General features: G+C 51.9%; 3 protein-coding genes across 3 annotated transcripts; 2 read left to right on the forward strand and 1 right to left on the reverse strand.

The window, feature by feature from the left end:
- Nucleotides 1-9,732: 9,732 nt before the first annotated feature.
- DEFB1 (defensin beta 1) lies at nucleotides 9,733-22,501 on the forward strand. Its single transcript, XM_047092093.1, has 2 exons — nucleotides 9,733-9,812; nucleotides 21,650-22,501. Exons 1-2 carry the CDS (start codon nucleotides 9,755-9,757, stop codon nucleotides 21,796-21,798), a joined length of 207 nt encoding a protein of 68 aa, XP_046948049.1. The 5' UTR covers nucleotides 9,733-9,754; the 3' UTR covers nucleotides 21,799-22,501.
- Nucleotides 14,181-15,980, reverse strand: LOC124520951 (uncharacterized). Its single transcript, XM_047092092.1, has 2 exons — nucleotides 15,671-15,980; nucleotides 14,181-14,986 (listed from the first exon to the last, which is right to left on the reverse strand). The coding sequence occupies exons 1-2, from the start codon at nucleotides 15,766-15,768 to the stop codon at nucleotides 14,482-14,484; spliced, it is 603 nt and encodes a 200-aa protein (XP_046948048.1). The 5' UTR covers nucleotides 15,769-15,980; the 3' UTR covers nucleotides 14,181-14,481.
- Nucleotides 22,502-34,362: 11,861 nt separating the features above from the next.
- On the forward strand, nucleotides 34,363-59,108 carry XKR5 (XK related 5). The gene is made up of 7 exons (XM_047092080.1): nucleotides 34,363-34,429; nucleotides 36,327-36,510; nucleotides 45,157-45,341; nucleotides 46,412-46,621; nucleotides 48,527-48,696; nucleotides 54,664-54,775; nucleotides 57,099-59,108. Exons 1-7 carry the CDS (start codon nucleotides 34,372-34,374, stop codon nucleotides 58,208-58,210), a joined length of 2,031 nt encoding a protein of 676 aa, XP_046948036.1. The 5' UTR covers nucleotides 34,363-34,371; the 3' UTR covers nucleotides 58,211-59,108.
- Nucleotides 59,109-69,483: the final 10,375 nt, after the last annotated feature.

Genomic DNA, 69,483 nt, shown 5'->3' on the forward strand with positions numbered 1-69,483 from the left:
GGAAGAGCTGGCTACAGCCGGAGATGGTCTAGGGGATTTCTGTTGGGGACTGACAGTTGCACACACAAAACCGGTCTTACTTCCTTTAGGGTCTAGTAACTCTTTTGCTTCACATACCAAAATAAACTCCCCTTGAGTTTCCGGTATGCCTCCAATTGCCTCCACTTTCAAACAAGGCTAACGCTAAAAATCAGCCCGGCAGGCATTCAGCGACAGGTGGGTGTGGTTGGCTTTACTGTGAAACAGAGGCAAGTCCCCATAAACCGAGGATCTCTCCGTGTGCTCAGATTCAGAGATTCTGGAAACAAAGACCAACTGCAAAGGCGAACAGAGACTAGCTGGACCCTCTGGGCAGCACCAGCCACCCTAACCAGGCCAGAGGGGCCAGATCCCGGTGTCCAGACACAGACACACGAGCGAAACCACCAACGGTCCCCATTTCACCAAAGTCTTAGGGTTCTGAACACACGCCTCCACTCGGCACTTAGTTTCTGCATGTGTGAAACATCGAATTGTGTTGAGCTGGATTCATTCGGTCCCTCCTTTCCTCATTCCCCGAAACCCTTTTTCACACAGAAGCTCATTCCCAGGCCTGACACAGAGAGTGGATATATCTGGGTTGTTCTGGCTGAAGTGGTCACAAGGTCCAGAGTGCAGGTCTTGGTTTCCGGGAGAGCCCTGAAGTCTCCATGGAACACGTGAACTCTGCGGAGGCGATGCTCTCGTTCCTTCCCCCTCAGCTGTCATGGGGCTATGATTCTCGCTGGCAGTACGTGGCGGTTCTGAGCATAACTGTGAAAAGCTGGCATCCACGCAGGGCTCTGCCTTCAGTCCCATGCCCGAGCACAGGCTTACAGCTGCCTGAGGGGAAGCAATTGGCCGTGACCATAAATGTTACCTTCATGAAGTGTGTTTACATTCTAGTGAGGGGCACTGCCCAACCTTCAGTTCTGACAGGCGAGGTAACCCGTTTGGGGAGGGTTACTGGCAGCTGGGGGGCAGGTCAAGGACATTCCTTCGGAGGCTTGCCCTACTAAGTATAGGAAGAGAGAGTGTGAGTGGAGAGAAGAGAGGAAGGTCCTTAGTTAGAGATTTTCCTAGACTGTAGAACTAGTATTGATTTTATTTCTTCAGAGCGCACTGAAACTTCACTCAGCCTTACAAAGGAGACTCTGACACCCGCCATGGCATGGGTGAACCCTGAGGAGTTATAAACACCGTGTGATTGTCCTCACATGTAGTACAGAGTGGTCTGACTCATAGAGACAGAACGTGGAATGGAGGTTTCCGGAGGCTGGGGTGGGGAGAAGGGGAAGTGAGTGTTTAACGGGCACAGAGTTCCACTTTGGAAAGATGGATAGTTCTGGGTACGGATGGTGGTGGTGGTTGCACAACAGTGCGAATACACTTAATGTGCTGTGCATTCAAAAATGGTTAGTTATTTGTACCTTACCACAACTTTCAGAAGTAAGCATTTTTTCAAAAGTATTCCACTGTAGGGGCGCCTGGCGGGGGGGGGGGGGGGCTCACTTGGTTGGGCATCCGACTCTTGATCTCAGCGTAGGTCATGATCTCACGGTTGCTGGGTTTGAGCGCTGCATCAGGCTCTGTGCTGACAGTGTGGAGCCTGCTTGGGATTCTCTCCCTCCCTCTTTCCCTGTCCTCCCCCTGCTCATGTTCTCTCTCTCTCTCTCAAAAATAAATTTTTTTAAAAAAGTATTCCACTGGGGCGCCTGGGTGGCTCAGTCAGTTAAGCGGCCGACTCCAGCTCAGGTCATGATCTCGCGGTCCATGAGTTCAAGCCCCGCGTCGGGCTCTGTGCTGACAGCTCAGAGCCTGGAGCCTGTTTCGGATTCTGTGTCTCCCTCTCTCTGCCCCTCCCCCGTTCATGCTCTGTCTTTCTCTGTCTCAAAAATAAATAAACGTTAAAAAAAATTAAAAAAAAATAAAAAGGTATTCCACTATCGATGGAACACAGATATATTATAAATGCATTATAAAAATGAAGTTGATCCAATGATATTGAAAAACGTCCCAGTGAAAATTGGAAATAAAGCAAGCCGCAAAGCAGTATCACAGCATGGTGTCTTTAAAAATACACGTGTGTCTGACGACGTGCGTGAATAGATGGCTGTACAGGTGCAGAGGAAAATGTCACAGACTGAGAGAAACCACACTGATGGCGAGCCATCCCAACATCTGTGGGAAGTAGAATTCAAGGTGACTTTCATTTTCTGCTGATACGCGTCAGTATTGTTTTAGCTTTTCACAGCACGTATATTGTTTGTGGAAAGGAAGCTAACAGCAGGGAAGACGGCTGTGCAAGCACCCCCCATGCGGTCCACTCCGCCTGGGTTCAATCCTGGGCCCATCCCTCATGAACTGTCGATTATTCTGTGCCAGTCTGGGTGTCTCATCCAGGGTAATGGGGACAAGCCATGTGCTCGTAACACAAAGAGCAGAAGCCAGAGCTGTGCTTAGGGTGCTGCAGAATCGGACATCCGGCCAGATTTCCCTCGAAATGCCATTCTGAACTCTAGAGCATCTATCAATGCTCCCCTTCAAATGAGAGAGTGGCTGCTTAAATTGCACGTGTTTTAAATAAGATTCTTCAAAACAAATTTCAGTTAGTACCATAGGTAGGTATATTTATTCTAAAGAACTTAAGTAAAACTGCTAAATGGAAAAAAAAAGAAAGAAAAAGCAAGAGCTGTCTGAAATATCACTTACCGAACATCGTCAGTTACTGAACACCCCCTCCCCCGCCCTAATCTGTCCATTACTTTCTCACCTTGACTGTAGGAGGGTGCAGAGGGGCAGCTAAATGCCACATCCACATCCACCTAGAGGCTCAGAATTGACATCCGGTCTATCTAACTCGGGGGCTGATTCAATCCCCTTCGTGGCCTCTCGTGGCTCCGCAGACTAGACACTTGGTCGGGTGTGAAAGACCCCACCTGTACGTGGCCTGGGGCATTGCTCAGTCAGGCTCTCTACTTCTTCTTCCCCCACCCTGGACTCAGGAGCAGCCCCCACATACTCAGCCGAGACCTGACCTCGGAGGAGCGCTGAGCTGGGCCTGAATCAGTTCAACTCCACGACGAAAGGCCAAGTCTCATCTGATCTTGGCAGGTGAGCCCCAAGGCAGGTGCTACCCAGCACCGCCCCTCCCCACCTGCCTCCCCTCACCTCTGCACCCGGGTCTCAGGCCCCCAAGGTGTGACCAGCACCTGACACAAAGAGACAGCGGCCAGCAAGGCGGCCTAGGAGACGCGTCCTAGAGACCAGCGGCCAAGGACATGACCTCGGCAGACCACGGTCAAGGTCTGGTCCGTGTGAGAGGGCCAGGGAAACGGCTAGAAACTGTGCCCGCTGCTTCTGGGACGCACACAGCCACAAAGCAGAAGGTAGCATACATTATCCGAATAATCACAGAGAATAAATATGCACAGAATGAATACAGGCAGGGTTGGCTCACGGCCTGGCCCTTCAAGCCTCCTTCCCCTCCCCACAGGTAAATACCATTAACACTGGAGCTTTTTTTTTTAGGTCCTGGGCTTTTTGCTTTGTATTTACATATGTGAGTGTGTGTGTGCACGCGTGCACGTGCACACACACACACACACACACAGATCTTTCTTTCTTCCCCACAGAAAGGTCCTTAAATGGGAGGCTCCTCCTTGAAAATAACCTGACTCCTGCTTCTCTGTCCTAAAATGCGTTACGATTACCTTTCTCTAGAAAGCAAGAGCAATGGAGAGGGTGCCCTCCAGAAGAGGCCTGAGGCTGTCAACCTGAGGCCTTGAGTTTGTTTTGGGGACAGAGTAGAATGGAAAGGGACTGCCATTAGGATGCAGAGAGGGAACCTGATACAGGTGCCAGGAGGGAGCAAGCTGGGGGTGGGGACGGAAGGAATGGGGCCCTGGAGGAAATGAAGGTTAACCAAACAGCCAAGGCTGGACGCTTAAAACAGCAAACATTCACCTGTCCTAGTTCTGGAGGCAGGACGTCCGAGATCAAGGTGCAGGCAGGTTCGGATGATCCCTTTCTTCTCTGTGCTCACCTCGCGCTGAGAGAAGAGAGAGGTCTCCCTCTTCCCCTTCTCATAAGACCACCGGTCCCAGGGGATCAGGCCCCACCCTCATGACTTTATTAACCCTCATCACCTCCTTAAAGGCCCCTCTCCAAATACAGCCACATTGGAGTTAGGGCCTCGGCATAGGAATTTGGCGAGGACACGATTCAGTCCTTAGCAACACTACTATGTTCATTCATTTCTTCCAAACAGTGACTGGGTATCTATGGCAGATAGACAGCGGAGCCCCCCGGGAGGAGAGGTAATGGGGTTTCCACTCAGTCCCTCCCCCAGATTTCACTGAGTTGGGTGGGGGTGGTGACAAGTCTGTAAAGTACATCACGGGGAAGGAGGTGTGAGGGAGCAGCTCAGAGGCCCCCAGCCATGTTTAGAGCCAAGAGCAGAAGTCAGGGAGGGCTTCTCGGAGGAGGTGACGGGGAACATGAACACAGCTCACTGACGGGAGCCCCCAGAGAGCTGGGCACGATCGTCGCCCCTCCAGTGCTCAGCGCATAGTTATGTAATAAATACTGTTGAAATGCAACCAAGTGTATCTTTGATGAGGGACGATCCAGACATCCACATAAAGTGTGTGGATCAGCCCGGTGCCTGTGAGCTGTCAGTAAATGTAGCTGTTCTTACACTCCTTGCACCCTGTATGGGGCATCCCTCTGCCAGTGGAAACACCACAAGCACCAGCGCACCTGACCCCTAGGAGCCCTGTTCCAATCTCCCTAGCTCATGACTGGGGAAACGCAAGTCAAGACAGAGTGTCCCGGCTGGCAGGTGCCAGGCCCGCCTGGCTCTAAACCCAGAGAACAGATGGGAGAGACACACGAAGGGCCGGACCTCACCAGGAAAGGTGGCCTTGCCCCCGGCCTGGAGCTTCCTGACGGCCACGGGAAAAGGCAAACAGGAAGGCAGAGACTCACTGCAAACACAGACACCTGCATCTCACCTGCACACACTCCGACATACCCCCAGCCAAACAGAGCCAGGGAGCCAGGTTCTCTCCCCATTTTGTCCTCTGGGACCCCTCACCCTTTCAAACAGATGGACCGCTCCAATTTCCTGCCTCTTCTTTCTTCTTCTTCTTCCTCTTTTTCTCCTTCTTCTCCTTCTCCTTCTTCTTCTTCTTCTTCTTCTTCTTCTTCTTCTTCTTCTTCTTCTGCATCTTTTTAGCGCGGGCCAGGGGCTGTGCGGCTGCTCTCCCATTTCCAACGCCCTCTCCCCTGACCTGAGACTCTCTGGTGGCAGTGCCTTCTCATCGTGGCTACTTGGGACCCTGCCCCTGGGGGCTTCCCGCCGAACGGCGAACACCGTAAACACAAAAAAGGACTGAAAACATTGAAAGCCAGTGTTGACACAGGGCCAAGGGTAAAAGAACAGAGCTTCAACCCTCAGGTGCCAGAAATAAAGTAGAAACTGAGCCAGGGGTGAAGGAACGCTGCTTCCGCGGGAAGCAGACAGATAACGGACGCAGATTGGACCCCGGGGGCTGGAGGAATGTCAGTGCCCACATCAGGCAGGATGGACGTCGCAGACGCCTACCTGGCTGCAGCCCCCTAGAACAAGTCTGGGGCTTGCTCTCACAGCCTCGCCGGATGGCAAACCCAGTGGACGCCCTGTGATGCTTTTTTCTCCTACGAAGTTTGCTGCATTAGGCGGCCCCCTCCCTCCTCTGAAAGGATCCCTCCCCTGACCTCCACCCCCTCTCTCATGGTTTTCTTTCATACTCCCTTAAATGTCAGTCTTCTCCGGGATTTGTTAAAAGCCTTCTCTCCCTACAGATTTCATTCACTACCACGGCGACCTTTACCATCTCCATGCAAATCACCCGCCTTCCAAAACCCCATACCCGCCTCTTTGCCACAAGGCACCACAGCCTACTCACCTCCGTGAATGCCTAGGAAATTGCTCCCTTGAACCCCTGGGTGAGGGAGCCGGGGTATGAACACCCCGGCTCCCACATCCCCTGGCCTGGGAACCCTGGGCCTTGTCCTCCCGAGACCGCCTACACAATCCAGCTCCGAGCATCCCCTGTGGCCTCAAAATCACACATTTTAGAGGCTGTCCTGCCTCCTCCACATCATTTCTCCCCCACCTTACTAATATTCTCGACATTTCCCAGTCACTACGTTTGCTCATGCCTCCTGGAAAACCTCACACTCCAACATTTATTCAAATAACCACCCTTTCCCCGAAGCAGCTGCACCTCCTGCACCTCCTGCACCTCCTGCACCTCCTGCACCTCCTGCTTACTCCGTCTCGGGATATGACGCCACCTGTTATCTAAGTTTCTGTCCGTTCCTCTTCACGACCTCAGCGAAGACCTCCATTCCGCCACCAGCCTCTCGTCTTCCCAAGTCCAGTCCTGCCCTCCTCCACCCGTCTCCCACACTTCCCTCAGGCTGTTTCTAGAATGCCAGCTCCTCCACTCATTTCCAGAGATTCAAATCTTCCAAAGCCTCCCTCTCGCTAAGGAGAAACCCCAAACTGTTCAGTGTTACATTTAAAAACCGAAATACGCGTCCGCACACCTCGAGCACTGTCCTGGCCCATCCCACGCCTGAAACGCATCCCCAGCGGAGTACCTCTCCGGGGTTGTCACACCATCTGTCTGCTTCCCTGTCTTCCCAGCTGGGCTTATGCAGCAAGCCTCCACAAAACCTGTTCCTCCCTGTGCCCCAACCCCCTGAACATCACCTGGTGCATCACGGGAACTGGGTTCATGCACCTGACTCAGCCAATGAAAGAATCAATAAACTTGAGTGTAACGAACACTTGCGTATGTTTTTATTCACCCAACACCTTGGCCCATCTGAGTGTTTAGGGAGCTCTAACTTCAGAGCTTAATAGGAGGCAAAAACGCCCCTCGGCAGGTGCTGAGTGTGTGATGATCTTGCTTTCCCAGACTCCCTTGCCGCTGGCCCTGTGAGCGAGGCTCTCCCACCCGGACCCGGGGCAGCTGGGACACTGGGACCAAGGGTGGGGCTCAGGATGAGAAGGGCAGGGAAGGGGGCTCCTGCTGCCAAACCCTCATCTGCCCGTCCTTCCGTTTCTGTGTGCCTCTCTGTTTCTCTCTTCTCTTTTTGTCTCTGTCTCTTTCTGACCTTTGTATTTACCTCTTTATGTTAACTCTCTATCATGGTTTCTCCCCTCCTTTTCTCTCTCTTAATTTCTCTGTCTCTCTCAGTCTCTGTCTCTGACAGTCGGTGCATGCATGTATCTCTCTGTCCTTCTCTCTGGCAGGGCTGCCGTGGAAGTATCTGGAAGGTGGTGCTTAGGTACAGACTGTGCTCTGCGGTGGCAGCCACAGTGAAGGCCAGTTCCTGGTGTCCCATGCACAGCGGCCACAGCACAGGGCCCTCATTGACCGGTTGTGCAGCACAGTCTGGACAGTGTTCTGGAAGCTGAGCTGTAGGCTGGTTCTCCAGGACCCCCCATCGACGGTCCTGTGACCTACCCAATATCCTCTTAAGAAACTCCTCTCTTATTTAGGGGTGCCTGGGTGGCTCAGTCGGTTGAGCATCCGACTTCGGCTCAGGTCATGATCTCACAGTTTGTGACTTCGAGCCCCGCTTTGGGTTCTGTGCTGACAGCTCAGAGCCTCGAGCCTGCTTGGGATTCTGTCTCCCCCTCTCTCTCTCTGCCCTTCCCCTCTCCCTCAAAAATAAACAAACATTAAAAAAAAAGAAGAAGAAACTCGTCTCTTGCTTAAACAGCCAAAGCTGATTGTGTTGCCCAGATAAGAACATTGACCAAGAGGAAAAGCTTTGACCATTAGGAAAGCTGCTTATAGAATTATGAAAACTCCTAATAAATAAAACATGTAAAAAATCTTTACAATTGATGAGAACTCGAGAGAGCCTTCGATATTTGCTGACACAACACCCCCAGTGTGACAGCTGAAAGACTGGGTTTCCAATCCTTGCAGCTCAGGAAGAGTCGGCCCAGTCTGGAAACCAGGCCTTCTGACCCCCAGCTGCCTCGGAAGCCATGGTCGAGCACTTCTGGGCAACATATGTCCAGTTGGAAAAAGGAAAGGCTGGACTTGATAAGACGCTCCACGTCGTCTGTCATCAGGGAAATGCCCATCAAAACAAGGACACCCCACTGCACACCTGTGAGAACGGCCAGAATCTGGAAGCACTGAGAACACCAAATGCTGGGGACGACGTGGAGAAACACGAACTCTCGCTCACTGCCGGTGGGGATGCAAACTGTGCAGCCCCTTTGGAAGACAGTTTGGCAATTTCTTACACATTAAACATGCTCTTACCATGTGACCCTGCAACTTCACTCCTTGATATGCGCACAAAGGATTTGAGGACTTATCCCCACACGAAAATCTGACCCAGATGTTTACAGCAGTTTTGTGCCTAACTGCCAAAGCTTGGAAGCCATCAAGGTGTCCTCCAGTAAGTGAACGGATAAGGAAACCATGGTTCATCCAGACAATGGGATATTATTCAGCGCTGAAAAGACATGCTCTACGAAGCCATGAGAAGACACGGAGGAACCTTAAATGCCTATCACAAGTGAAAGAGGCCAATCGGAAAAGACTACAGTCTGTTTCCACCTCTGTGACATTCTGGAAAAGGCAAAACTATGGAGACAGGAAAGAGATCAGTGGTTGCCAGAGGGGAGAGGGGGGAGGGAGGGATGACTAGATGGGGCACGGAGGACATTTAGGGCAGAGAGACTGCTCTGCATGACACTGTAGTGGTGAATACATGTGTCCAAGCCCACAGAATGTATGACACCCACAGTGAACGTTAATGCTATGGACCTGGGGCGATAATGATATGTAGATTTAAGCTCATCAATTGTAACATATGTTCCCTCTGGTGGAGGATGCTGATGGGGGGAGGTTGTGGGGAGCGGTCAGAGAGTATACGAGAAATCTCTGCCTTCTCCTAAATTTGGCTGTATACCTACATCTGCTCTAAAAAAAAATAAAGTCTTGATAAAAATATACTTTTCAGTGATAGAAGAGGCCCATAGATTACAAAAGATTTGAGAGACACAAGGGGAGGGGAGGGGAGGGGAGGGAAGGGAGAAGGAAGGGAGACAGACATTGGTTACTTAAGGAGAACGCTCACAGCAGAAGCAGAGAATTAAGAAAGCAGCCTTGGCCTGTTGGAAAGTCCACCCCTGTAGGCTAAATGAAAAGCAACCAGCTCAGCTTTGATCAGAAAAGAGGGTGATGTCTGGGGCCGTCTGACAGGGAACACAGCTCAGCTACATACACTCGCCCCGGCTGGTGGCTTAGTGTCCCCTGAGGCCGCTTGTTCGGGTCCTGGGAGCCGCTCCAGCGGGGCCGCTAGCCTAGGCGGCCTTCTCCGGGAACCCCATCAGCATCGTCCAGCCTCAGAACCAAACAGAACTGGCCGGAGGAGCCAACCCCAGGTTTCCAGGCTGAAGGCTGAATCCGGTCGCAGCTAGATGGAGAAAAGCGGGTCCACGTGACTCGCAGCCTACTCAGGGCAAATGGCACCAGGGGTTATTTATTAGAATTTCACTCTGTGGGTTGCGACACCACCCTTCAGATCGCCCATGTGATTGTGCAACCCTCTGCCCTATAAATACAGACACTCCCGCCTCTGGAAGCCTCTGTCAGCTCGGCCTCCGAGGAGCCTCCTTGGCCAGGCATCCGGGCCCAACCTGCCGGCCGCCATGAAGGCTCTCTGCTTCCTGCTGCTGGCGCTGTGCCTCCTCTCCCGCCTGGCCCCAGGTGAGCTTTGGGACACCCTCGCCCTGGGCCAGGAAGCAGGGGCTGAGTTCGGAGGACAGCTGTCCTTATGTCCCAGGGGATGGAGGGACGGAAAAGCATCCCCAAGGTTGAGCGGCCAGCTTGGGCAGGTGGCAACGGGCAGGCCTTGCTGAGCCTGGGGCTGGGGGCCACCCCCGGGAGTGACAGACTCAGGTCTCCCCCAGTGACTGTGGCTTGGGGGCGGGGGGCTCTTTTCTGTCGGTGCTTGGCAGGGATGTGGGGCCGGTCTCGGGAAGCTGCAGCATCTCCCAGCCCCATGTTTGCCTTGGACATCTAGGAAGTCTGCCGTGTGGAAGGGGACCACCCACTCCACCAGCAACGTGGCTCCCCGCGCTGAGGGGCCAGCTCCCTATCCAGCTGAGGGAGGGGCAGGCTGCCACCCCGGCTCACCCCGGTCACTGGCTAGGGCCTCCCAGATGCCACGGCCAGAAGCTGCCAGTTCCTCCGGGTCAAAACAGCAGTGCACCTGCTGTAAGAGGAGGCAGTGCAGCCAACTGGGGGACATGTTTTATCCTGGCCCCGCCACTCCCTCACTGAGTGGCCTTGAGCAACCCATGCATGCTGGGCCTCAGTTTCTCCGTCTGCAAAATGAGTGGGCCACTGCAGGTGGCCCTTAGAGCACCAAAGCTCCGGAATTCTCTCAAAGATCAGATTGTGCTTCTCGCAGGGCATCACATAGACGTGGCTTCTCCAAACGTGACTCAGTCCCCCATCTGAAAACTGGGTCCAAAATATTCCAAGGCAGACTTTGAGTGTTTCCAGCCGGGATCTATCGGAGGGGTGGGGAAATCAACCGAATGAGTTGCCACCACAGTTTTTCAAAAGAACAGAAAATACTAGTGCACGCCACACAGCGCACATCCGTGCCGTTTCGCCGTCCTCTCACTCCCGCGGGTGTGTGAATGTGTGTGTTTGTTCTCGGTGGCCGTGCAAAATCGCTTACTGTGGTTCAGTGCCAACTCAGAAAAGTTGGAAAGACACTAGGTTAACCCGAAGAGTTATCAATCAGTCCGTCACCTCTCAATACGATTTAAGCATGTCATTCAAAGCACAGAATATAAAAGTGTTTCCAAGGATGTGCAGGAACAACCGAACCTAGCAGTTAGACAAATGGTGGCGAACAGCATTGAACACTTAGCATATGCAGGATTCACTCAGACTCTCCCCGGGGGATCTGCCCCGTGCTGCCCTCCCGACAGCACGTAAAGCCCGTCTGCACAGCCCTGCCAGGAAATGGATTCCCAGTATGGGGACGGGACTAAGTTTACTGTCTGAAGGTTGTTCAGTGGAGCTCCTGGAACGTGCTGCTCGGGTCCCAGCCTCACACAGTGACTCACCCTGAGCCCTCACGTGGGATCGGTTCACTCCCTTTTCTGGGAAAGCCGGTAGGTTCATCTAGTCACACAGGGGGAAACCGAGGCCCACGTGCCCCGAGGCGAATGACAGTTGTGGAGTCACTGCAGGAAACCATGACTTGACAGTCTCTTTTAGCAGTTTTTTCTTTTTTTTTTTTTAACGTTTATTTATTTTTGAGACAGAGAGACAGAGCATGAATGGGGGAGGGGCAGAGAGAGAGGGAGACACAGAATCGGAAACAGGCTCCAGGCTCTGAGCCATCAGCACAGAGCCCGACGCGGGGCTGGAACTCACGGACCGCGAGATCGTGACCTGGCTGAAGTCGGACGCTTAACCGACTGCGCCACCCAGGCGCCCCTCTTTTAGCAGTTTTTAATCTCTATCAGAAAAAAAAAAAAAATCATTTCTTCCTCTTATCTTCTACAAATCTTACGTCTTATTCCTGGGAGCACAGAATGATGTCAAAATGTCAAGGCAACCCGGGTCCCTGATCAGCTGGACAAGAACCCAGCCAAGGGGTACAGAAATCAGGGGAGTCTGAGGCTGTATGCTCCCCAACTCAGTGACTATTTAGTTAACAGCTACTGTGTGCCAGCATTGTCCCGGAAAACACAACCCTCGATGTCATGGCCTTACATCGTAGAAGCAGAGCATGACAAGAAACCCAATTTTATAATTAGTTGTCTGATTACCATTGTGTTGTGAAATGCCATTAAGTACAGGGTGGTAACAGAACACGTCACAGTGGGAGCTGACCTGGTCTTGAGGGGCCAGGCAGGCTTTCTTGAGGAAGCAGAGATGGGAAGGAAAGATGGAGGTCACTTTGGTGTTCACGGTATTTAAAAAAAAAAAAAAAAAAAAAAAAGAAAAAAGATATATATATATATATATATATATATATATATGTATGTATATATAACCTCCTTCTATTCCTTCTAGACATTAAAATCGCAGGACGTGCTGCATAAAATTCAGACTTTTATCTTCTCTTAAAAACACACAAAAAATGAGGGGCACCTGAGTGGCTCAGTCAGTTAAGCATCCGACTTCAACTCAGGTCATGATCTCACGGTTCGTGAGTTCAAGCCCCGAGTGGGGTTCTGAGCTGACAGTGCAGAGCCTGCTTGGGATTCTCTCTCTGCCCTTCCCCACTCATGCTTGCTCTCTCTCTATATATATAAATATGTATATAAATAAACTTTAAAAACACACACACAGAATGAGGCCACATTCCCACATAGCACCAGGGAGCTGCAGCCGTGGTGGCTGCTGTCCCAGATGGACACTTGTGGCCACATCACCACAGACCCTACTACTCCCTATCGCCTCCCCTCAGACCACTGCACCGACATCTAGCATCTGCCTCGCTGCCGTGCGTGTCCGGGTCCGCAGTCCTGAGGGAAATACACTGGTAAAAGGTGAAAGGGCAGGTGGGACTAAGGACAAGCTGGACAGAAAGGAAATCAGGTGGGAAGGCGCACAGAGGAAGAGAAACAGAAACCCCAAAGCTGTCTTTTAACTTAGTGCTTCGCCCAGGCCCCTGTGGGGAAGGAAGAATCATTATCCTCGTTTTGTGGATACATGGCTTGGCCAGACTCACACAGGGCTGGCGACAGGCCGAGGGAGGACTACAACCCAGGCCATCGGCACTGCCCGCCCTCGGGGCCCAGGGTGTCAGCACAGAGAGGAGTCACAGGGACAAGAGGCTCTGGGGCCTCATTGAGTGAGGCCTTCCATGGCAGGAAACCACGTGGGTGTGGACGAGCCCCAGAGACTTCTAAGCCGAGACAGTGAAGGAGTCAGAAATGGCTTCTTCAGAGGCTGTGTTCACAGAGTGGATGCTGGTCAGGGGACAGCCGCACAGACACAGAGGTGCAGACAGGACCTTCTCTCCTGGCTGCGCCTTTGTCCCAGGCGGTCAGCCTGTTACTATAGCAACACTAACCAAGCCCCCTGACAGAGGCACGGGCCACTCCTCGATACCCCTCCTTCCTGTCCCTCTGAGACACGGCTGGCACTCCCGGGGGTCTGCGCCTCGGTTTTCACCATCTTTAAAATGATGGTTTAGGCAAAATGACTCCTAGCTCCCTCATTCCGTGACCCTCAGTCTCTGCCCTGCCTTGCCCACACCTGAGCATCGCACTCTGTGATCCCCACCCCAACCTGCTTGCCCGAATTCCTTCCACCTGTCTGACCTCTGGCGACAGCCACCAGGAATGTGCGTGCTATGGCCTCTGGGTCCTATCTGGAAAAACACGCTCCCCAGTGCCTCAGACATAAGGGCCCTGCGGCCTCCAAACCAGGCTTTGCAGAAGCCACCTGGTCAGTGCCGCACGGGAAACTGAGCTGTCCTCACAGAATGTCACACGTGGCTCTTCACAGCTGGAAAATGCAGTTCTACGAATATCATCTCACCACACGTCCCAGCCAGAAAATAGCAAGTAATTGACTTCAGTTGTGGCTCCAAACCCCATACTCTTTCCACAGGCTTCCCAAAGACCTCTGGATGCATCACCAGGCACAAGGATCGATCTTTTCAAAGTTTTTTTTTTTTATTTTAACGTTTTATTTATTTTTGAGACACAGAGAGACAGAGCATGAGCAGGGGAGGGGCAGAGAGAGAGGGAGATACAGAATCTGAAACAGGCTCCAGGCTCTGAGCTGTCAGCACAGAGCCCGACGCGGGGCTCGAACTCACGAGCTTGGAGATCATGACCTGAGCCGAAGTCGACGCTCAAGTGACTGAGCCACCCAGGGGCCCCACAAGGATCGATCTTAAGAATAATCTAGACAGAGGGCTCGTGGGTGGCTCAGTTGGTTGAGCATCCAACGCTTGATTTCAGCTCAGGTCATGATCCCAGAGTCTTGAGATCGAGCCCCATGCTGGGTTCTGTGCTGAACATGGAACTTGTGTAAGATTCTGTCTCTCTCTCTCCCCCCCAACCCGCCTCTCCCCCTCTCCCTCTCTCTCCCTCTGCCTCTCTCCCCTGCTCACATCCTCTCTGTCTAAAATGAAAAAAATAAAAAATTCAAAAAAAAGAATAATCTAGACAGGAATTGAGTTAAAACTTCTCACGCACTTATAAGAGGCTTTGCTGATTTCCAAAGTGTGAGTTGGCGAGCAGGGAGGTCATGAGCTACTTGTCTGAAGACGACAGTCTCTGGTCTGCAGTTATGCTCCAGTTCACTCTGGAGTTTTGTTATTTGTTTTGCAGGAGTGGCTTGTGTATTTGATTTTGTCCCCAGATACCTTGTGAGTGAAGTCTGACCCTTTCTAGCCCCTGAACAGCACCAGACTCCTATGCCGACAAGCAGCCTCTCTTTCAGTGCCCCACCTGCTCGTGGGCGGGCCTCCTCCTGACACGACCCCCACCCGACCACCTTGTCCTGACCGGGGAAGGCCCAAAGCTGACTTGTTGAGGCCCAGAGGGCTCCCATCAGCCGGTCTCCCAGTCTCGCTCACTCCCCACCACCGCGTCCCTGTACGCCTCCCCGTAGGCACGGGGCTCTGCCGTCGGGTGTTGCGAAAATCCAGACTGCATTCTTTAGCTCCGGGTATCTGTACGTATGTTTGCTCCTCAAGCAGCTCAGGCCGATCGGTCACGTAGGTGGTGTTCTGGCTCCTGACTTTCTGCAAGCCTGGCCTTTTCCTGCACATTCCACAGTGCGGTGCCGGCCCGAGACGGGGGCGCAGATCCTGGCGCACGGCGAACGTGGGCCTCTTCTTTTCTGAAACGCTTATCATGTTGGCGATTTGCTCTCGCCTCCGCCTGGTGGTTCTTTAGCCCAAGAATTGTATAGTTATTTATTCAACAGTTTTGCCTTCCAACGGTGTTCCAAAGCCTCACCTGGGGCTCTAATTAACACAAAGGCAACCTTTGTGCCCTTGCTTCAGAGCAGAAGGGCACAGAGCGAGCTCCGCTCTCAGCAGCCTGACAGCCGCACTCCCATGCTCGGATTCTCTCCCCTCTCTGTCTCCCATTCCCTGAAAGGCTCTTCAGGAAATGTTATTTTCATGGCTCTTCTATGCAAGGTCTAAAGATCCCCTTCTGCGTTTATCTCCTTTATGATCCGTCCCGCCTACTCTCCCTTGAACCATCAGCCTGTCACCTGCGCAGGTTACATTGCCTGTCAGCAGCGTGGAAAGTTGGGGTTCCTGCTTGATGCAGATTTATTTTCTGATGACTCTCAAACTTCAGCCTCTCCGGTGCTCGCTGCCCCGACCGTTCCTTCCTCCCTCTTGTTTTCTTCCGTGCCTGACCCATGCGTGGGCACATATTTCCCAGTTAGTCTCCTGCCTGTTATTACCCCCTGACTAGTCGCCGTTGCGTTTAGGTGGGGTTAGGGACAATCCAGCTGTAACTGGCTTAAACGTGTGCACATCTGAACGAGTCCCCATTTCTGCCTCAAGCACAGAAGCCGGCACAAACCCGCTCTCTCTCCTTCTCACCCCTCATCCTTACCTGGAAGGGGGTTGTCCCTTTTCCACATTCCTCTGGTTCCGGGCGCTCCAGCGGGCTGCCACGGTGTGTGCTGGGTTGCATTCCTCAGGCCGCTCCATGAGGACCCAGGTGGGAATGAGCACCAAGTTCAGGGAAGAGTTGGTGCCCTTGGGGAAGGGGAGAAGAGCAGGCCGAGTTATCTGCGGAGCTCACGGGCAGGGAAGGGGACCGGCGCAGGGACGGGAGAGGGCACTGGTGGCTGCATGTGGAGCAGGACGTGAGCAGCTCTGGGAATATGCAGAGACCTCTTCAGAAGCAGCTCTTCCTTTTTTCCCTGCCAAATAGGACATGCATCCAGAAAAGTGCAAAAGCATGAAGTACAACCTAATGAACTATTATAAAACTTTTTTTTTTTTCAACGTTTATTTATTTTTGGGACAGAGAGAGACAGAGCATGAACGGGGGAGGGGCAGAGAGAGAGGGAGACACAGAATCGGAAACAGGCTCCAGGCTCCGAGCCATCAGCCCAGAGCCCGACGCGGGGCTCGAACTCACGGACCGCGAGATCGTGACCTGGCTGAAGTCGGACGCTTAACCGACTGCGCCACCCAGGCGCCCCCCTAATGAACTATTATACACAAGCAGCCTGTAACCAGGGTTTTAGTCAAGAAGTGGGGCTTGGCCGGCGCCCAAGAAATACCCCTCCAGCCTTCCGGGTCACCCACCCTTTGCGCCTTCCCCCAACGGTAATCATTGCTTGACTTTTATGGCAATGACTTCCTTTATTTCTTACGCTTTTACCTTGTCAACACTCGTGCTCAATAATACAGCTTGGGTGGCGCCTGCCTTTCAATTGGTGAGACGCCAAGAGATAGGGGACATTGTGTGTCATAGGATATGCACAGGGGTGCCCGGGGGGCTCAGTTGGTTAAGCATCTGCCTCTTGATTTCGGCTCAGGTTATAATCTCACAGTTCATGGGATCGAACCCCACGTTGGGCTCTGTGCTGAGAGCAAGGAGCCTGCTTGGAATTCTCCCTCTCCCTCTCTCTTTGCCTCTCCCCTGCTTGCACCCATGCTCACTCTCTCTCTCTCTCTCAAAATAAATTTTAAAAAAAAGCATCTTCCAAAAAAACAGAATGTGCACATATTCGATGTGATAGATGCCGCACTGCTCTCCAGGGAATGACAGTTCCCACTGCTCCGTATCCACGCCAACAATCATTTTTAAATTATAACAGTCTGCTGACTGTAGTGGTAGCTCGGAGTTTTAGTTTGCATTTTCCCAATAAATAACAAGTTGACCACTTTTGTATACAGTTATAGCCATGTGGATATCTTTTGTGATATGTGAAACTACGTGTCTATGTTTCCTATAGATTACCTGTCCTTTCTTAGTGATTTGTAGCAGTTCTTTGTATATTCTGCATGGGAGCCCTTTGTCAGCTGTAAGCATTACAAATCTCTACTGCTCTCTTGTGCTTTGATTTGTCTCCTAATGGAAACTTTCCTTACGTAGAAGTTTATATCATTATCACAATGTGGCTAAATGTGTCATATCTTTTCCTTTATGGTTAATGCTTTCCTATCTTTTTTTTTTTAATTTTTTTACTTATTTTTGACAGAGAGAGACACAGCATGAGCAGGGGAGGGGCAGAGAGAGAGGGAGACAGAATCTGAAGCAGGCTCCAGGCTCTTAGCTGTCAGCACAGAGCCGGATGCGGGGCTCAAACCCACAGACTGCGAGATCATGACCTGAGCTGAAGTCGGACGCTCAACCGACTGAGCCACCCAGACGCCCCAATGCTTTTCGTATCTTAAGAAATCTTTCTTGGGGCTCCTGGGTGGCTCAGTCAGTTCAGCACCTGACTCTTGCTTTCGGCTCAGGTCACGAACCCAGGGTCGTGGGATTGAGCCCTGCGTTGGCTCAGTGCTGAGTGTGGAGCCTCCTTGTGATTCTCTCTCCCTTTCTCTCTGCCCTTCCCCTGCTCATGCTCACTCTCTCTCAAAATAAAAAATTTAAAAAGGAAAAAAGTAAGTCTTTCTTTACCCCCAAAACATGAAGAAAGTCTACAACATTGTTTTCTGAAGGCTCATTATTTTTCCTTTTTCATTTAGACTTCTAATCCATCTGTCAGCGGTTTTTATCTTTTTAATATTCTGATTTTTTTAGAGAGAGAGAGAGAGAGAGAGAGAGAGAGAGAGAAAGCATGCGTGTGCATGTGTGCACAAGTTGGGGGGGGCAGAAGGAGGGAGAGAGAATCCCAAGCAGGCTCCACACCCGGCTCAGAGCCCACGGGGCTCCCTGTCTCACTACTGTGAGATCAGGACCTGAGCTGAAATCAAGAGTCAGATACTTAACCAAGTGAGCCACCCAGATAGTCCCATCTGGCAATTGTTTTAATGTGTGAGTTAAGGGCAAAGTTGTGTTTTTTTTTTGTTTTTTTCAGTATGAATATCCAATTGTCCTGGAACCACCTCTAAGGAGACCGTGTCCCCCGCACTGTTCTCCTGAGCCACCGTTGGTCTACGTCAATCCTCCGTATATGCATGGGTCCCTCTCTATGCCCTGCATTCTGTTCCATTTGTGTTTGTCCTTGTGTTACCACCACACAGTCTAATTACAGTGGGTCTATAATTAGTCTTGAAATCCAGTAAAGCAAGTCCTCCTACCTTCTCCAAGAGTGATTTGTCTATTCTTGGTCCCTCTGAATTTCCACATGAATTTTAGAGTAAGTTTGTCAGGTTTCACTGAAAGAATCTCTTGGGATTTTCATGATATTGAGTTAAATCTGCTGATTAGGGGCACTTGGGTGGTTCAGTCGGTTAAACATCTGACTTCGGCTCAGTCATGAACTCGCAGCTTGCGAGTTTCAGCCCCGAGTCGGGCTCTGTGCTGACAGCTCAGAGCCTGGAGCCTGCTTCAGATTCTGTGTCTCCCTCTCTCTCTGCCCCTCCCCTGCTAGCGCTCTGTCTCTCAAAGTAGTAAATAAACATTTTAAAAAATCTGCAGATTAATTTGGGGGAATTAACCTGTGAAAAATAATTAAACTTCCAGTGCTTAAACATAGAATTTCCACTTCTTCTGTTCTTCTTTAACTTATCAAAAAAATATTGCATTCTTTTTTTTAATATTGTATTTTTTATATACAGAAGTACTGCATTTTCTTAGATTTACAACTATGCACCTGATATTTCAATATAGTGATTTATTTTAATTTCATTTAATTTGTTGGTTGCTAATACACAGAAGTAAAGTTGGGTTTTTTTTTGTATGTATTGATATCATATAAAGCAAACTAGTTACACTTGTTAATTCCTTTTGGACTATCTACCTATAATCAGAATGCCTGCAAATGGTGACAATTTTATTTTTTTCCCAACCTTTATACCATTTGTTTTTGTTTTCTCTTCTGTTAGTCCCCTGGCGAGTACCTCAAGTACAACAACATTCAATGCAACTGACGACAGTGACTATGCTGGCCTTGTTGGCCATCTCACATGAAAAGTTTTCAATGTTTGACCGTTAAGAGTACTGCTTGTTGTAGACTTCTGCAGATACTCTTAATGAGATTCGGGAAGTTCCCTCCAGGGTTATGTGTTAAAAATTTTTATCATAAATCAATGTTGAATTTTTCCAACGCTTTCTGCATCTGTTGGGGTGATTATATGATTTTCTCCTTTAATTGTTAATAGGCATTGACTGATCTTCAAATGTTAAATGAAAGCTTGAATTTGTGAAATAAACTGAGCCTGGTTTTATCCTGTTTGCTGATACTTTATAGAGGATCTTTGCCTCTCTACTGATCAGGGAGATTTAACCATAGTTTTCCTTTCCTTTCCCTGAATTCCTGACCTTTATAGACAGTGGCATTAAGATCACGTTGACATCACATCAGGAATGGCAAATGTTCTCTTTTGTGATTCTGGAAAACAGTGCGTCGTGTAGATGTTATTCTTATTGTTTGGTAGAATTTGCTAATCAAGCCATTTTGGCCTAGAGTCTCATTCATGGACCCAACAGCTTTGATAGCTATGAAACTATTCATATTTTCTAATTCCCATTTATTTCAGTAAGTTATATTTTTCTAAGAACCTTTCTATCTCAAGAAAAAAAGACTTTTCTATTTCAACTCAATTTTCAAGTTTGTTCAAACTAGTATTCCATTTTTCTATATGAACAGAAAAATATTTCTAATTTTTCTATTTCAACTAAATATTCAAGTTGTAAAGCTCATACTACTTTTAATTTTTTATGTTAATAGAATATGTTGTCCTGGGTTTCCTTCCTGTCTGCTCCCAATCTTGACAAGGTAATTCTTTCCTGTTAGCTCTAAAATTTGAAAACCAATGGTCCAGTAATGCTCATTCTTTACTGAACATTAAATTCACCTAAGGAATTATTTCTTCTTTTAATGCCAGTACATAAACTCCATCCCGGGACAATTAAGTCAATAGTTTTAAGTAGATCTCAGCTGATTTCATGGGTATGCAGCATGGAGAACCACTGGTTTATGCTACAATTTCTCAACCGTAGTGCTATTGACATTTTGGGCCTGAAAATTCTCTGTTACGAGGGCTGCTCTGTGCATCGCACATATCTGGCAGCACTTCTGGCCTCCACCCACTAGATACCTAAACATCCGCCCTGCATCCCCCACAGGTGTGACAACCAACAATGTCCCCAAACATTGCCAAATATCCAGTCACCAGACAACCATGATTCCAGATCAGATGAGGTAGCTGTAACAGGGATATGGATTAAATAAGAGGACAATTTCAACCGGTATGAAAACTATCTTTCCAATAAGCAGAGACACATGACATCAGAATGGACTGTTCCCCAGAGTCATGATGGCCTGTTGTGTTAGCTCGAGTGGTGGCCATAATAAAATAGCACAGTGTGGGCTCCTTTAAGAGAGGTAATGAATTCCCTCACAGCTCTGGAGGCTAGAAGTTCAAGTTCAAGGTGTCAGCAGGTTTGGTGAAACCTCTCTCCTTGGCTCACAGATGGCCGCCTACTCTTGTGTCCTCATAAGGCCTTTGCTCTTTGAGTATATATCCCTTTATATATCCAAACGTCCTCTTCCTACAAGGACACCTGCCATGTTGGATTAGAACTACTTTTATGACCTCGTCTAACATTAATTACCTGTCAAAAGGCCCTACCTCCAAATACAGTCACATTCTGAGGCACTGGGTGGTTAGGACATCAACATACTCATTCTGGTGGCGGGGACACAATTCAATTCACAACACCTATCAACGAAGGCATGCAAAACAATGGCCTGATAGTCACTTATCCGGGATATCGTAGGGCGGCTTTGTTCTCTATTAGATAGAATATGAGACTAGTCTAGAGACCTTGTGATTACGAGATTCTGGGATACTGGGAAGAAGGCAGAATAGATTCCAACTGGGCAAAACAGGGAAAGCATTATAGCACAGCTGTACTTCCGATGCTAAGGTGAGCCAACCCGCTGCCCCAGGCCCAGGGAGGAGAGAAGGCAGCCATCCGGGCTCTGCACATGGGCACCTGCCATGGAAGGACCACAGACTTGGTGACAGGAAAGACGGTGGAGCAGGGAATCGGTTCGGAGAGGATGGTATAACTAGGCAGCATGGGAATGGGGGCACAGACAGGAATGCTCGTGGGGTTAGAAGTGAGTTTCAGCGTTCCTGAAACATGAGGCGTTGTTTGGGCAACAGTATGACATGGTAGAATACTTTATGTGGGGACTAACTTGAATCCCTTGCACACCTCAAAGCTCTCAAGGAAACCCTACTCAGAACCCTACTGCTCATCACCGGCTGGCACAGACCTCAGACGGACGACGCTCTGCAGGTGTCTTTCCTGGCAGCCCCGGAGACACACGGAGCGCAAAGTTCTTGGAAGAGAGAACCCGTGGAACTGCTTTGCAAAGAGCTGCTTTACCTAATGTTCTGAAGTCACTGTGGCCACAAGCCACGAGTCTCAAGTGTTTTCTCTCCCTTCTTACAGGTGCTGCCTTTCTCACGGGTCTCGGCCAGCGGTCTGACCACTACATATGTGCCAGGAAAGGAGGAACCTGTAACTTTTCTCCATGCCCACTTTTTACCAGGATCGATGGCACCTGCTATGGTGGAAAGGCCAAGTGCTGCATGCGCTGACTCTGGCCTGGGAGCGATGGACAAAGCATGCGGAAGTCAAGTGAAGTCTTTGTAACCGCTGTTTTAATAAAAGAAGACTTTTTTTTTTTTTTTAAAGCATCCCTCCTTCAGACCAAAATGAATCTTGTGTCTCCTTCTGGAAGAGGTTGAGAAAGTAAGGGGGTTAGGAGAGCGGAGCTGGGCCGGGCCACGGAGCCTGCCCAGTACAAGGATGGGAGACGCTGACCACAGCATTTTATCACCAAACCAACAGGCGGGCAATGAGACCCAGGACACATGAGGAGGAAACGCTGCAGAGGAAAGCTTCCCTGATCCTAGAAGCAACTCAACGTCATCCCAAACTCAACGTCTTAGCAGCCTGGCCAGGGAAACGGCCCATGTGCAGAGCCCGGATGGCTGCCTTCTCTCCTCCCTGGGCCTGGGGCAGCGGGTTGGTTCGCCTTAGCACTGGAGACCCTCTGTCATGAGGACAAAGCTCCTCCCGTACCTTCCACTCTCGTGCCCAGACTCCCGCTCCACAACCACACCACCTGGCCGCACACTGCCACCAAGAGCATCTTACGGCCACAACGTCTCATCTCACTCCCTCGGCCCGTAGACACCTGTTGGTGAGGGAGATGGGTCGCTCTCCCTTTTTTCCAATAAATTTTTTACCACTCTTGACGACGCACGTGGTGCTGTGGTCTCCTTATCTGACGACAATCTCATTCTCCACGTCAATACGTTATAAGCACAAATGAAAATCAAACATTGTAAAAACATTGTGAAACCAGCGGCAGGTTTCGGCAGAACAGCCCTTGTTTGTGAGGGAAAGGCGGAGGGAGGGGAGGCTCACCGGTGTTGTGGACATTAGCCTCCTCTGGGCCTTCTCTGTGACACACAAGCAACACATGGTCAAGGACCCCAGGACATCTGGGCCTCTCCCTTTCATGAAAAGCTAATAATCCAGAGGCGTTCCATTTTGAAAAGAAACCTCAGGCCTGCCGTCAGCTTCCCTCTTCCAGATACGGAAGCCCCCCCCCCCCCCCCAGCAGCATTTCTCTGGGTGTTAAATCAAAGACGGTTCCCGGAGGAGCCTTCCCACTTAGCGCGGCCGATGTTCGGGTTTCCCAAGACCCAGGTCCTCAGGCGAAAAAAAAGCCCACATGCTGGGTTTACCTCACATTCTTTGGTTTACAAGGTTGTGGTAATTTTGCCTGCCCTGCCAGGAGCTCTTCAAGTGACCAAAAGCACATGCTTGGGGATCCCCAGCGACAGAGAGGGAGGGGACCGTCCTGGGCAAGAGGATGCCACCGTCCCCAGAAACCAGAAAAGCTAACAGGATTCCTGCAGCCCATCCACCCCTAAGACATGTGGTCCCAGGGCTTCCATAACTATGTGGGTAGCAGTCCTGACTGCACATTTAAAAAATATATTCATTTATTTATTTTGGGAGCACGAGTAGGGGAGGGCAGAGACAGAGGAAGAGAGAGACAATCCCAAGCAGGCTCCATTCAGTCAGCACAGAGCCTGCTGCGGGGCTCAAACTCACGAGCCATGAGATTATGACCTGAGCTGAAAGCAGGAGTCAGATGCTTAACCCGCTGAGCCACCCACGGAGCGCCCCATGACTGCACATTTTAAGAGACTGATGCTGACGACATTCCCATCTGCTCTCTGCACCCCTCCACTCCGCGTTTCCCCCCTCCATCCAAAGGTCCTCTGAGCACAGGCACTCACCTGCCCCCGTGTGCGCAGGCTTGGAGCTTACAGAGCGGCCAGAACCCTCTAGACCCGGCGCTCCTGCGATGAGGCCCTTGCTGCTTCTAGCTCCCCCACCTTAGCAGGACCACAGAAGCTTCCCGCCTCTCCCTCCGTCTCCCCCCAGGAATGATGCACACTCCTCGCCCTTCTCACCACTACACCCACCGGCGCAGCACCCCCCTCTGATAAGACTCAAATGCAAACAATATCGGCTGAGCCATCCTTGAAGGAAGATGGTTCTAGAGTTAAGGGGCTGTGTACGGTTGTCTACAACCCATTTTACTTCTGAACGGTTGCAAGGACCAATTTTTTGCCCCTAGGATGGCATTTGCATCGATGAAAAGGAAGCATTGATTTGAATGAGCTCAACAACAGTCCCAGGCCCAGCTTTATTACCGTGGCTGTCCTTAAGGGATTACTGAGTCATGGTCCTTGATAGCCGGTCAACATGCTGACTCCAAGTGGGGCATGTCCACTGAACTAGATTGGTTTTGCACAGTTACCCTTCTAAGGAATCTCTCCCACCTCCTAATTACTTTTGCCCTTCAGGGTGCCGTGGTAGATAGAAACCTAGCTTACGCTCAGTGCGTCTGCTCACGAGACCATGGTGACAACGCAGAGGGCACTGTGACTGGCATGTCAACGTGAAATAGTTGGGGGGGGGGCTTTACCATCTCTGCAGTGTTTGGGCAAAGCTGGACACTGCAACCCATATCCTGGGAAAAGGGTGCAATGTATCACTAGGGCATCTTGTCAACCAGCCCGGACACACACGGGAGCTGTCAGCATCTACCTTGGTCACAGAGGTATTTCAGAGAAAGGGGGGATGTCACCTACCATCTAAAACACACCCTATGGGGCGCCTGGGTGGCGCAGTCGGTTAAGCGTCAGACTTCAGCCAGGTCATGATCTCGCGGTCTGTGAGCTCGAGCCCCGCGTCGGGCTCTGGGCTGATGGCTCAGAGCCTGGAGCCTGTTTCCGATTCTGTGTCTCCCTCTCTCTCTGTCCCTCCCCCGTTCATGCTCTGTCTCTCTCTGTCCCAAAAAAAATAAATAAACGTTGAAAAAAAAATAAAAAAAAAATAAAACACAGCCTAGCTTTGCTTCAGTTTTTTGAAAAAATGTTTATTTGCTTATTTTCGAGACACCGAGAGACAGAGAGAGACAGAGAATCGCAAGCAGGCTCTGCACTGTTAGGGCAGAGCCCACACGGGGCTCGATCCCATGAACCGTGAGATCATGACCTGAGGTGAAATCAAGAGTCGGACGCTTCACCGACTGAGCCATCCAGGCGCCCCTGCTTCAGCATTTGACAGTAAAATCATATGGTCTCATACAGAAGGCAATGTGGCTTTCTGTGATTTCTGTGGCTCATGGGCTCATAAGGCATCTCACCAAATGCAGCAGAGACATGTGTCATGGAATTAGAATGAACCAAAGAAGCATTCTCGCTTCGACGGGCACTAATACATGTTAGCCATTCATGATTTCGTCATAGGTTTCCCCGAAAGGGGTCTCCTGCAATAGTCCAGTACTCCAAGCTTTTCTCTGATAAAAATGAACGAACAGGAAACAACGGGAACTCTTCAGGCACATGGGGGTCTTCAGAGTAAAGGCGTCTGTATCAGTCAGGGTTCTTCAGAGAAACAGAACCAACAGGATGTGTGTATAAATATGGAGTGAGATTTACTCCAAGGAATTGGCTCGCACAATTGTGGACACTTGGTGAGCCCCAAATCTAATGGGGCCAGCCAACAGGCTGGAGATGTAGAAAAGAGTTTCAGTTCAAGTCCAAAGGCTGTCTGCTGGCAGAGGTCCTTCTTTCTTGGGGTAGGTCAGTCTGGTTTAGGAAGGCCTTCACCGATTGGATGAGGCCCACCCACATTAAGGAAGGCAATCTGCTATACTCAAAGTCCACTGATTTAAATGTGTTATATATACGTTATTTTCTGCCTATTATGTTTTGATATCTATAAAAAATGAAAAACAAAACAAACAAACAAACAAACAGAAAAACCTTCCTGGTGGGGAAGACTGCCCCTCCCAGGGCTAGCTGACTCTTAGAGCAAAGCCCCAGCCAGGAGCATCCTGCCAAGTGTAAAATAACCCATCCAGAGCCGCACTCCTCTGTCCGGCCCATGTACCCAAGGAGGCAACATTCTTCCGCCTCTGTCGTCCCAGGGCAAGGTCCCAGGCTACCGGAGTCTACCCCTCCAGCCTGAAGCCTTCCGAAATCATTCAAACAAGCCAGTCCCAAACGGTGAATCCTGCCCTGCTTTGCCTTACCCTCTGAAACTCCAGTGAAAGCAGGGGCCTAACCCCTCCCCGCCCTTCTGTATTCTGCCTCCTGGCCATGCAGGCATCTCCACGGGCCCCTGCACGGTGCGCTGTGCCTCTATCTCTGGGACCTGCGAGTGTCTTAAACCTTGTGTCCTGGAGCCTCTTCTCAGTCTCCCTGTGACTGCACCTGACTGATCATCTCGGGGAAGACGACCAAACACTCAGGGTCAAGAATGGCACGTCCAGTCACAGCCCGGAGGGGACTCAGGAGGTGCCCCACGATGGCCTGGCTGGCTGACTGGCCGCCCCCACTGGGCTCTGCCCTCTGCCAAGGCTCAGTGGCTGCTGGTGTTCCATGAGCTGCTCTGCTCTGCGCTGCCTCTTTGGGGCACTGACAAGGCTTCTGGCCTGAAATCGGGGATCTCCTCCTGGAATTCAGGCCCCACTTCCAGCCAGTCCTGGCTCAGCGGGAGGGGGAGAGGTCCGCCTGCCCTCCCCCACGAGGCTCGCGCCACAGGCTACCACTATCACAGAGGCTCCCCCGGAGGGAGGGGCTCCCCTGCCGGCTCCCTGGGGGTCAGGTGCTGTGGGCTGATCTGTAGGCGGATGAGGGCCGGGTGCCCGTGACATTGCTCAAGCGGATGAGCACCGCGTTCACGTTCATCCTCCTTGTGTTCTTCCCAGCCAGTGAGGGGTGTTCCTTCAAGGGAAGCCCCCCCACCCGCAGGGCCCCAGGAGGGTCGACGCTGCTACAGCCCCTTCTCCTCCGCATGTCCTGTCGCTGCTGCACTTTGTATCCCGATCCCACGGGCCATCACGGGTCCCTTGGGGCTGTGGCTCAGCATTCAACAAAAAAGGGAAAGGAGAAGGAATATTTCGTTCCACGCCCCCTAGAATACCTGCGGAGTCTTCCTGGCTGAGGAAATTTGCCCCCCGGGTTGATACAAGGACTCAATGAGAGAGCTGTGCATAACGCCGACTCAGCGCGACAGAAATCTCGTTTCCTCTTGTCTTGCTCTTGGAGGTGCAGCTTCGAGGAGGGAGACACGTCATCTCGTCCAGGGGTCAGTGGTGAGGAGCCTGGCCGGCCATCTGCACGTGGCCCTCCTGGTCCGCCTGGGTCACTATCGAGCTGGTTTTTCTGCTTGTGCGCCTCCATCCGTGACAAGGAGTCTGACTCAGGGCTGAATCAGAATATCTGAGCAGGAAGAGAGAAGGTTCCCGCAGGGGGAGACTCAGAAGATCACAGCTAGAGCCATCGGAGTCGAAAGTGAAAAAGACCTCGCAAGCCATTCGTGGTGGGGAATGGGAAGGAGACGATGGTCTGGGCCCCTCTCCACCCCCTCCCGGACCCTCATTCTTCCTCCTTTAAGATCATGCCCAACATGCTAATTAAAGCATGAAACGCTTGGGGCGCCTGGGTGGCGCAGTCGGTTAAGCGTCCGACTTCAGCCAGGTCACGATCTCGCGATCCGTGAGTTCGAGCCCCGCGTCAGGCTCTGGGCTGATGGCTCAGAGCCTGGAGCCTGTTTCCGATTCTGTGTCTCCCTCTCTCTCTGCCCCTCCGCCGTTCATGCTATGTCTCTCTCTGTCCCAAAAATAAAGAAACGTTGAAAAAAAAATTAAAAAAAAAAAAACATTTTGGGGGCACCTGGGTGGCGCAGTCGGTTAAGCGTCCGACTTCAGCCAGGTCACGATCTCGCGGTCCGGGAGTTCGAGCCCCGCGTCAGGCTCTGGGCTGATGGCTCAGAGCCTGGAGCCTGTTTCCGATTCTGTGTCTCCCTCTCTCTCTGCCCTTCCCCCGTTCATGCTCTGTCTCTCTCTGTCCCAAAAATAAATAAACGTTGAAAAAAAAATTAAAAAAAAAAAAAAAGCATGAAATGCTTATGCAAATTCACCCAGCAAACTATCACTGGTTTGACTGAAACATCTCAACGCATCAGGTCACGAACCAAAAGCCGCTAATGGTGTCTCAGTCCCATTCCATCATGTTTGGGAGACTTCCAGTTATTAAAGAATGTCCTCTGGTTACTAAGGCGTAGGCTCATCTATTTTCAAACTTCAGTCTCACATCCTGTTGGACGTTCCTTCCCCGGAACAGGCTACACCTGAGGAGTGGGGTGTGTGAGGGCTGGGAAGGGGGTCCTACCTGGGGCCCTTTCTTCCTCATACTTGGTCCCCTGGATGGGGGTGGGGTGCATTACGTTTGCTCTTCCAGAAGAACACACTTGATTATCAGCCGGGTTTCTGGTCCACTTCCCGACACCGGCTGCTCACCTGTGCTACAGCTGTCTGGCTTCCCCCTTCTGCTGGGCTGCACTTGCTGGTTCTCCAGCGGACCCCAAGGAGCTTCCCCTACCCTGCCCCCCCGCCCCTCCCCCCCCTCCCCCCCCCCCCGGCATGGGGCTCAGGCTCCAACTCTCCCCACCAGCCCCCATCTTTGCTATCTTGTCACCCAGTAAGTGGCCTGCTAGAGAAAGGCAACCGGGTGACCTAAGTCCAGCCATTTCCAGTGTCCCTGCCAGAAACGCCCGGATCCTTGAATGTAAACGGCAGGTATGAGGAGCGCCCCGCCAGCACAGCACCACGCGCTCCCTCCCTCGTCTGTCCCCCGTGTCCTCTCCACGCCCCCGTGGCAGGGGCACCCTCTTCAGGCATAACTCCGTGACGCCGCGGCTGCGGACGCTGCACCTGCGGACGCCGCTGCCTCACCTGCCGAAAGGGAGCAGCACACAGTGGAGGTCTGAGCCCCCCTCCCCCCCCCGGGGGATGGGGGAGGGTGAGACAGCGCAGCTCCGCAAAGGCTCACCCCGGGGACGTCCCAAAGAGAGCAAGAAACGTTTTAAGCATTTCCTTAAAACACGGTGGCCGGTGGCGATGCAGGGAAAGGAGAAACCGAGGGCAAGAGTGATTGCGTAAGACGCAGCTGGGACTCTCCTTCCCTCTTCTCTCCGCTCGCCAGTGAACAGCCCTGCCGCCACCTGGCCAAGAAAGAAGCAGAAGCCAAACACTCAGCCAGGCTGGACATCCCCGCGCCTCCGGGACCGCCTCCAGCGGCTGCTCTTTGGCGGCTTCCCCAAAGCCCCATCGGAACCCTCCCGCGTGACCACCCAGAGGAAACCGCCTCATTCGCAATTCTTTCTTCCACCACATTTTTAAGGCAGGAAGCTGTAGGTCTCCAGCTCTGCCCATGAACTCACCGTGCAATTCTGAGGGCGGACCTGCATCTCACCAGAGGAAGCGGAAACCTGCAGGCTCTCCTTCGGCAAGGGACCCAGGGGCCCGGATGAGGCCTTTGCCCTCTTGGGCGCCATCTAGCGGCACTCAGTGTAACGGGGGCTACCCCTCCAACAGCATCGTCCGGGCGCTGGGATTTTCTCAATGCCTCAAAGCCAAAGCTCTGAATAACCGACTCTCCATGATCTAATTTCCAAAACCAATCCGCTGAATACGATTTCCCCTAATTACACGTTTTGGCATAAGTTTAAATTGTCTCGAACAATTCATCAGAGTCCTTTTGCCACAAGGCAAAGGAGGATAAGAGTGGAACTAAGGGCAGCCAGAGAAAGACAAAAATCATATGACTTCACTCATATGAGGACTTTAAGAGACAAAACAGATGAACATAAGGGAAGGGAAATAAAAATAATATAAACACAGGGAGGGAGACAAAACAGAAGAGACTTAGAAATATGGAGAACAAACTGATGGTTAATGGGAGGGGTTGTGGGAGGGGGGATGGGCTAAATGGGTAAGGGGCACTAAGGAATCTGCTCCTGAAATCATTGTTCCACTATATGCTGACTAATTTGGATGTAAATTTTAAAAAATAAAAAATAAAATTAAAAAAAAAAAGAGTGGGACTAAGGGGTCAAGGACTAGGATGGGGGTGGGGTGACAGGTCAGGGATCAGGACTGGGGACACAGGATGGTAGGTTAGACACTAGCAGGAACACAAGAACAGAAGCGGGAGCACATGCAGAGCAGAGGCAGACGAGACACACAGCACTGGAGTCTGGAACTCCATTAAGGGGAGGATCACATACTGACCTAGGAAACAGACATGTGAGTGTCTGAATGAACCATGAAGCAGAGACTGGGGGGAAACTATAGCAACAAAACTACTACGGTGAAGACACATGGTACACCTAAAAGTTTCACAGGTGAGACTGATGACTGGGAAGAAGAGCCTTCAAGGTGACAGGTGAATTCAGGCACGATGTCTTCCATACAGATCTAAACACCTCTTGAGGAACGGGGACCCAACCAGCTCCTGGAGATCCCTGTGCATCAAAAATCCCAGGTGACTGTACTGATCACCGTGGGCTGCAACAGCAAACGTCTGCACATCTCAGTGTCTTAGCAGAGCCAGAGGTCTGTGTGCACCTGGCTATGCGGCCTCTTCCCCGGGCGGCAGGCTGGCTCCACGCATCTCTCATCCGAGACGCACGCGTCCCGGCCGGTGGCCGCCGCTGGCACGCTCTCCTCATGGAAGCTGAGTGCCGAGGGGCTGAGCTGAGACATGACGCGGTCACTTCGTCCCCGTTGGCCTCCGTTGGCATCCGGTCAGGCCCTGAGTCAGCAGACGGGATTGTAAACTGCACCGATTGAGAGGCATTGCAGAGCATGGCTAAGAGAAGGCATGTTAGAGCATGTATTAGCCATGATTTTCATCTTCTCTACCCAGATGCTTTGACGCTGGGGCCTTGCTCACCCTGTAGGGACCCCCCTCCCAGAGCTGGCCATTTCCTAGGGACGGCAAACAATTGCCCGTGGACTTTTCTAGTGCAAACCACCCAGTCCAGATCCCACACCCCAACCACCTCCTCTATCAGGCTCTCACACCCCAGGCCACTCTCCACCTGCCCTACGACCCCAGGGCAGGGGCCAGACAAGGAGGGGCGGCCCCAAGCCCGGGAGGCTGCCGGTTGTTCAGACTCCCCAGTCCTAAACCTGCATCCCTTGCCTCATCCGCTCCTTCCCGTGGAAACCCCAATAAAGACCCATGCCCACAGTCCCCTGTGCCTTCTGACCGCTGACTGGCCCTGCTCCCCACCCCAGATGTCCCCGAGTGGTATACCCTTCCTCTTGGGATCGGTGAACAACAAACTATCTTTTCAATGGCAACAGTCTCCTGATCTGTTGGCCTCATTGCATCTCAAATTTTCTATCAATTCACTGTATTTTGAGGCAAGGAACAACCTCATCTACCAGAGCATCTGTTGAATCAGGCTGTCCTCAGGCCCATGTCTGGGAGTACAGACAGCATTAAACTCCCCTCAATGATTCAGGGTGAGGCACGCGCCTCAAAAATGGATCTGTGGCCAACACGACACCCGGAGAAGCCAAGCGAAACCCTGGCTTTTTTTTCCTCCCGGATGTTAGTTAATGTTAGTTTGTTATTAACACGTCCAGTGGAAACTGCACCTACGAATTCCACCACCTTGTTTGCTGGCTCTTACAAAGTAGGACCACGGCAATTTGTTTAGACCCTAGAAACAGACACCAGTGATGGAATCGCCTGTTTACGGGTTCCTCGAGGGCAGCGGCCAAGCCATGCACTCTTCCCTCACTTTCCCAAGGTCCCGCGAACCTCGCTGCACTGTATAAGAGACTGCACCTGCTTCCCCTGGGGGACACGGCCTGGTGTGTGAGAACAGAGGGGCACGGCCATTGCTCCCAACACATGCCATGCCCTGCAGATCCCAGAGGGGTGTGTTTCCAAATTCAACCACAGCAAAGCACACCCGTGAGCTTGGGCCCAGCCTCTGTGACCTCTCACACCTTTCTCTGCTCATAGTGGCAATTTGTGACCTAAAATTCAAGAAGACAGGATCAAAGAAGAGAAAGCACACCCCTGCCCGCTCGGTCCTTCATTTAGGACACAGGTGGCTTTTCTCCATGCTCATGCTCTGTTCTAAGTGTCACACACTTACCAAGAGCTGTGGGTTCCTCTACTTACAGGGAGACCGTGTGTAAGCACAACTCTGTGATGTGGAGAAAGGTGGAAACCATGCACATTTCTCAGCATTTACTCTCTCCCACTGGGTTTGAGGTGTTTCATGTCCTCTCCTGCTGTGACCATATAATCAGATTTTCTACAAATCTGCAATCCAGACTGTCCCATCTGTGGATCCTAGGAAGAGATCCCTTAAGAGCAAGGCAGATGGGGTTAGTTTCTTATGCACAGTTAGCTCAATGCAGCAACCAACCTAGGATCTGTCTTAATGCCAATAGAGTTTGAACACAGTGTCTATCGAATCCACACTGGGTATTTTAACAAATAGAATTTAACGTGGGGAACTGGCTAAATGAACTGGGAGAAATGGAAAAGCCAAAAAGGCACAGCAGCTCCCACCCCAAGGACTGGGAGAAGAGAGAGAGCTCGGGGCTCTCAGAAACTATAAGGAGCCCCACACGGCCAACACTGCCACTCTGGTGCCTCGTACGGTGCCGTGTGCTGGTGCTGGGGATGCTGCACCTTCCACTTCTTCATGGAGAAAGTAGCAAAGTCATATGGCAGAAAGGTGGACACCTGAACATGGAAGGAATCTGTGGTTGTCTTTTCCAGTCTAACACAAAAGGGTCAGATGCAGGGTAGGGCATTTACACATTAGCAATACACAGTCCTCCAGTTTCTGAGATTTCTGCACGACCCCATGCCCACTCACCATCTGTCATCCCATCGCTGTCATTTGGGGTGGGAACTGCTATTTTCTGACTGAAGGCTAGCCTCCAGGGACAATAAACCTTTTCTCCATGATGTTTTCCACTTTTCCTTTCAACTCCCCCCCCCCCCCCACTAAGCTTCAAGGAAGGACACATTAACTGTGGCTCTTATTCAAACTGCTGCTGTCCCAGGAGACATACCCTCCTTCAAACTTCTAAGTCATTGAATTCTAAGTCATTACATTTTTGTAATGTACGAAATATAGGATACATGTATATCCCTCAAATAATACCTGGGAATTAAGGGAAAAATTTTTTTTCTAAACACGAAATGAAGAAAGTATGGAATAGCAGAATGATCTCTCCCCAACCATAAACACTCTCTACCCCCAACACTAATTTCTACACCTGATTTCAATTTTATATTCCTCTTCTAGTAGAGGACAGTCCTGCTTCCAACGTGTACAAATAGCAACATACTGCCTTTTCAGGAAAACCAGAAAAAGGAGGATCTGGGAACTGGAGGTGAATAAAAGGAGAGGCTGTAGTAGACAAAAGGGACTTTTGTCTGTGAGGTTTTGGAGAAAATGAAACTGAAGGAATGAAAACCCAAGCTTTAGAATTGCCCCCTTGTATCGGCTTCGAGGGAAGACAGTTCAAGAGGTTTACAGGAGGTTGTGATCTCCGGTACTGCAGCTGAGTCTCTGAAGCGGGGAGACACCTAGAGGGCAGAATTTGCAGTTGTGATGAGAAAACCAGATACACGCTGACAAGTGAATGGAAGCGGCTGTGGTAGGACCGGGAGCCTCTTAGGACAAACAAGCATGATCTTCACTGAAACAAAGCATTTCATGACAGTCAGTGGAGCCGTAGGGAAGAACCCAAGATGTCTTTGTGGCTTCAGTGGCTTTAGTTTGGCAAATAAGTATCACAGTAGGTAATCACTGTAGGTCTCCTTGCTTTGTAGATTCACTGGGTGGTCCAACTCCATGCTTCCCCTTCAAGATGGTAAGTTCTTCCACTGTGGCTTTTCCTACTACAGGGCTTTTGTAGGGAAGGGGGCAGTAGTCCATCGAATTAAACCGGTGTGATCAGTACAGCAAGATCCTACGGAAGTGGCAAACGTGTCCTTGACTCAAGAATGGTGGCTGGAAAACTCCCCCCAGAATAAAAAGGAGGAATGGTTTGGCTAATTGCCTGCTTTAGGCGTTAAAGACCCCAAATTCATCATCACCACCAGCATGCCTGAATACCACTTCTTCCATAAATTATACTGTAAACAGCACACGGATATAGGTGGACTGACGTGGCCGGAGACGAGGTTTTCGGATACGCAGCTTTCCCTCCTGCGCATTGCAATCTTGGTTAAACCTCAAGCCCATCTGGAAAAAGTGTGAGGACAGAGATGAATTTGAGGGCGAGATGCAGAGGAAGATGCCAGTTAACATCCCCTGTGAAATTTCAAAAAGACCAATTAACGCCTCCAATCCAACGCCATCCACACAAACGCACTCTGACTAGTGGTTAACAGGGCTGTCCTTCAGCGGCCCCCGGAGGCCGTGACCAGTTTAACCGTCTCGTGACCAGCCTACCTGCAGTCACATCGACCACGAAGTACCCTCCAGGGCCCCTCACCAAGTCTGGGCAACGGCAGAGAAACGCTGCTGCCCCTGTGGAGAGGCCTGATCTGATTTGTGCTTGCCCACCCAGGCACCAGAAAACTCAGTGCCGCCGCGCCTGGCTAGCAGCCAGGGAGGAACCGGCACGGACCCCGAGCCCCTCCCGCCCCCCGCCGTCGGTTCTGGGGCCGGAAGCCTCCCCGGCTCGGGGGGCGGGCAGGGGAAGGGGCGGGGGCCAGGAGGCGGCCCGGGCGACACCGAGGATGCACGCGGGGGCCCTGGGGCTCTCGGCCCTGCTGCAGGCGGCCGAGGAGAGCGCGCGTGAGTGCCCACCCCGCGCACCCCTCCTGTCCCCCGACCCTTCCGGACTCCCGCGCCACCCCTGCCGCGGCGGGCAGCCTGGCCCGGGCCCGCGCTCAGCTCTGCGAGCAGGTGGCACCCCGCCCCCGCCCCGTCACCGTCCTAGGTGGGACCCCGCGTGTGCACGCCCCCCCCCCCGGAGCCTGGGCACGTGCATTCCGCCCTTCCCTCCGCAAAAGCCCTTCTGAACTCAGCGAGGGCTGAGGCGCGAGCTGTGCGGTGCGCGGGCCTGATCGCGCCCGACTCTCCCGGGCCCGGGCCGGCCTGGGGGTCTCGGCGGCGGGGGAGGCGTCCGCGTGGCCCCGGGGGACAGGGGGTCCGCCTCGGGGTGCAGGACCGGGCCAGACGCGGCCTGCTGGGGGCAGACGGTCCCGCCACGCAAGATGGCAACACCGTTTAGCGCCTTTGCAGTTTGAACTTGTAACTCTTTCGGCGCCGTGGAGGAGGCCCCGCCCACTTCCGCCAGGCTCCGGGCAGAGGCTTCAGCGGGGAGGCGTGGGGTTTAATGGGGCCCCGGCCTCCAGACCCCAGGAGCCCCGCGCCCTTCGCAGCACGCACGCGTTTGGTGACCCCGGCCCGCTCCGGCTCTCGGCCTTCCCCTTGGGAGCGAGTCGTTGCCTCCGGGTCGGCGGGGTCTCAGCTTGAACCGCTGTCCCTGTGGGTCCCTCTGTGGCGTCCCCGCTGCGCTGTTTCAAAGGCTCCTTGGCCACGCACCCGGGAGGAGCCCGAGTGAGGGCTGCTGCAAATGTCCCGGGTCTAGCGCCGCGACAAGCAGGCATCAGACACAGGACCCCCATGTCAGTACCCACCCTCGGTGGTCCCGCAGACCTTGGTCCCTCCTTCCCGGCCAGCCAGGAACAAACTAGGGCCACAGCATTGCTGGACCTAGGCAGGGCGGTGACTCCTCCTGAGACCCAGAGACTTTGTACCGGAGACCCTGTTTGCCTCGGTGGGACGAGGGGGTGGGGAGCAGGAAGCCCAGGGTGGTCGCAACTCCCAGACAGAGCCTGGGGGGGGGGGGGGCGGCAGGGAATAGCCGCTCTGCCCCCTCGGTCCAGACCTGCAGGGTCCCGTCTGGACCTGGGGCAATTTCACTACAGTTCACAGCATTATGTGCCCATAAATCCATCTTAAACTTTAATATTGGAAAACGCAAGCAATGATCATATAAAATGATTATAGTGAATTAGTGCATCTACTAGCCCTGGAAGCTTCAAGCACCACCACCGCCCCCCCCCCCAACTTCATTGACTGAGACTGCAGATCCCAACCTAGATTTGTCTAACTCTCCTCTGTTACTCTACCCTAGCATCCTCAAATATTAAAAAAAATAAATCCCCAAAGAGGAGGATTCGCATTTAAAAAAAATTTTTTTTTAATGTTTATTTATTTTTGAAGGAGAGAGAGAGAGCATGAACGGAAGAGGGGCAGAGAGCAAGGAAGACACAGAATCCCAGGTAGACTCCAGTCTCTGAGCTGTCAAGAGCCCCAGGTGTGGCTTGAACTCATGAGCAGTGAGATCATGACCTGAGTCAAAGACGCTTAACGACTGAGCCACCCAGGTGCCCTGAGGATTAGCACTTTTTAATGCACATAGTAGGGGCCAAGTATTTGGTGTGTGCTGTCCTATGCAACCCAGCAGCCCCTCTGTATGACCATGTGTCTGATCTCTTGGGTCTGCTGGAACTTCCTGGTGCCCTCACTCCACCTCATGCCTGTCCAGAACTCTGGCGGGCTCTGCCGGCTCCTGGGCTGGGCCGAGTGGAGAGCCCTTTGAGTTTTGGGGATGCAGGGTTGGCGGTCATTCGTTCTTCCTGCAGCCTTCCATTCACCCTCGTCTTTCCTCTTTTGTCTGTAGGCCTCTGCTCCGTGGTTTACTACTTCATCACGGGACAGCCCCTCTGGGGGTGGCTGGCCCTTTCTGTGCTGCTGCCCGGCTTCTTGGTCCAGGGCCTGAGCTATCTGTGGTTCCGAGCAGATGGACATCGAGATCATTGCTTGTTGGTCATGCTACACCTCCTTCAGCTCGGCGTGTGGAAGCGGTAAGAACAGGCAGCCTCCTTTCACCTCTGGAGCCTGATTTCATACATGCAGTAGGAGCGGACATTTTCTGTCCTTAGGGTCGTAAAAGTTCAGGGCTGGGAAAATGCTCAAGGCCACCGCTTTGAACCCTTGCTCTGATACGGGCATCCCCTCTTCCAGCTGGCCCTTCCTTGAGCATCTCTATCATCAGAGGGCTCCTTCCAGAAGCAGCTGTGACTCTTTGAAAGCTTTTACTTTGCTTTGGCTGAATTCTGTCTTGCTCTTGTTTCCATTTGTTGGTCAAGGCTTTGGAGCCGTAGAAAGTGACTGGCTTCAGGAAGTTGCATTTAAGCCCCTACTACCTTAGGTGAGGAAGGTGATGTAGATTTAACCACAGACTAGGCAGTAGGACTGGCCTCGTTACGTTTGCATCAAGGCTTCATTTCAGGATGAAGCCATTTGGGAGCTAGTTTTTGTTTTTGTTTTTTCCCACACAAAAAAGCAGCCTCAAAGGACCTAGTTAGTGCCCAATAGCCTTACCTGTGGTTCACCTCTGCAGGTAAGATACTGTTTTCCCTGGGAGTACCTCGATACCTGGAGGGTCAGGAGAGATCTGGCAGGGAGTTTAGGTAAATGGCAAATTTCAGCTCTTAGCCACCTCATAATCCCATAGCTGCCAGGAATTTTTTTAAAAACGGGAGATGGGGGGCGCCTGGGTGGCTCAGTCGGTTAAGCGTCCAACTTCAGCTCAGGTCACGATCTCGCGGTCCGTGAATTCGAGCCCCACTTCGGGCTCTGGGCTGATGGCTCAGAGCCTAGAGCCTGCTTCCGACTCTGTGTCTCCCTCTCTCTCTGCCCCTCCCCATTCATGCTCTGTCTCTCTCTGTCTCAAAAAAATAAATGTTAAAAAAAAAAAACGGGAGATGGGGCTCCTGGGTGGCTCAGAAGGTTAAGCACCTGACTCTTGATCTCAGCTCAGGTTATGATCTCATGGTTCGTGGGTTCAAGCCCCGCATCAAGCTCTATGCTGACAGCACGGATTCTGTCTTTCCCTCTCTCTGCCCCTTCCTCTCTCTCCTTCTCTCTCCCAAAATAAATAAACTTTTTTAAAAAGAGAAAAGTTCGGGGATCATACCAATGAAGCCATGCAGCTCAAGTGTTCATTAAGTTATAGACGCCAAGGATTGGAAGGGTATTCAGGAAGTCAGTGCGAGTTTGAGATCTTGGGCTGTGCTTCTGGAGGCTATGGGTGGTTTATGCCTTCAGCCTTCCCCCAAGGCTTTCTCTGGAGGAGCTGAAATAAGTTTTCTGATTTCTCTGCTGAGTCTGAAGAGGGAATGATTCCTCATATGGAATCAGTCTCAGAAAGGAATGACTCCTTTCCACCCAGTGCAGAATCTCGAATAGGACGTAGCGGGTGCTTCTAGTAAGGACATTAAGCAACTGCCCCAAATTTCACTGGGCTGCTCACAGCTGGAGCCCTCCATCTCTGAAGGCACCAGAAGCACATTTGCGGCCACAGCAGTTTTGCCCAGAGATGGGCCTTTGTGTTCAAGGCCTTTGTGCTGGGCACCATCCACCATAGTGGGTATTTTCAGCGCCTTCCCTCAGCCCAGCCTGGTAGGAAACCCGTTAAGGGCTGCAGTGCCCTGTAGGTCCTCACGTATGTGACCTTGAGGTTAGATAACCCAACATTTGATAATTCAAAAGGAGAGTTCAGTGAATGCCAGTCACTTGAGAGAAGCTTCCAGAATAATTGCCCGATAAATCTGCCTTCTGGGGCTGTGTGGGGACCCTTGGGCCCATCCGATCCAGTGCTTTCTTCAGGGATGGGGCTGGGTCAGGCCCACGACACTCTGCTGGTGTCGCCTGTGATTCCGGATTCTTTTCTCCCCCATGCTCCCTCAACATTTCGTAAGTGGTGCTAAGAGTTTCTGGTACACACTAGTGTTTTTAAACACTAAAATGGATAAGGGAAGAGAGTCATGAAAGTGAGACCTCAGGAGAAACAACTTGTCATCTGTATCTCTTTTTATTTTAAAAAAGTAAGTTTAAAGGGAATTTTTAAAAACCCACATAATTTACAGGGGCGCCTGGGTGGCTCAGTCGGTTAAGCGTCCGGCTTCGGCTCAGGTCACAATCTCGTGGCTTGTGAGTTCGAGCCCCGCATCGGGCTCTGTGCTGACAGCTCATAGCCTGGAGTCTGTTTCAGATTCTGTGTCTCCCTCTCTCTCTGACCCTCCCCTGTTCATGCTCTGTCTCTCTGTGTCAAAAATGAATAAATGTTAAAAAAAATTTTTAAAAAACCCCACATAATTTACAAGGATAAAATAAAAAGACATGAGAAAAGCCAGGAAGAGGAACGATAATGCTAGAAAACAGGACAGAGTGAAAACGGACAGTTGTTCACGGTGAGCCACAAATTTGACTCCCTGTCTTATAAACAGCCCGTGCAAGCAGAAGCTATGAGGTTTGCCGTGTTTCCGAGATCCAAACACACAAACAGAAATCCACCTCCATAGAAGAAAGCTTCGAAAGTAGAAGTAGAAAGCAGCCATTCTGCATCTCATCCTGGATGGGCCAGTTGGGTTTCCAGAGAGAAAGCTGGGTGAGGTGGGGTCCTTATTCTAAGTCTACCCTAAATTTTGCAAGACTGTCTTAAAGCCTGCAAAGAAGCCTTTCAAGAAAAACTGCAGTTTTCCGAAGCACCTGTAGGGGGAGCCAAAACAATTGCATTTGGCACAATCCTGACTGGCCTTTAAGAATGGATCACACTTTAAGTGACTTTATAACCTAATGCAGAAGAATCTGCTAAGAACAGGAAAACTAAGAAAACACAAACATCTTGAAGCAAAGTACCTTATGAAAAATACAAGAGCTTAAAACATATATGTATTTTTTTATTCCAAATGATATATACTATATTGATGGGAAGTCTGATTCTATTCAAGTGACCCTGACATTTGTGATCCTTTGTTTAAACAAAATCAGCCACTTTTCTCCATTTAGCTTTTACATTTCCACTATAATGATACATGTTGCGGACATGTTTTTTAAAAAATGTTTAAGCCTGTGAATCCATTTGGAACCTCAGCATGAAACAATGGAGGACTGTGTAACTCATCCCAACCTTAGGACCTGTCCTGGCTTAGAAATTTTTCTTTAGCGGAAGCTACAAGTTCTTAAAAGGGAAGTTGAGGTGAATTTTAAGGTTACGTCTATTTAAAAGTATGTAAAATACAGCCATGCTCAACCTCCCCCCTCATCAGGGAAATGGGAATCAAAACCGCCATGAGGTACCGCATCACACCTGTCACGATGGCTAAAAATAACACAAGAAACAACACGTGTCGGCGAGGATGTGGAGAAAGGAGAACCCTCTTGCGCTGCTGGTGGGAACGCAGACCAGAGCGGCCACTCTGGAGAGCAGGATGGATTTTCCTCAACAAGTTAAACAGGATTACCGTGTGGTCCTGCAATTGTACTTCTGGGTATTTCCCTAGGAAATTGAACTCCAAGGAGTTGAAAGCAAGGTCTGGAAAAGATATTTGCATGCCCGTGTTCATGGCAACATTATTCACAATTGCTAAAACAGGAAGGACCACCAAGCAAAGCAAGTCAGCAGATGAATGGCTGAGCGGAATGTGGTTTACACACCTGATGGAGTATTATTTAGTCCCTAAAAAGAAGGAAATTCTTCAGTGCTACAACATGGATGGGTCTTGAGGACTTTATGCTAAGTAAAATCAGGCAGTCCCCAAAGGGTAAATAGTGTGTAATCTACTTATATGAGGCATGTAGAGTAGTCAATCTCATAGAGACGGAAAGCCGAATCGTGTTGCCAGGGGCCAGGGGAGAGGAGGGCATGGGGAGGTTAGTGTTTAATGGGTGCAGAGTGTCCGTTTTACAAGATAAAAAGGTTCTGAGGGTGGATGGTGGTGATGGTTGCTCAGCATTATGAATTACTACAAATTATTAATGATCTATCAAATTATAGTGTTAAATTCTATTACTTTAATCATTTAAAAAAACTTTTTAATGTTTATTTATTTTTGAGAGAGAGAGAGAATGAAAGCAGGGGAGGGGCAGAGAGAGTGGGGGAGACAGAGGATCCAAAGTGGTCTCTGTGCTGACAGGAGAGAGCCAGATGCGGGGCTTGAACTTGCGAACCCTGAGATCATGACCCGAGCCAAAGTCAGACACTTAACCGACTGAGCCACCAGGCGCCTCATATATTAATGGTATATATTAGTGGTATTAATTATTAATACCACTGAACTGTACAGTTAAAATGGTTAAGATGGCAAGTTTTATGTGTATTTTACCCCAATTTAAAAAAAGATTTAAAAGAAATATAGCCATAGCCATGACCTCAAGCTGCTCGCTATCTCAGGTTTAACATCGCCAAAAAAGTGTGAAAGTGGAGAGAAGTGTGCGTACTCTTCGAGCTTGTAGGCCTGTGACAGACTATTCTGGATGAGGTGGATATGTATGACTTTCTACTTAAGCTGTTAGTGAGGACAGAGCACAGCTTGCTGGGAAACTTCATTCCCAAGGCCTGCGTTAGCTGAACTACTACTGTCTTTCCAAAGGTCAGTTTAAAGCGTTTGTTCCTAACGCAACTAGAAATCTCACACCATCACCAACACAGCTCGACCTGCCCCGTATGCATTTGTTCACACTCGGTGACGTGTGTGACGAAAGGGTCTAGATACCCATGATTGAGATGGGGTCTCTGAGGCCTGGCTGGGGACATAACCGAAAGCCAGGAACTCAGAAGAACAGAGAGAAGGTGTTCGCAGCCCTGGGGGACAGCCTGGGGGAGGCTCCCGCGGTAGCAGTGGCTGTCGGCCGGTTGGGCACCAGCCACGGATCATCACCGGGAGCTCCTTAAAAACCCAGTCGTCCATCTGTGCCCGGACAGCAGACTGTCTGTGATTCTCCAAACGCACCCGTTTAACCAGAAAATCTGAGCCTGGAGCCCAGCAACTGTACTGAAACAGGCCCCCAGGTGACTAGAGCTCAAGTTTGAGAACCGGGTGCTGGCGAGGGAGCCCTAGTGTCAGGGCCGAGGAGGTGGCCGACCCAATCCGCCTGGAGGCGGAGGCCCGGCCCACCCAGCAGACAGCTTCCAAGGCACATGGAGAGGCAGAAGGGCTCGCTCAGATGCTGTGCTTGGTCAACTAGCACTTTGCCATAATGTGAGCACAGGCAAGAATTTTCTAGATGGGAGACCGATTGGGCTGGGTCCCGCAGGGACTTGTCACTAGGGAAGGAATTTGGGTTCTACCCTCCAGGCGTCTGAGACCCACTGGAAAGGTGTAAGCAAAGGACACACACGGTCAAATGAGGCACTTAGGGAGATGGCTGTGGGGACAGTAAAGGCAAAGGGACATGCTGGGGAGGGACCAAAGGCCGGCAGGCTGCGGGAAATCCGGGCCAGAGCGAGGGGGACCCAGATGGAGGCATCAACCCCAGGGACGGAATGTGACGGGAGCTACTGACCAGTCCTCTTCCTGCCCACGGCCGCCCCCACCTGGCCTCAGCTCTGACCCTGGGCGTCCCCGACGGCTTTCCAGTGATCTCAGTCTGACTTCCAGACTCTGTGATGGCATCCAGATCCCCGTTCAGAACGCCAGGTGGACCGCGTTCCCCCTGGCTGCTTTTTATTTCTCAGAAACGAAACCCAAACCCTCAGCTAGACGCGAAGAGGCTCCTGCTGGCCGGCCCCTGCCTCACTGCTCCCCTCATGCAGCCGCCCTTTCAGGGGTCCTCTTCGGCCCACCAGCCCCACAAACGCTCTCTTAGACCCCGCTCCCGGCCGCTTGTCCAAGGTGCGTGCACCGCTCCTTTCCTGAGAGCCCTCTCTGACCACGTCCCCGGTCCCTGGACTGGTTCCGACACGATCCACCATTCACACTGCTCATTTCCACATGATTTTCTTCCGGCTTAAACGTTCCAGGTGCACGTGGTTTCTTTCCCCGGCTGAGCCTTGGGCTTCTAGAGAACATCTTTCCTTTCCTTTTGTGCCTCCTGCTAGCTCCAGCAGGTGGTGAAAGCCCAATGAAAATGCTCCTTGAACGAGTGAAGGCTTCGGGGACAGATGATTCAGGACTGAAAGGGAAGCTATAATCCCCTGATGTTTACAGTTGTGGCTTTCTTTGTTGTTGTTTTTCTTACCATTGTGTTCCTGTCAGAGGTCACAGCTTCAAAGGCGCAGTAAGAAATCAGTCCGATCCAGGATTCCCAATCGTGAAAAAGGAAAACTTTTCCTTAAGCATCTCTCCTGGGCCCTCAGGACCGTGAATAAGGCTGTTTCAAAGAGGAACCCCATCGGCCCTGACCGTGGACATGTTGGCCAGAGATGACAGGGAGGCTTGTGGCCTGCGGCCAGCGCCCCAGGGAGCTCCTTGGAGAGGAGCTCTTCAGGTGATGTGAAGGTGTATCGTGCTCTGAGCTAGGAGCAGGTAAATTGAAATGACTTCCGGTTTTTCTTAACTCGGACAAGACAGGCTCGCATCCCTCTAGAGTTGGTGGACACCTGCTACAGTCAGGTGTAGTGATCTCCCTTGTTCCTGCTCATGAGGGAGGGACACTGGTGCACGGGGGAGACCCTTGTGTGGAAGCCCAAAGTCCACGGCGCCCGGTGGTAAATGATCCATATCAGCTTGCAGACAGCTTTCGTAACAGGGCAGTATCGGCAGAGGTTTCTGGGACGGGTTTATGGAAGACAGGAACGGGAGCGTTTCCTAATTTCTTTTCTTTTGTGTTGGTTGCTTTTCGTGCACCATAGGAAGGTCGCCCAGCCTGGGGGAGCCAGTGTGTCCCCAGGGCCTGTGACCGCGGAGTCTTGCGGACCGCTGGGGACTGGCCTCCCCTTCCTGCTGTCCTCTGGGCCAGGCCTGACTCCTGGGACCAGGCAGTTGGCAGTCGGAGGTCTCCAGACCCACAGCGTCCTGTTAGCTTTGTGCACTTGAAGTTGGCCGCTGTGCGGTCCTTTCAAAAGCTTGCCCTCCTCGCTTCCTGCTTCTATCCTCCCAGCCTGGCCTGCCTTCTCCTTCTCGTGCAGGCCTCTCAGTGGGAACGGTCCCCAGGGTTCTGTCCTTGGGCCACTGCTGTCTGTGTGCCTCTGTGTGCCGTGTTCCCATCCTCAGATGCCTCTGTCTGAGGCCGGCATATCCTCCCGGCCCGTCGGGTGTCCCCCCGGAAACTCTGGCTTGTTTCTGTCCGGAGCACGCCGTGCGGCAGCTCCCTTGTCCATCACCAGGTCCCCGGCCACCCCCCAGATCTCCTCCGTCTGCTCCCTACTTCCCACCCCCATTCTCCGTTCTCACTCAAGCCTGCAGCTGTTATTGCTGGGACTAGTACACGAGCCGTCTTCCTGATCTTTCTTTCTGCAGCTCACACGACACCTACACACGTACGTGTAAGGGCCTGGAAGGGTGGCTTACAACAGACACCTGTTTCCTCAGTCCCGGAGGCTACAAATCCAAGATCAAGTTGTCCGCACATTCGGCTCGTGGTGAGGGCCGGCTTCCTGGCTCGCGGTCATCTTGCTGTGTGTGCTCACGTGGCCTGGCCCTGGTGCATGTGAGCAGAGGCTCAGAGAGTGGTCGCTGTTCCTCTTTTCGTGAGGGCACTCCTCCCATCATGGAGGCCACCTCAGCACCTCACTGAAAACTAATTACCTCCCGGAGGCCCCGCCTCCTAAAACCATCACACTGGGGGCTAGAACTTCAGCCTAGGGATTCTGGAAGGACACAGACATTCAGTCCATCACATACACACAGGAACACGGTCAGCTATACCCCAAACACCACACACACAGGTCTGCCAAGTCCTTTTTCCAGGGCAAAATCCAAACCCCATGACCTGAAATTCAGGGCCTGAGCTACCTCGCAGGGCCACCAGAGCCCCACCTTCCCGTCACCTTCCAGGCGTCTCTCTTGCCCGGTCCCCAGAGAAGCACCCCCCCCACACACACACCGTCCTTCCTTATTCAGCTCTGTGCCTGTCTCAGTTTCAGAGGCGCACAAAGTTCCACGTTCTGTGAGGACGAGGACGAGAGTTCTCTCATTTCTTTATGCTCTAAAGCAAGGACAGCACGGTGTCTTGCAATATGCATTTGTTGGATGAATTAATTCCCATCCCAGCAGGTCCTGGGGTGGAAGACGCAGGCCGGGGTTAGCTCCACGCCTCGCAGGGCTCTGAGCAGTCCCCAGCCAGCCTGTCGGGTCCAGGCTCCCGTCATGCCACCCCCGCCCTCCCGGCCACCCGTGAAGAGCAATCACCCGCCGTGGCACCTGAGTGAGACCTGCCCGCTTCAGCGTGGTGTTCTCTAGAATGCCGCATGGGAGGGGCGCCTCCGTGGCTCAGTCGGTCAAGCATCCGACTCAGGATTTTGGCTGAGGTCATCATGTCATGGTTTGTGAGTTCAAGCCCCGAGTCGGGCTCTGTTCTGACGGTGCGGAACCTGCTTGGATTCTGTCTCCCTCTCTCCCTGCCCCTCCCCTGCTCATGCTTACTTGCTGTGTCTCAAAAAAATATACACATATATTAAAACAAAATTTAGGATGCTGTATATGATAGGCCAGAAAAGGGGGTGAGGCATCCTGTTAAAGCTGTCACAGTCTGACTCTGCACCCTGAGCCCTCGCTCATCCTTAGGCACTGGGACGCCACGTCCACTGCTCTACAGAAGGAGTGGGAAGCCTCCAGCCGAGGCCAGCTGCTGCTGCAGGAGGCCGACCTGTCCGCCCTCCGCCTCCTGGAAGCCCTCCTGCAGACCGGGCCCCACCTGCTCCTCCAGACGCATGTTTTCCTCGCCTCGGACTTCACAGATGTTGTGCCAGGTGAGACACGTCCAACCCCGAGCGCAGACCCCCCGAGACTTCCCCAGGGGAGTTACAACGGATGCCTTACTTAGAAAAAACTTGCAACCCAAGATCGGCCCCTGCTTGGGAGGATTAGGGCCGCCCATGCTCCCTGGCATGAGATGGCAGCTAAAACAGGTGTCTGTTTGAGGTTGGCTTCCTTCGTGGGGTCAGTCCACAAGGCAGAAATTGCGCGAAGTCACATGACCCAGACGTGCCTTGGGAAGGAGCCACACGCTGCTCCTCAGGGGCATCAGTGCCTCAGCGTCTCCCGTGTCCTCAGGCCCTGGCCTAGCTTGACACAGCCAGAGGCCTAACCGTCCAAGAACAAGTCTGGCCCACGAAACGTCACCAGTGTCACCAGTCAACGTTTTCTGTGGCGTCGGCTCTCTCTCTCTCTCTCTCTTTTTCTCCTGGTCACTTCTTGATTCTCTGCCAGCCTCCTCCTCCTCCTCCCTCTTTGCCGAGCGCCCACATTTGTATGTGCTTACACGAAGTACCTAAAACTCAAGACTGTGCTGTCCTTTCGTCCATCTTTATCGTGGGGCCTGGCACGATTTGTGTTCTGGCTTTATTTCTCTGACTAACCCTCCACATGAAGGAACACTGGCTACAAGAAAACACTCCCCACACGTGTCACGCACACCTGTCACGCTGCCAAAAGCTGGGACCAGAGAGAGTCTGCCCAGCAAAGTACGTTTGGGATGGAGCTCCCTGCTCAGGAATTCTACAGCTGCTTCGTTACCAACAGAGCTCGGACGGAGGGCTGCAAGGGTCAGTGGCCCGGGCTCTTTTCTTAAAGGGCTCAGAAAGGAAGGGCCCCACTAGCTTGCCAGGAAAGAGCACGCACTGGGCTGTGCAGAGGAACCAGAGGAACCGCCTCCCGCGCGTCCTCATTTCTTCCTGAGCGTGTGTGCTCGTGTCTGTGCACAGAGTTGCCGCGCTCCCCGCCCATCCGGGTGCTGGGTTCGGGATGCCCCGTGAGCAGCCGGGCTGTATGGGGACGTGAGACGGCCCACAAATACTGTTGTTGTCCGCTTGCCTTCCAGGCGTGAGCGCCCTGTGCTCCTGGTCCGCGCTGTCCTGGGCCCTGGTGTGCTATGCCTGCTTCATGGGCTTCGTGAAGCCGGGCCACGTCTTCACACCGTGGGCCGCCCTGCTCTGCCAGCAGCTCTGGAGGATGGGCATGGTGGGAGCCCGCGTCCTGAGTCTGGTTCTCTTCTTCGGAGCTCACCGCGTCTGGGTTTTAGTGTTTGGAGGTAAGCAGGGCGAATGCTGTGGCTGGCTGTTGCTGTGTGTAACAGACCACCCCGGAACATAATGCCTTTTGGTTTTTTTAATTTTTTTTGGATGCATTTTATTTTATCCCCCACCATTTATTTTTATTTATTTATTTATTTATTTTTTAATTTAAATCCAAGTTAGTTAACATGTAGTGTAATAATGATTTCAGGAATAGAATTTCATGATTCATCGCTTACATATAAAGAACTTAATGCCTTAAAGTAACCATTCACAACCATCATCCCCGGTTCTGGGGGGCCCCGCTGGGCACCTGGGGGGTTCTTGCTCAGGGGGGGCCTCAGGTGGGTGCTGTAGGATTCATAAGGAGGCTCCACTGGGCTGGCCGCACAGACGGTGGTGTCTCGCTCCCATGGTGGGTGCCCGCGTGCCCTTTCTCTCCAGCAGAGCGGCCTGGGCTGTGGACAGGGTGGCGGGGGTTCCAAGAGAAAGCAGAGGGAAGCTGCCAGTCCCCTTAAGACCGGCCGAGCGCTGGATCAGCACGGCTTCTGCTGTATTCTGCCCGTCAAAGTAGTCATGGCCAGCCTAGAGTCAAGAGCACAGAGGAGTAGACTCCACCCCCCCCGTGAGGAGTAGACTACGCCCCCCCGGGAGGGGGCTGCATATGGCGCTTCTCTCTGGAGACACACTCCCGTGGCTTAGATAGCCCAGTCTTCAGCCCGGCCAGCTCCAGACCACAGCTGCAGCCGCTGTGAGAGCTCCTCGAAAGACCATGTCCTGTATCACGCCTGAGATCTTTTCTGTAGAAAAACAGGAGGGAGGCGTAGGGTCCCGCTTGTCCTGATCTAACACAAAAATGTACAGTGCCCAGCTTCTGACCGCCCTCCGTTTCTTCTGAATGCTGATTTTGGACATCTTCTCTGTTTCAAATAGGGCATCTCCACTGAGCCCACCTGTCACCCCCCGCCCTCAGTCTAGGTACGTGGATGTGAGAGTGACGATGGGGTCTGCCTGACCCTGCGGGAGCCCTGCGGGGGTCTCGGTGTCCCCACCAAGCAGAGGTATCTCTTCTGGCCATCAGGCAATGCGCTCTGTAAGAAGGAACAGTGTACTCGTGTTTTAAGAGAACAGGAGACACTGACAGATATTTACACTGAAGCCTGGAACAAACATTAATACACCTGTTGGCAGGAAGGAGAAATTTTGAAAGAAATTGTGCTCCTAAAGAGAGATGAGCTTTTTTATTCATTTTTTTAAAAACAAATTCAGCTCAAACTTCAGTAAGGTATTATTCATCTTAAAATAGGGGAATAAAAATTATAGCTGGACCACATACAGATCTTTCCTTTGGATGCAGATGTTTTCAGCTCTTGAACTAGTAAACAACAGTGAGCCAGGGGTGCCTGGGTGGCTCATCAGTTGGTTAAGCAGCCAACTATGGCTCAGGCCCTGATCTCACAGTTCCTGAGTTCAAGCCCCCATCAGGTGAGCACGAGACCCACTTCTGTGTCTCTCTCCCTCTCTCTCTGCCTCTCGCTCACTTGCACCCTCTCTCAAAAAAAAAAAAAAATAGTGAGCCATGAGGTTCATAACAGCCTCCTTAGGCACCTCCTGGAACTGGAAGAGAGTCAGTACATAGTGTTTGGGAAGTGTCCTTGAAGCTAGCCTTTGTGTGCTTGTCCCCAAATTAGTTCAACTACCCTTTATGAGGATCAGATGAGATACTACGGGCAAAGAGAAAAGCTGCCGGTTTTCTGTGCCCTGTGAATCTCTCCTGGGTTTTGATCTCTCCTCTGGGATGCTGAGTCAGGTGTGGTCAGGACAGAGAGGACGGCTCCGAGCCCCGGGTCTCCATGTCCGTGCCCCTCCCCCTCCCCGGGTCTCCTCCAGGACCCTGACTTCCACGGCCTGCCTCCCTCCAGGTGCCCACTGGCTGGTGATGACCTTCTGGCTTGTGGCACAGCAGAGTGACATCATCGACAGCACCTGCCATTGGAGATTGTTCAACCTGCTCGTGGGGGCCGCGTACATCCTCTGCTACCTCAACTTCTGGGACAGCCCTTCCAGAAACCGGATGGCCATGTTCTATACGGCAAGTGGGGCAATGATGGCTTTCTTTACTGCTAATGTTACAAATTTCATATGTATAGAGTGCACGCGGGTGTAAGTGTGTGCATGCAGGCGTGTGTGTACTTGTGCACGCACATCTAGTGAAGGAGGTATAGCTTGGTCTTAGGAAAAATTCTAAAAGGAATCACTGTCGTGACAGTGACAGGCTCTATAAATCGCAATCTGACCTCCAGTTTTTCCTACGTGGTTAATGTAGTAAGAACTGTGTTTTTTGGACACTGTCTACATCTGATAACTATAATCACAGCTCACCTATGTCAGTGTCATATACACAGCGTCCTAGTAGCTCTGTCATTACTGAGTTCCAGGCGTGTTCCTAGGACGGTGGGAAAACCACGACGGTGACAGAATGCCTGTCATTGGGCCGCTTCTAGCCCAGTAGGGGGGATGGGCTCCATTCCCAAATAACTGAACGACGAGGCAGAACGTGGGTAAATCCCGGAAGACCAGCGGTCTGAACTCACGAGTATGGTGGGGATCACTTCCTGTCGGATGAGCAGAGACGCCCTTTCTAGAAGGTGGAAGTTTAGCTGTATTGCAAAGAGCAACGGAGAGAAAATGCGGCCAGCGCCTCAGAGCACCGGTTTTGGAATCAGGCACTTTCTGTGGGACCGTGGTTCGCCATTTACTGTCACCAACCCACTTGGCCAAGCATTGAAACGCCCTGAGTCTGTTTTTCCATCACACATTAGGAGCAAGGTCTCTCAGCGTGGCTGTGATAATTTTATAAGATCCACCCACTTCTCAGGGCCCCCAGTGAAGATTAAATACATAACCTGGCACCGAATAACCAACACGTCGTGGCCATTATTGATGATAGAAAGGAAAAGAGACTTTCAGGGGAGCGGACCCTCTAAGACGGAGCTGTGAGCAGACGGAAGGTGTCCAGGAGACAGCGGTGGTGTGGTCACCTCCTGCTATTAGGGGAGCCCCGAACGGCTTATCAGCCCTGCAGGCTACGGGGTCCACAGATGGTGAGGATGCGTGGTGCTGGACAAGTTATAGAGCCGCTCCAGGCCTCGACCTCCCTGTCTGAGAACCAGGAATAACGGTACCCATGTCGCTGTGCGGGAAGAGGGCGGGTGTGGCCGATAAGCTGGAAGCATCCAGAGAGAGGTCACCTGCGTGGCTGTGCCACAGTCACACCTTCACCAGCCTAGCCCCTGGAGTCTGAGAGGCTGCTACGTAAGGAAGGGAAAGGAAAACTCGGGCCTTCCCAGCCCACTTACTCTGTCACTGGGCCAGCGGGCAAGGGCAATTAAGCGGGAAAGACAGAAGGTGGACAGTCCTGAGGTGCACATGTATTTATCGTCCAGCCCTCTTGCTCTGCCTCACAGACCTCTGCAGGCTTATCACAGCTAGGGACTCCACCCACGGAGGTGACCAGGCATGTCCAGGGCCACAGGCTGGCCAGCGAGGTTGCCCAGGCTGCACCCTGATCCCTGGGCGTCTGGTCCCAGCCTCCTGCCAACACCCCTCAAATGTCAGGCCTGCCATCTGTCCTTTCTTGGACCGCCTTCCCAACAGGCGCCTTCCTGGGAAAGAGACACGGGTCCTGACCCCCACAGAATGTCACTCCTTTGGGGTAAAGTGCAGTGTCGGCAAAGAGAATGTTAATGCTGCCTCCTCGTCTGTTGTTATTCCAAAAGCCAAAAGAGTACAGAGTACTTGGAAGTCCACTTGCTAAGGGGGGTGGGCCTGGGAGCTTGGGGTAGCTCTGGTTTTCAATGGCTAATGGCTTTGCTTAAATCATGGAAAGCTGTCTCCAAGGTCAAAGCAGGGACTTCTACAATTCTTCTCTCATTGATTCGCTCAACAAGAGTACGAAGCATTTGTAATCTTGTAGGTTCTGTGCCACGATGTGTTCCTGTCCCCCTGTGGACCTCCTGTTCTCATCTTCCAACCCTGGGAATCGTAACGGAATCCTTAGGAATAGCTAACGGTTCGGGCAGGGTCATCCTGCACCAGCCGCTGTTCTAAGCTCATTAACTGTCTTTATTTCTCACAACGCCGGATGAACCGAAACCCATTTTACAGATGCAGAAACTGAGGCATAGAATGGCCAGGCATCTAGTCAGACAGAGGCAGGATTCAAATCCAGCTGGTCTGCTGCTACAAGGCCAGCTGTGGCCGGGCAGGGCAGCCAGGAGCGTTTGAGCTGGAAAGGCCTCGGGCCTCTGTGCCACCCCTTCTCAGCCTGGGCGATTGTCACAGGCGCTCAGGGAGCCTCTTCGAGGTAGATTCCCAGGCGCCTTGTCAGTGATTCCAGCCAACAGGTGTGAGTGGGGCCCTGGAATCAGCGTTTGAGAAGCCGCATCACGTGGTGCTGATGTTCGGTGTCATCGAGAACCATTCACCTTAACTTCTCCCTCACAAGGTGGAAGCCAGCCCCTGGGTGACATGTGACGGGGAAGCCAGGTTTGCCCTGGTTCACGTGTCATCGATTCGCTCACCTGAGCCTGCACACGCGGCTTCCTCCGTGCGCCAGAAATGGATTCAGATGCCGGGGTGTGCAAAAGTCGACTCTCAGTGGCCAGAGACACAGACCCGTGAATGCAACCACGGGGGCCAGAGAAATGACGTTACCAGACCCCCTCAGGAGTACAGAGGCTGAGAGAGGAATGCCAGAGAAGGCTGTACAAGAGGTGACCTTCGAGCCGGGTCTCGGGAGACGAACGTGGCCTGAAGAAAAGGCGGTGAGGGCTCAGGAGCATTTGAGGCAAATGCGACAGAAGCAAAATAAAGAGTGTCAGGGACATACGTGTGGTGGTGCGGAAGAAACTAGTTAATGCAGCGAAGGGCGCCTGGGGGGCTCCGTCGGTTAAGCATCTGACTCTGGCTCAGGTCATGATCTCACTGTTTGTGAGTTCGAGCCCCGCATCGGGCTCTGTGGGGACAGCTCGGAGCCTGGAGCCTGCTTTGGATTCTGTGTCTCCCTCTCTCTCTGCCCCTCCCCTGCTCGTGCTCTCTCTCTCTCTCAAAAATAAATCAATATTTTTAAAAATTAAAAAGTAAATAAAGGCAACGAAAATAGAGCTAATGAAGTCCACCGCAACAGGGAAGAGGGTCCAGCATGAGCCCACCTCAGTCCGTTTGTGCGGACGTGACTGCGCATTTTAAAGGGAAGATGGGGACACGGAGGGGCCGTTTGAGCAGGGTCAGGGGAAAGGAAATTTATCAAAGGTGGGCGAGAGGTGGTTAATGGGACTGTGACATCTGGTTTTCTGGTTGGCGTTTATCTGGCGAGGCGCCCACTTCTTGTATCTGGATGACAGAAAGCTGTAGTTCATGCAAGTTAGAGCGAGCCCCGCCCCGCCCCCAAACCCCCGGGGGGCCTGGAGGGTGATCTTGAATGTTCAAGGCTCAAAGAAACCGTCCTTCTGGATTGCAGACAATTTACACCTCAGAGACGCAGACAAAGGATTCGTATGCTGAAGCTTGCTTGCTTGCTTGCTTTTTTTTTTAATTTGAGAGAGACAGAGCCAGCCTGAGCAGGGGAGAGGCAGAGAAAGAGAGAGAGGGAGAGAGAGAGAGAGAGAGAGAGAGAGAGAATCCCAAGCAGGCTCCACACTGTCAGCTCAGAGCCTGAGGCGGGGCTTGAACTCACAAAACAGTGGGATCACGACCGGAGCCGAAAACAAGAGCCAGACGCTCAACCGACTGAGCCACCCAGGCGCCCCTGCACATACAAGCTTTATAAAGCACCAGGTCCAAGAGGGGGTTCAGGGGCTACCGGCCTTTCACCAGATTTCAGCTGGAATGAAGAGGAAGTCTTCCAAGCAGCATTGCTTCCTTGGGCAGAAACGGGACCAGGGCCAAGGTCCTCACCCTCGGGACACAGCCTTGAGGGGCTAGGAACTGTGTTACTGTTCGTTCAGGTCTCTCAACGTGTGTGTTGGGGGGGGGGCGGGGGGAGGGGAGCAGTGATGGACAGAAGCATTTGTTCTATGTGTCTGCAACTTTCATCGGCCCAGCTTGAGGCCTGGTCAAGGAGAGGGCTTAGAGATGCGGATCTGCGTCAGGTTTGGTCAAGGAGAGAGTCTATGTCAGCGGAATGGCATCGTATCAGTCAGGGTTCTCCAGAGAAACAGAACCCGGAGGACACGCAGAGACACATAAGAGGAGATTTATTATGGGGATTGGCGTACGCAATTCTGGAGGCTGAGATAGGACACGGTATGCCTTCTAGAAGCCGGAGAACCAGGAAAACGTTGTGTAATTCAGTCTGAGTCCAGAGGACCGAGCACTGGGAGCTCCCACGTCCCAGGACAGGAGGTCAGCTCAAGAAGATGGATGATTTACTCTTCCTCCACTTTGTCTTCTATTGGGACCCCCCCCCCCCCCCACAGATTGCATGGGGCCCACCTGCACTGCTGAGGGTCCTGGTCTTTACTCAGTGTACTGATTCAAACGCTAACCTCTTCTGGAAACGCCCTCACGGACACACTCCGGAATACTGTTTTACCGTCCGGGCATCCAGACAGCATCCGGGCAGGCTGGCCCATCACATCTGCCATTACGGTCTCCCGTAATGGCCATCACATCTCCCACCATGCGGTGGGAACCGCATGTTGGAGGGTTACTCTGGAAAGGAAACTTCGGGATGCGCTATAAACAGAATCGCCCACACTGTCAGGGAATGGAGTCTCGATGGCCCTGGGTTGAGATGGGGCTGTCTCGAGGTGTGTTGGGGGAGATGACAAGGTCTGCTCTGTAGGTGAAACAGATCGCCCGGCAGCGTGGAGGAGTGATTGTGGACAGGGAACAAAGGACCCGGACAGGAAACCATAGGACCCGGATAGGTAGTGACAGGATCACAACTATGAAGGTGGCAGTGAGGATAGGTAAAACGGCAATGAATTTGAGACAGACATAAGAATTTGGCTCCACAGACCAGATAGCTGATGAGACGTGGTTAATGTAAGGAGCAGAGAGAGACAGACCCCACGGTCTGTGGACTGGGCTGGTGGGTAATGTCATTTAATGCTGAATATGCCTGCTGGACCTTTGAAACACTGCTGCCCAGAGCCTAAAGGCCTGGGGAGAGTGGGCATTCTTAGGATTGTTAAGTAGCTCTTAATAACATTTTTAGTTCTTTCCATATTTGACTTTCCTGGAGTTAAAATGGGGCCCATGAATGAGAATGGCAAAGATTCCTAAGACTTTTGGCCTACCAGTATTAGAATTTCTTAATTTCTTAATGCCTCCTGTATAGTATGGGAATGTATCATCTTCTAATTATGTCCAGTTTGTTTACTTATTTTAAGAAATATATTTTAATATATAAAAACTGGCAACCAAAGTTAAGAAGCCAGCCTGGATGGGGGGGTACAAAGAGCCTTCTGCAAGAGCGGCCGCCATTTTGGACCGTGGAGGAAGGCTTTCCTTGCTGTTCCCTTGGGCCACAGGCCAAATTTACCTCTAAAGAGGCAAATAATTGAACAAACAATACTAACACTCTTATCAAAGTTTGTGACCTAGCGTACTGGAATTCGATGGCACTATGAGCTCTGCGCATACTTTTATTTATTGCGCGATAAAACTCAGACACACATGCACTCAGCGTGAGAACATGAAATGTATAAAACCGGAAATAAAAGTCTCCTCCCTCAGCCCACCTGACTCAGTGGAGGGAGCCACCGGGCCACGTGGGCTATGCCCTTACCTTGCACGTGCACTTATGATTCTGCAGACATTTTAATGAGCTGCATTGAAAACAGGGAGAATTCCCCCTTTGCCAGAGAAGCTCTCTCGGACCTTGACCCTGCTTCTGTTGGGAGGGGGTGGCCCGGTCAGCTGTGGGGACCCCAGTGGACATTGAGGACAGAGGCTCCAACACTGAAGGACACTGCTGCAGACTTTAGGGTGAGCGTCCCCGAGGCCACGTGCACCTGACTTTCGGTGCTGACTCTACCTTTCGGTCCCACAGATTATGCTGCTGGAGAACATCGTCCTTTTGCTGTTGGCCACTGACTTTCTCCAGGGGGCCTCCCGGACCAGCCTGTGGACCATAGCTGGAGTCTTGTCTGGATTTCTGATTGGTAAGGCCCCACGTTGCCCTCTCGTACCCTCCCTCCCCACCCCCAACTTTTTTCTTTACCATAAACTGACTCCAAGGGCAGGAAGTGATGCTCAGGAGCGTGAGGTGGAGACCAAGGAGTGGAGCTCACTGTGCCTCCGGTTGTGCCCCCACCAGGGCCCCAGACACTGAACGCGGCCTTCATCCGGAACCCGAGAAAATCCGGACCCACACTGTGTACTTCTATCAAAAATGACTCGTGGGCGGGGCCTCCTCCCCAGGCTTCTGGCTGGGGTCCAGCACGTGACTTCCCTCTCCTTTCCACCTCAGCATCCCAGCATCGGGGAGCAGAGCAGGGATCCCCAACATGACACCCCGTGCTGTATGCCAACAGGAACCCTAGGACGTGGGTGCTGAGTTACCCCCAATTCAGAGCTGAGCAGCGTGGCACAGAGGAAGTTAAATAATGTGCTGTAAAGTCAGACACGGTGTAGGTGGCGGAGCTGGGACTCACACCCTACTCCCATCTGGCGTCTACACGGTGCCTGGCAGTTTCAGATCATCAGCTTGGTTTTGTGAATGAGTGTATGACTCAGAGCATGCCGTGCCTGCCGCGTTAACCTGGCTTCACAGATGGCCGTGAGCTGGAAAGGGAGTTCCTGTCTGCTCTTGGGAAGTGAAAATAAAGGAGGGAGGGAGGAAAGGTGTTTTCATTCTCAGCGTGGTGACCCAGGGCACAGTGACTGGGGAGCTGGGGACAAGGGTCAGCCCTGGGGCTCAGACAGAGACACCTGCCGATCCTTCTCCCCCTCTTTCCGGAGCTGCCCGAACCCCTGACTCCCAAGTGGCCCCGGAGGGCGTCCTCAGTGGGAAGATGGTGAGTGAGCTCTAGTCAAAGGCACACAGGCTTTATAAACCGTTCTTTTTTTTTTTTTAATGTTTATTTATTTATTTATTTATTTATTTTTGAGAGAGAGAGTGTGAGCAGGGGAGGGACAGAAAGCAAGGGAGACACAGATCAAGCAGGCTCCAGGCTCTGAGCTGTCAGCACAGAGTCCGACGTGGGGCTTGAACTCACGAACTGTGAGATCATGACCTGAGGCGAAGTCAGACGCTCAACCGACTGAGCCACCCAAAGGCACACAGGCTTTAAAGCTGGCAGCGCTGGCTCACATCTTGAGCACCCTTGACCAACATTTATTGAGCTCCTACTGTATGCCAGCCTGGGGCCACAACCCAGAACCCTGTGCATGACATGGCCTGGCCAAAAGGCTACCCATGAAACGTGTACTTTGGACTTGGCTGATGAGGGGACTTACTTCCCCTTTCTGACCTTGGGTGGCTCATCCTAAAAGAAGGGTGACCTCTCCCCCACCAGCATCGTGAGAACTCAGAATAGCGGGTAGAAATAGGTTGAGGGGTGCCCACGGCAGAGCCAACACTCACCCCACGGGAATGCTGTCTCCGTTCCCCCGCAGGAGGCCCGCTTTGTTACCCCCCCACGCCTCATCCCCCAGAAGTCCTCGGGGAGAATCCACGGGACCACGTGTCAGCCCCACCTCCACCCCCAGCTCCGTCACCCTGCCGTCTGCCAGCCCCTCCGGGGCTTTGACCCCCCGCTCCGGCTTCAGACTTCTTGCTGTTTATAATGAGTGCCCTGAAACCGGGCGCTTGATCTAGTACAACAGGAAACTGGAAATAACGTGGGAGGCTACTGGAATGCTCTGCTAAAGAAATTATTGCCGTCGTCAACACTTCTGATCAAAATAAATCGCACTGACAACAGTGTGATTAAGATGTTTATGCACAGAGGAAGTGTTGCTGCTGCTCATGGAAATTCCTTGATACGGGCTTCTTGATGGCTGTGGTCAGCCTTTCCTTGGGGCTTGTTTTTGAGGTTATCCTGACCACCCCCTCCTCGAGCGTTGCAGTCCGTCAGCCGGCGTGTGGATGGTTTTGCCTTCTGAGTATTTGTTCCAGTCACTTGAAAGTGAAATGAGCATTTCTACGAGACACCTCACACGCAGCACAAACGCACATAACACACTCGCGTGCCCCCCCACCCCCCCCATCTAGGGTGCCTCGAGAAAGAAGTCATAGAATCAACAGGTTATTGACTTGGCTATTAGGATTTTCAGTTTAGGAATATTTGCAGCTTGCGGAAGCCGGAGTCTACTTAAATGCCCCCAAAATATCCAGATCTGATTCTCCAGCAAGAGATCACGTTTGAGATCCCAATTCTATTCCTCTGTTCACAATTCCAGACTCTGGAATTCTCAAGCCGTGGGGAGGATACAGGACTTCAAAGAACATGACCTTATGTTCCTCTTTTTCTTCTTTTCTAGGCAGTATCTCGCTGGTAATTTATTACAGCCTGCTACACCCTAAGTCCACAGACATCTGGCAGGACTTTGTGACAGAGGTCCGTGGCACTGCAGTGGGTGATAGAGCGGAGAGAGAATCTTCTCCCCGGGCCTCGGCCGCAGCTGGAGAGAGGCCAGGGAGCCCGGGGGACAGTTGTGAGTTAACACATCTGGGTAGGGCCCCTAGCCCACAGTGGGGACCCCCAGAGGCTGGGCTGGAAAGCCAGATCGTTCAGGAAGATTCCTTCCTCGGTCACCATCACTGGCTGTTGGTGAAACTTGCCCTCAAAACAGGAAATGTGTCTAAGATCAACGCAGCCTTCAGAAAAGACGGTCCTGGCTTCTTCGGTCCCCCTGAGTGGGGACTGAGCCAACACCGCAACCATCAGATGACGCCCAGGTTTTCCCAGAAGGAGCTCGCATCGTCACCCCATGACCCCCTCTCCTCAGACAAGGGCTGTGAGTCTCAAGTTGTCCGGAAAGCAGAGGCCGACCTGCTGGACACCTCAAGCTACGTCTCTTTGGCCGGCGACAATCCAGACGAAGCTCCTGGCCGGCGGTGGTCAGCTGCACCCAGGGAGGGCAGCCCCAGGGAAGGAGCCGAGGCGGTTTCTCCGCTGCAGGGCAGGGGTGCAGGTGACCGGAGAGGAGGGGCAGGACAGGAGAGCGCCACCCTGTACTTTAGTGCCACGGCCGAGGGGGCCACGTCCCCACAGCGGGAAGCTGGGCAGGCGACTTCTCAGACACCCCTGTCTGGGAGGAGTTCGGAGCCCTCCCCTCGGCCGGCCACTCGGCCCTTCCCTGCCACCATGGCCAGCATTAGCCCGATCCTGGGCCTGGGCCGCACCGGCAGCTTCCGCCCCAGCACAGGCTTGCCCGGCAGAGCCCTGGGCGGCTCAGAGCGAGGGGGACAGCAGGAGCCCATGGGGCACCAGAATCTTCCCACCATTGCGGGGACACGGATGGCATTACCAGAGGTGAGTCTGAGGCCCGCAGACGAGCCTTGCCTCACATCCACCCCCAAGTGTGAGCCTGCCCACGGGGACTGCGGCGGGAGGGCCCGGCCGAGGACCATGCCAAGTTTCTCCATGTGACCGCAGTCCCGGCAGGCAGGGCGACAGGCGGCCGAGTCACGCTGGTCCCTGGGCTTTGAGATTTGAGACTGGAGCATCCCAGTTCTACCTCTGCCCTCCGTGTATCCCCCGGACCTGTTTGTACAACTGAAGCATGAACGAGCTGGACCACATTATTGGCGAGCTCCCCGTACACACGTGTGCACAGAACACACTTTCCTGTCACGCTGTGGGAGCAGGGCAAGGGGCTTCCTGTCAAAATTGCCCGCTTCCTTTTACCAACGATCTGATCCCGATTTTTAAATTTAATTTAACCTTAGTTTTGTTGCTGTGGCTTCCACGAAAGTCAAAGGTAAAGAAAGCCCAGGGTTCCGTTTCATCGTGAGTTCTCGTTACAGTTTGCCTCTGCTGACACGAGGGGATGATCAGTCCCTTAAAAATGTATTCTCCCTGTATCACTTTACGGGCCTCCATGATAAGATAATGCAAGCCCTTTCTGGAAGCAGGTGAGAAAGCTGTGCTTCTCATCATCAACATAGCGGAAGAATGCAAATGTCATCCTGAGATTCCTTTGCCAGAAAAAAAAAATGCTACGTTCATTGCTGACCCTGCAGACCCCCGCCCCGCAGGCCAGCCAGCCGGCAGCCCGGACCTCACACTCCATTTCCTCGACCCCCACACTTTGCTCCCTCCTCCGTTCCACGGGGGACACTACCTGTGGTCTGGACTCGCCGGGCGAGAAGTGCGGCCGCTGTCCATTTCCTTCTCTATTTCTTTCTCTTCTTCCCCTAACCTGGTCTCTTTGTAGGCAGGCATTCACATCATTTCTGCAAGCCTTCCTTCAGAGCTGGTGTAAAAAGTGCAGGCATAGGGGCTCCTGGGGGACTCAGTCGGTTAAGTGTCTGACTCTTGCTTTCAGCTCAGGTCGTGATCTCACGGTCTGTGGGATGGAGCCCCGAGTCGGGCTCTGCACTGACAGCACAGAGCCTGCTTGGGATTCTCTCTCTCCCTCTCTCTCTCTGCCCCTACCCCACTTTCTCTGTCTCTCTCTCTCTCTCAAAATAAAATAAACATTAAAAAACAAGTTTAAAAATTAAAAATAAATTTTTAAGTGCATTCTTAAGCCACCGAAGCAGAAGGCGGTCCCCACATGTTTGCATGTGGTCTTTTCTACCTTCACAAACACCTCTGGGTTCAGGGACAGTATTCAAGCCCCAAAGAGGAAGTGTGGTGAGCGGTAGGACCGTCAGTGACCCTGTTGCCGGCTGCGTATTCCAGCGGGATGTAGCAGACGGTGGCTCAGAACTCCTGGTACAACAGGTAACGACAAGGGACCTCAGGCCACCGCCCGGCGGGAGAGTGTCCAAGAAACACCACAGCTGGACAGTGGCTCCAGCCACGCAGACAGGTGGTGCTGAGGACCATTGCAATGGGGGAAAGAGAGAAGTCTACAACTGGGCTCAGCTCCAGATGCAGCACGGGTGAGTGGGAACCGAGAGTCCAGGAGCAGGGGAGAGGTCAGTGGACGGAAATGTACTGAGGAAGCCCGAGAGGTAAGGGAAGGTTCTGACTAACGCAGCCGAACAGACCTCCTCCTGGAGGCAGGCCGGGCCATCAGACTCCACCTGGGGGTGGCAGGGTCTGCGGAATCTGACCATCTACATACAGAAGGTGGTCAGACATGGAGCATTTGGAGGATTCTTTGCTAAAACCGGACACAGCAGAGAGAAACACGCAGGCAGGCCTAGGTGAAAGGCTGACGGGAGGCTGAGTAGGGTTTGGTCAAGGACGGTGTGCGTTGCAGCATCGGCGACTCTGCCCAGGACAATAAAAGGCACTTTCCGAGTGGGACGCTGGCCTCCCCCTCCCGTGCCAAGGTCTCGCCGAGGACCGGGTGCCCACGCTACCTTGCAGACGCGGTTACGAGGCACAGGGGTCTGCTTCACTGCGCTTGTCTTTGTGTTCGGCACAAGTGTGACACTTTCAGAGGGAAGGGCCCAAGCCCTTCAGGTCAAGAGCGTCGGGGGCCACCTGGAATTTAACCAGCTGGGCTCACGACCCCTCGCATCGAGGGGGAGTGCACCCTATGGGGGCGGCTCAGTAAGAGGTGGGAGAAGGGGCTCAGGGGACGGGGGCTTTTGTCTCGGGCCACCGTCCGCACGTGGCCTCGTCTGAGGCTAATCTTGTACGAGATCGTTGGTTTCCAGCAGAACACGTGGCCTGACTGTGGGCACCAGACGGGCTCCCAGATGTCAGAGGCTGACCTTTTCTCACTGGAATATTAGCAGTAGCTTTACAGCTGCTTGCTAAGCTAAGCATTATATACTGGATCTGTTCTATCCACACCACTGCCTCCGTAAACGGCCATCATCGAGAACATCAAAACTCGTGTGTGTCCCTCCCACAATATTCGCTCCAAGAGCATTTTGTCTGCAGTGGCACCCGCCCGGCTGGTTTTCTGGATTTCTTCCTTCTTATCGCACGAAACAACACTGGATGTGACAAACCACATAGGATCCGTAAACACCACGGACCGGACAAACACTACCTTCACTGCTGTTTCTAAAAAGCAGGGAAAGCCCGAGCCATCCAGGACCTGCTGGAAACTGGGGTGGATTCCCACGTTTCTACAGTGATTGTCAGCTGCTTGCAGTAGCCTCTCTAATTCACCTGTTGGCCCTGGTGAGGCCCGGCGGGATGAGTGGTTCCCAGCAAGCACTCGTAAACACCTGTGAAGGAGAATTGAATTTCTAGGTTTTTCCGGGATGACTAAGGGTTTTACTTCTCATAAACGTAGCCTCTGAGTAGCCATTTTGGTTTTGCTTTTCTATTATTTTACTTTTATTTATTTATTTATTTTTTTAATTTTTTTTTTCAACGTTTATTTATTTTTGGGACAGACAGAGACAGAGCATGAACGGGGGAGGGGCAGAGAGAGAGAGGGAGACACAGAATCGGAAACAGGCTCCAGGCTCCGAGCCATCAGCCCAGAGCCTGACGCGGGGCTCGAACTCCCGGACCGCGAGATCGTGACCTGGCTGAAGTCGGACGCTTAACCGACTGCGCCACCCAGGCGGCCCAATTATTTTACTTTTAAAGTAGTCTTTATACCCAGCGTGGTCCTCCAACTCACGACCCCGAGCTCAAGGCCTACATGCTCTACCGACTGAGCCAGCCAGGTGCCCACTGAATAGCCACTTTGGACATGGGTGTTTGTAAAACCGTTGCCCACCCCCTGCCTTGTTAGCAGAAGGCTCAGACCTTCTCAGAAACTGACGGCCTCTCTTATGCTCGCGTGGGGTAATGGGGAGTCCAGCAACAGGACTGTTTGCAGCGATGTGGGCTAGAGTTCCCAAAACCGAGGAGGAATGGGGGAGCAGCCCGGCTTGCTGCTTCTGCCCCCGAGGGGACACCCAGGCGAGCACTCCAGCTTCAGCCAGTCTGTCCGGTCCACACCGGGGGCTCTGTGCCGTGGTGACTGGGAGGAAGGGAGTGCCTGGGCCTGGCTCTCCTACCCCCACTGCCTTGGTCAGACCTGTGCTGAGGACGGGGACCCAATGCTGTCTACAGAAGTTGAATTTTTGTCGCTCCCGTAGTTACAAGCTACGGCCGTTGTAAATACGTCTCCTCTCCGTGTCTTCCTCACCCTCATACGAGAGGAGAAGAAAACAATTATTTCTATCTACCTAGTTGCTTAGATTCTGGGCTGATGGTTACTATCTCTCTGTGATCTTTGCTGGCATAAAGTTAATTCTCTGAAGGTACTTCTATTACAAAGGAGAAAAAAATTGGGGCACCTGGGTGGCTGAGTCGGGTAAGCGATGAACATTCGGTTTCAGCTCTGGTCATGATCTCACGGTTCGTGGGTTCAAGCCCGCCATTGGGCTTTGCTCTGTCGACGCAGAGCCTGCTTGGGATTCTCTTTCTCTCTCTCAGAATAAATAAACTTAAAAAAGAAAAAAGTTGTAACAGATGTTAACTAGACTCACAGTGATCATTTTGTAATATATGCAAACATCAAATCATTATGATGTACACCTGAAACTAATGTACGTCAGCTATACCTCAACTTAAAAGAAAAAGGCGTAAAAGTTAGAGTGAAAGTCTTACGTCTCCTGCGCTCCTATGAGATCAGAAAGGAGCCTAGAACCAAGAAAATTCCTGGATATGTCACAGCTGCTTTGTGACTTGCACGGAACTGCACCACTGGAGTAGAATCAGATGTGATGAGATTAGGTGAAGTTCCTTCTTTCAAAGCAGGGCCAAAGGAACAGCTTGGGGGCCAGAGACCGCAAACACTTTTCACTCGGGGGTCTGCGGTCACCCACGGGGTTCTGCTTCAGGCTGCCGGTCAAAGTGACACGTGCTCCGCATCCCAGGGGACAGGAGCGGCGGACGTGCAAAATTTCCAGAGGTGCCGGTGGACACGTGCCATGGGCCAGTCCGCCCACGCTCTGTGGCCTCAACAAGTCACATGGCCATGACCTACTTCCGTGGGGCAGGGGTACCACGAAAGTCCATCGCCGCCGCAGGCCGCTGCCCTCCCCTCACTGGCACCCTGTCCCTCCGTCCCACGGCCCCTGACGTCAGGGCTGCGGGCTTTACCACAGCAGGAAGGGTTAGTGCGCATCTAACAAGGCTCTGAACTTACAAATCCAGAAACATTATCACGTCCCGAAGCCTCAGCATTTATGACTGAAGACAGAGGGCTGATGTCATGTCTTGACGTACCTTTCTCTAAGTCAAGAGAGAGGTTTGACGCTTCCTTTCAACTACAGACTTGTCAGTGGGGTTCCTTGACCGATGGTTCTGGCTCTTGCGTTGGCCACTTTTGCCTTAGTTTTGATTCTGTATTCCTTCCTTTTGACCCCAGACCGCTGACCAGTTCCTTTTTGTTGTTGTTGTTTTAAATGCTTATTTATTTATTTCTGAGACAGAGACCATGAGCGAGGGAGGGGCAGAGAGAGAGAGAAAATCCCATCCCATGCAGCCTCCATACTGTCAGCACAGAGCCCAACGCGAGGCTAGAACTCACGAGCTGTGAGGTCATGACCTGAGCAGAAATCAAGAGTCAGACACTTAACTGATTGAGCCCCCCAGGAGCCCCGCTTACCAGTTCCTAATAGCGGTTTTCACGGCCCTTGCAAAGGCAACCAGAGCCACCTGAGAGAAGATCCAGAAAGGGAGGCCCTTGGGTAGGGGCTCAGATAGGGAACCCCAGCTCCCCAGATGGGCCTCCCAGTTCCTTCTCTCCTGTGTCCTTTTCCTCTTCCAACAGAGAGAAGAAGTGTTTGCAGGCCCATCTAGAGCCTGTGGACAGGCTTGCGGCAGGGGGACCCTGGGCAGCAGCCTCTTGGGGGGCCTAAGCACCCGTGAAATCCCTCCCTCTGCTTATGCCTGCAGAAGACCAGAGGAGAGGTTCACCTCTGAAACTGTGAGCCAGAACAGTTTGCTTGGTTTTGCGCGTGACCTTCTGCCACGCCAGCCATGACATTTCTACATTCCTTTTGAGCTGTTTCCTGAACACATTCTCAAGCTAAATGCTGATTATCCTGAGGCATTTTAAGCATCAAGAAAGGATTTTCCTTGAAACCTCTGGCTGCTCTCTTTAAAATAGGCTATTACAGGGGCGCCTGGGTGGCGCAGTCGGTTGAGCGTCCGACTTCAGCCAGGTCACGATCTCGCGGTCCGTGAGTTCGAGCCCCGCGTCGGGCTCTGGGCTGATGGCTCAGAGCCTGGAGCCTGTTTCCGATTCTGTGCCTCCCTCTCTCTCTGCCCCTCCCCCGTTCATGCTCTGTCTCTCTCTGTCCCCAAAATAAATAAACGTTGAAAAAAAAATTAAAAAAAAATAGATAAATAGGGGCGCCTGGGTGGCGCAGTCGGTTAAGCGTCCGACTTCGGCCAGGTCACGATCTCGCGGTCCGTGAGTTCGAGCCCCGCGTCAGGCTCTGGGCTGATGGCTCGGAGCCTGGAGCCTGTTTCCGATTCTGTGTCTCCCTCTCTCTCTGCCCCTCCCCCGTTCATGCTCTGTCTCTCTCTGTCCCAAAAATAAATAAACGTTGAAAAAAAAAATTTTTTTAAATAGGCTATTACTTTTCTTTCCTGCTGAATTTAATTAAAGTTTTCATACCATTTAGGATGACCAAGTATCCTGGTTCCCCTAGGGCCGGAGGGATTTTATTTAGGGCTAACACCAAATTGTCCCAGGCCGGTGGGGATGGCTGGTCACCCTAATACCTGTCAGCCCTGTTCACTTTTTGTACTTTATTGTAACCACAAATTCAGAGAGGAGAGAAAATACTCCCTGGTTAAAAATCTAGGAAATTGTCTAAGTTTCCTGATGTAAGTTTCTATACCCACTAAAACTCTATCCCCTGCCCTCATCAGTCTTGCAAAAATCAATCTAATGCCCCCCCCTTGCCAATCATGACTGCCACAGTCAATATAATCACTAGCTTCAAGCTATAGCGATGTCAGCTATATCAATGTTAGAGATCCTGCTGTAAAGTCAAAGCTATAATCCAGATTTTAAGTTAACATCCCTCAGGGAGGAAATCTCCCATGGAAAAATACCATGGAAAAATCCGTGACTTTGACCACACAGATACATTCATTACGGCAAGACTATAATCACAACTTTGCCCGTCAGGGTTTCCATTATCAACAGGGTCTGAATCTTGGTGGAGCACAATTCTTTCCAGCTGGAGTAAACCATGGACAGGTTTTCAGCCCATTGGGGATTTTTTTGATTTGTTTACAAATTGGCAAGGCTGGGGGCGGTGGTGCAGGGAAAGAGCAGGAGGATGAGGCTGGGAACGGAATACACACTATGGACTTTCGTTCTTAGTGTATTCGTTAAACTGAAACTAAGAAAACACAAAAACCAACCAACCGAGGTCAGTTAAGGATGTCATTTAGACCTGATACTTTTGGCTTTAAAAGCAACACTTTGTCTTTAACTTCAAAAGATGGAGTGTTTGATAAAAGAACAGAGATTTTTTTTTTTTCTTGTACCTGAAGCTTAGTCAACCACAGATATGAGCTTTGGCTCTCTCTGCCTTGAGGGAAGCCACGTGACGGGGAGACCTTGTGGGAGATTCCATCCAGGTTCTCTCTGGATTCTTTTTCTAGCGCATTCTCTGTTTGTAAACCACTCGATCTCCCTGAGCCTCAGGTTCCTGTCCTGTGAGGGTGCTGTAAGTTGGCCTGGCTCGGTTATAGGATTCTTACTCACACCCACCAAGGCAAGGGTGAAGCGTCTTGCCCAAGTGACCGTAGCCTCCTGTTCTTTTCCATTCCTCATGCTGATGGCTTCTGGAGAGCCGCAGTCCGAGAGGCATCCTGTGCAGCCAGGGGTCCACTGTTTCCTGAGACCACGGCCGATGGAGGCACCTTCACCCCCTGTTCTGAATATTGACTCATCCCAAAGCAAATGTGTCCTGGATCGTGAAGAACAGTGAAGCTTGTTTTCTCTAAAAAGTTTCACAGTAATCACTCCAAAGCCATAAAATTGTTTGGGGTCAACTTCCTATGGTCTTCTGACCTTGTTTGACGTGAGAGGCAAAAATCTCATCTGTGGTTGTAAAGTGGAGCAGAGAGACCCTTCTCAGGCCCTGTGGGTTCACAGGGTGACAACATGGCCCTGGTGAAATGACCAGGGCACAAAATGGGAATCCCCCAAAGTGTCAGATCGCTGCGTTCCCTCTCATCACCAGAACTTCTGGGAATCGTGAAGGGAACCAATTCTAGTCGTTGATCGTGCATCTGTTTGCTTTAATCACAGCCACCGTGAAGGGGCACCTGGGTGGCTCCGTCGGTTAAGCGTCCGACTCCGGCCCATGATCTCATGGTTCTTGAGTTTTGTGCTGACAGCTCGGAGCCGGGAGCCTGCTTCAGGTCTGTGTCTCCCTCTCTCTGTGCCCCTCCCCGGCTCATGCTCTGTCTCTCTCTCAAAAATAAATAAGCATTAAAAAAAATTTAAATCACAGCCATTTTGAAGTGGACGATAAAAAGAAAGTTTTACTTGTATTAGGACCCCACTCACCATTCTCAAATGTCTGAAGAATTTGGAGGTCAATACATATTTTTCCCCAGCGGCCAAGAAGTAATGTGATTAATTTGAGTAATGGAGTTAGGTGGGCAAGGGTCCAGGTTGAATTTTGTCAGGCTACGAAAACTTTCAGCGTTTTGAGTCATTCATTTTAAACACCTGTCAGCTAAAAGCTCAATGTGGCTTCCTTTTGACCTGGTTTTGAAATAAATGGCCAAATGCCTTCGTCTCTCACTTATGACAACACTCACCCACACCCACGAGTTCCAAGGAGCCGGTCCTGGGTAGGAATGAACAGATCGCTGACAGGTTAAGGCCCTGAGCGGCTGGGGACCTGGCTGGCGTTCCGATGGAGACATTCCCCGGGGGCAATTTGAATAGGCCGATATTATGAGCGGAGCACACTTCACACTCATGTTTTAATTGAGCACCTGATGCCATTGTAATGTCGCCTAATTCCCAGCTGTGGGCAGAGCGTAGAGAGAGTACTTGAAGCTGGGATTTCAAGCGGCCCCCTGAGCCCCCAGCTGCAGGCGCGCTCGCCGTGTGGCGCAGGGCCGCGTGGGCCCGGCAGGTGGCGCTGTTGCCCCTTCATCCCGACGGGGACTCGGCGTCCCGGTAGTCCAGCGGGGGGGGGGGGGGGGGGCCGGTGTCGTATCCAGTTCTCCACCTCCTGTCCTATTTCAAGTGTAAGTTTGGGTGGTTGATTTATCAGTTCGTTACTCTCGGTCACACACACAAACACCCCACGGGGACTGTACCCGGAGCTTGTAAACGCTTGGCACAGACAGTGCCTTCTGCATTTTCTCAGCAAGCTGGGGACCTGTCCTGGTTCAAGTCGTGTGCTTAAGGGTTTATTGAGATAGGGACGTGTTCAAATGCGGTTATACATTCCCCTTAAAGGAATATGACGAATCTCCAATTTCAATAGCAAGTGCCCTTAACTTGGAAGTCAGCATTCGTGAGATATCCAGCAAGTGTCTTTCTTTTTATTTCTTTAAATCCAAGTTATTTAACATACAGTGTAATAATGATCTTAGGAGAATTCAGTGACTCCTTGCTCACATATAACACCCAGTGCTCATCCCAACAAGTGCCCTCCTTAGTGTCCGTCACCCATTCAGAGCTTCCCCACCCCCCACCTCCCCTCCAGCAACCCTGTTTGTTCTCTATATTTGAGTCTCTTATGCTTTGCCTTCCTCTCCGTTTTTATCTTATTTTATTTTTCCTTCCCCTGTGTTCATCTGTTTTCCTTAAATTCCACATATGAGTGAATCCTATGTTACTTCTCTTTCTCTGACTTCTTTCGCTTAGCATATAATACAGTCTAGTTCCATCCACGTTGTTGCAAATGGCAGGATTTCATCCTTTTTGATCGTCGAGTAGTATCCCATCGTGCGTATGCACCACATCTTCTTTATCCATTCGTCTGTCGATGGATATTTGGGCTCTTTCCATACTTTGGCTATTGTCGATAGCGCTGCTATAAACATTGGGGTGCACGTGCCCCTCGAATCAGCACACCTGCATCCTTTGGATAAATACCTAGAAGTGCAATTTCCAGCAAGCGCTTTATTCATGAAGCTAAACATGCCGGTCCTTGAGACTGGACCGTATACATAATAGCTGTTCGCACTTCAGATGACAGGGCCACATGGGCTGCTTTTTATCATGGGGACCTATGGGTCAGGATCCAATCGCTATTGCCATTCAGGGGGAAAAAAATATTTTCTGTGTCTCTTTAGGGACAGTGGATCCTGGATGTGCCAGCAGTTCTGTGCTGGTTCTGGCTCCGACGTTCAGTACAAATTCCATGGATCTAGGGAGTGCTTTTCATTTCTATGAGATGAAAATTATGCTCTCCTTAGACAATGGACTAATACTCAGCACTGAAGGGAAATGACCTATCAAGCCGTGGCCAGACAAGGAGGAACCTTAAGCGCAAATCACTAAGCGAAAGCAGCCAATCTGAAAAGGCAATGTACTGAGTGATTCCAACTATATGACCTTCTAGAAAAGGCGAAAGAACGGAGACAGTAAGAGCAGTGGTTGCCAGGGGCTGGGTAGGGAAGCGTTAGAAGGCAGAGCACAGAGAACTGGTAGGGCAGCGGCACTATTCTGAATGATACTGTCTGGTGCTTGCATGTCCTTCTACAGTTGTCGAACCCCACGGAATGCACAACACCAAGAGTGAGCCCTGGCGTGAACCATGGACTCTGGGTGATGATGGTGGATCCGTGCAGGTTCATCAACCATAACCGGTGCAGGGGTGAGGGAACACTCTGTACTGTCCTCTCAATGTTACTGTGAATCTAAAACTGCTCTAACAAGCAGCCTATTTTTTTTTTTTAAGCCTGTTAATTATGCTCTCTTCTCAGTGATGGACCAAAACTTAATTCTTATCAAAAGATTCAATCAAGCACCTCTACGCACCAGGGGCTGGAAACATAAGGTCCGACTCTTGGATATTGGAACCCGGTGGGAGGAAGGGGCAGAGGCTTGCTCTGAAGATCAGATGTGGCCCCTCCATGGGTAGTTCAGCACACTTTGTAACTCGTTCCTGGTGCTTTGCCAGTGGGAGCTTGGAACCTGTGGATTGTTTGAGGAGAATCCTGGATGAGTAGGGTGCAATCCTGAAAGGTCCTCAAGACCCACACCACCCTCCCTGGGGGGAAGGGGGCAAATCCCTCAAAGTCTAGTCTGGTCGTTAGTATATCGGCATTCAGTCGGTCTCCCTGGGTTTGAATACCTGCTCCCTTCCTCGTGAGGTCCGTGACATCAGCAGCTTCCCCTTTCTGTGGAAAGCATCCCTCTCTCTAAAACAAGGATGTCAGTAACAGCCTACATATTAGGACTGTGTGTAGAAGCAAGTAGGATAAGACCCAGAGAGCTTTCAGCCAAGTTATTTGGCCCAGATTAAAAACACAGCATTTAGCGTACATTATTTTTCCGGGTGAAGAGAAGTGAGTAAGCCATGAACTCATTATCTTCGTGACTATGTGTAGTTACACATCTTTTCTCTGAGATATCTGAAGTCCCTCAAAACTTGCAATACCCACTTGGCAACTTTTGTGTGCCCCGTGCAGGGACCGGGACCACACCAAGCCTCCATTCTGTGTCTTGTGGGGGTCACTGTCAACCATCTGGCAGGCGTGTTCAGACTTTCCTAAGACAAATGTGAAAATCCTACGGGGTCTTTGTGGACCAAAGGTAAAGTCAAGGAGCAGATCTCATAGAACTTTCT

This window comes from Lynx rufus, unplaced genomic scaffold, assembly GCF_022079265.1.
Source record: "Lynx rufus isolate CCGP_SWC_20201006 ecotype Redwood Valley unplaced genomic scaffold, mLynRuf1.p SCAF_3, whole genome shotgun sequence".
Taxonomy (NCBI): Eukaryota; Metazoa; Chordata; class Mammalia; order Carnivora; family Felidae; genus Lynx; species Lynx rufus.

Bases quoted from the DNA above. Each gene is read 5' to 3' on its own strand.
- DEFB1 (XM_047092093.1), top strand. From the start codon at position 9,755: ATGAAGGCTCTCTGCTTCCTGCTGCTGGCGCTGTGCCTCCTCTCCCGC. The intron at 9,813-21,649 runs GTGAGCTTTGGG...CCCTTCTTACAG, and splicing joins CCTCTCCCGCCTGGCCCCAG to GTGCTGCCTTTCTCACGGGT.
- LOC124520951 (XM_047092092.1), bottom strand. From the start codon at position 15,768: ATGGAGCGGCCTGAGGAATGCAACCCAGCACACACCGTGGCAGCCCGC. The intron at 14,987-15,670 runs GTAAGGATGAGG...CTTGGGCTAAAG, and splicing joins AAGGGACAACCCCCTTCCAG to AACCACCAGGCGGAGGCGAG.
- XKR5 (XM_047092080.1), top strand. From the start codon at position 34,372: ATGCACGCGGGGGCCCTGGGGCTCTCGGCCCTGCTGCAGGCGGCCGAG. The intron at 34,430-36,326 runs GTGAGTGCCCAC...TTTTGTCTGTAG, and splicing joins GGCGGCCGAGGAGAGCGCGC to GCCTCTGCTCCGTGGTTTAC. The intron at 36,511-45,156 runs GTAAGAACAGGC...GCTCATCCTTAG, and splicing joins CAGCTCGGCGTGTGGAAGCG to GCACTGGGACGCCACGTCCA.